Source organism: Pseudopipra pipra, chromosome Z, assembly GCF_036250125.1.
Source record: "Pseudopipra pipra isolate bDixPip1 chromosome Z, bDixPip1.hap1, whole genome shotgun sequence".
Classification (NCBI taxonomy): domain Eukaryota; kingdom Metazoa; phylum Chordata; class Aves; order Passeriformes; family Pipridae; genus Pseudopipra; species Pseudopipra pipra.
Genome location: NC_087581.1, coordinates 15,809,655 through 15,881,743, shown reverse-complemented (window position 1 = coordinate 15,881,743; position 72,089 = coordinate 15,809,655). Strand labels below are relative to the sequence as shown.

The window sequence follows — 72,089 nt, the reverse complement described above, 5'->3', positions numbered from 1 at the left end:
GCTTAGGCTCTTTCATATATGTTTCTGAAAGCCTTGAAGTCAGAGTCCTTAATCACCAGGAGGCATGTATGGTTAGCCATAGCTGACAATTTTCTGAGAGTGGTTTTCCATCTGTGAATGCTATTGAAGCAACGCTGAACTGAGATGTTCCACAAGAATGTGTGACTGCTGAAAGTCCCAGGGGACCACAGAAATGCTTTGGTTTGAAGAAGTCAGAAAATTTCATGCCAATGCCAGCATAACAATTTCCATTTTTCTGCAGTGTATTGTGTAATAGATGCAAACAGTAAAGTCAAAGGTAGCCATTTCAATACCACATTTAGAAATAAATATTTTCTTTACAATATTAGTATATTCTCTTATTCTTTTATGTTGAAGCACTCATAAGAATATGAAAGAGGAGCTGCACTTGTTTCATTTTTGTAGTGTTGTAGTAACATACTCATTTTCCACTATTGGTCATATTCAGATGATAGCAGAAGGAATGTCTTTGGCTCTTTCCCTGGATAAACTGTACATACTTCGTAGTGGCAGCTGCTATTACAACCAAACAACTTAGCTAAAGTAAAAAATCTTTTCTGTTAAAAACTAAGTTTTTGATGAAAATTAATTGCTTACATTGAAACAGAGTTGTTAGGCATGACTAAAGTGATTCTCTTTGATGATTAAAAATATTCCGTTTGCAAACACCTTTCATCCAACCATTATTTTGATGAGAAAAGGCCATTCATCCATCACCAGAAGAAACTGAAAATGTCAGCAGAGTAACAAATATACAAGAAACTCCCTCTGAGGGAATGGGAATGACAAGAAGGACAGAGTTTATTCTTTTAAAATATGTAGTGCTAGTGCATTTGCAGTTATGTTAAGATTGATTTTGCCTGGGTAAATGCAGATTCCTGTAAAATTGCTGACAGGCAGAGACACTACTCAATATCAGGACTGTGCATATTTTCTAGTTTCTTGGTTTTTTGCTTTTGTTGTTGTTGTTGTTTTTCCTTTTACCAAATGTTAAATACAAACACTCCCAAGTCTCTCTTTTTTTCTTCACCTTTTTTCTTTCTCACTTTCCTGTAGAAATCGAAGGCAGCATTTAATTGTGCTGTCACAGAAAGTAAGTACCTGCCTTCTTCCAGAAGACATCGAATTCTTCCATATTTACTAAACAGCATTGTGAACTATTCAAACAGAACAGTTAACACCCAACACATTAACATCACCCTAAGCAAGCACCAGTAAAATCCTATCTGAGGCAAAGAAAGTGGTATTTTTTAATTGTAACTCTACAGTAATAGTAATAGACCTCCAAAAAACAGTAATATGATTGAGAAAACAAAATCAAATGGTAATTTTATGTCTTTGGGAGATCTTTTATTTTCTACAGTTGCATTGTAAGTAGGCCTGGAAGAATGATGATAAAGTATAATGAACATTTGAGAGACATCTTAGTGGAAGTTTTCTCAGCTGAGTCCTGTCTTTTTAAAGACATCACTTTGCGTGACCCTTTGTTCATGACTGAAAATCAAATTGCAATCTCAATAGCATGTTACCTTTAGCCACAGAAAATAATTACTATGATAAAGAAAAAAAATTCCTTTGAGGCAAAAAGAGTTAAATAGATCAATAAATCCTTCATATTTAAGTCAACTAAAGATACAACAAACTATTATATCTTCCCTTTTTGTCTCTCTTTAGGAGAAGATTATATTTTTTCAAGGTTTCAGAAATTGAAATGCTCTCTTTGGTTGCTGCCACAAAAAGTGTTATGATGCTTGTCCCCATATGTATTGTACAAATCTCACTCACAAAACCACTTATCAAGACTTTTCCAGAATTGCTTCTCGTAATGACAGTATTTGTAAGTTACTTTTAAAGTTATTTTTGGGATGAGGCCATGCAGCAGCATTAATTGTCACCTTTCCAAATTACCAGAGATATTTGGGAATTTCTCTCAAAACAGTGGAAAATGAAGCCAGTGCAGGTGTCCATGCAAACATCCCTGACACCTTGTTCCACAGCCCCTGTGCTTTCCCAGCGAAGATGAGTGTGCATCTGTGCACAACTGCTGATGCCAGGACTTATACGGAAGACCATACTGAATATTCATGCTTCTGAAGGCATGTAAAGATATTTATTATTGTTGCCAGCTTTGCTATTGTCTCATACATAAGTTTTCAAAAAAGAAGAAGATGGCTGGAAATGGGCCTATTACAATTGGAGAGCTAAACATATATTAGTATTAATCCCTTACTAACTGTTTAAAGTCATACAATGCATGTATTTATATCAGCCTAAATATGATCAGTGTTAGACCAGTTTTAGTACAAACAGTCTGAAACACTTTTGCTGACCTGCAAGTCTGTCTAGACTCACCATTGCTTGGATGTTCTCCCTAGGAATTATGTGTCTTGTCCTGGGGATAGCAGTTTCTTTAAAAGTGATAGACGAGGGACTACCATATCTAATGAATCTCACAACTTGTTTTGGTTTCCTCTGTTGCTTGAAAAACAAAATTGCAGTTTGTAATCCACTGTGAGTCTCTGAAATGTAAATAATCAAGGTCTATATGGAAGGCAGCAAATAGTCCTACACAATTAAATCAGTCTGGCTGCAATGTTGTAAATGATGTTACAGTGATATCAGAAAGGAGCTGGCCATTATATCTAAAATGTGCTAGGAAAAACAAGAATGTAAATTTATTCTGTCTCCAGACATTAGCATTTTTTCTTAGACACGTGCAAGACCACGCAACACTTACAAAGTCGTTTTGCAACTGAACATCAAAGCCTCTGCAGCTTCATTCATGTCAACAGTTCTTCATCACTGACCATGTACTTTAACATTCTGCCATGCAATAGAAAATATGAATCCTGCAGAAGGTGGTGAGATACAGGAAATCACTATTAGAGGGACAATGCCCTTTGAAGACAGCAAGACTTCAAAGGAACCACTTCATAACTTTGGGATCAAGTCTTTTCAATCTTGATACCTCTGAAAATTCTCAGCATCTTCTTCTTCCAGTCAAGTGGGCAGCGAGTGTTTAGCCTTCTGGATTACAGAGTGAGATCATTTTACCTATTTGCATTATTAAGATATTATAATATGTCTTGTTTAATTAATGTTTAATTCAGTTAGAAACAAATCCAACACACAAAAAGTGGTTTTCAGCAAATTCCAGGGCCTGGCCTCTGGGCATCACTAGGGATTTGATCAACCACCAACTTTGGCAGGGCACACAGCAGATACCATCTACAAAGAGTCAGTACTTAGAAATATAGGATAGTTTGGGTTAGAAGGGAACTTTCAAGGTCATCTAGTTTTATCCTCCTGCAATGGCCAGGGACTTCTTTAACTTCTTTAACTTCTTTAACTAGACCAGATTGCTCGGGCTGCCATTTGACCCAGCCTTGAGTATTTCCAGGGATGGAGTATCTACCACCTCTCTGGGAAATCTACTGCAATGTTTCACTACCCAACATAAAAACTCTCCTCCTTACATCTAGTCTAAAGCACCAAGCACACCCAGCTCCTTGAGCAAAAACAATCTCATAGATGGGTTTGTCTTTGATTAAGGCAGGACTAATCCAATGACTAAATATGTCTTCCTTAACACATTTCTCATATGCATCATCCCCTTCAACAGTATGTGGATGTTTTGACTGGGCAGGGCCAGCTCAACTGATAGAGCCTCTAATATTAACTAACCGGTGGCCTTTGCTAAATGTAGATCCCAGTGTTTCCCAGAGGCTTGTGCATGATAGGAAATATGATACACCCATCCATTGCCGTGCTCTCTGGCCTAGGTGTTTGTGAGGCTACTTTTGAAATGAGTCCCATTGTCCAACCCAGTTCTTTCTGAGGTGCCATGTCCTTGCCACAGGACTTGCTTTTCAAGGCCCAGGACGGTGTTCTAGGCAGTGGTGTGAGGCACAGGGTGCGTCTCCAGCCATCCAATGGTTGCTTCCATCATGATGAGCATGTAGTGCTTGCCTTGGCAGGTCTGTGGGATTGTGATGTAATCAATCTGCCAGGCCTCTTCATATCTATATTTCTATATATGGGTGGCCATTGCCACCCATACCACAGGGGCTTTACTCTCTTGGCCTGCTTGATTGCAGCGCATATTTCACGGTTATGGATAACCTGGCAAGTAGTGTCGATGGTTAAGTCCACCCCTTGATCATGAGCCCATCTGTATGGTGCATCTCATCCCTGATGACCTGAGGCGTCATGGGCGCATCAAGCCAGAAATAATTCACCCTTGTGTTGCCAGTCCAGATCCACCTGAGACACTTTTAATCTTGGCAACCCAATCCACCTGTCCACTGCTGTGATGTTTTCTGTAGCCCAACTCTTGGGTACATGTGCATGTATCTACATGACACACTTTCACAGTCAACTTCTCTACCCTGCCAGCAATGTTTTGTCACAATCCAGCAGCTCAGATGAGTTTTATCTCTGCACTGCCAATTGGTCCTTTTTCATCAGTCCAGCTACCTCACAGAGCATTTGCTACCATCCACAAGTCAGTTTAGAGGTAGAGTGTGGGCCACTTCTCTTATTCAGTGACATCTGAAGATAGCTGATACCTATATACCCCACCATTGTGGCATTGACACTGGATAGGTTACAGAAAGGGAAATGGTATATCTTGAGGTTCAACGAGGCCAAGAGCTGGGTCCTGCCCTTCGGTCACAACAACTTCAGGCAGCACTACAAGCTGGGGAAGAGTAGCTGGAAAGCTGCCCAGTGAAAAAGGACCTACAGGGTGCTGGCCCACAGCAGCTGAATATGATTCAGCAGTGTGACCAGGTGGCCAAGAAGGCCAGTGGCATCCTGGCTTGGACCAGTAATAGTGTGGCCAGTGGGACCAGGGCAGGTATTGTCCCCCTGTACTGAGCACTGGTGAGGCCACACGTTGAGTTCTGTGTCCAGTTTTGGGCCCCTCACTCCAAGAAAGACTTTGAGGTGCTGGAGCATGTCCAGAGAAGGGAAATGGAGCTGGTGAAGGATCTGGAGGATAAGTCATATGGGGAGCAGCTGAGGGAGCTTGGTGTTGTTCAGCCTGGACAAAAGAATGTTCGGGGGTTACTGTCGAGGACCAGGAATCGGAATGGGAACAATTCCGGAAATGGAAAAATATGTACAACGATTGAATGGACTTTACACATTGTGTGTTTCCCCCGAATTTGTATCTTCCAGCCATGCCCAGGCTTGCTCACCTCCCCGCTCCTCTGTGTTCTCTGCCGATTGGCTGGAGAAGCTGCAGCAGGAGACAGCCCCCATTTGCCCTTTCCCCCCTTTTTCCCACGGCCCAATCCTGGTTTGTCCCCCTGCCTGTCTGTCTCCTGCTCCACCCTATGTTCTGGCCCTTTCCCTCTGGATAAAAACCTCGCGTGCGCGCTGGATTAAACATTCTACCTGCACCCCACCTTTGTGTCCGGGATCTGTGTTATGTCGCGGTCCCATTCTCCTCCCCATTTCGGACTGCGACAGATGGCGCCCAACGTGGGGCAGAAAAGGTTTTTACCTTAAGAAAACCTCTCCCACGCCACAAAGGGCTCAGACAGCGCTGAGAGAAGCGTTTTCGTCTCGCTGGTCCTTCCCGGTAGAACCCCAGATTACGGCAGGATAGCCGCCGCACCGAGAAAGGTGAGCTCCGGGAAAACCTCTAATCCCATCTCCCACCCTCACAAAATAATTTCGCAATGGGCCTCTCGCTATCTACCTCTCAAAAATTCGTGTACCGCAAGCTTAAAGACTTTATTTTGGAAAATGGACACCCTTTAGACAAAAAATCCTCAAAATCTCTTGCTAAATGGCTTGAAAACAGAGGGGAAGCAGTCTCCGACAGCATGTCCCTGAAAGACTGGGAGAAAATTGGATACAATATCTGGAGAGCGAAAGAGAGGGGAGATAAAACGGCTACTGAAGCGTTAATTGCTTGGAGATTGATTTTGATGGTGCTACAACATCAAATAACCAGTCCCAATGAAAATCTCCAAGAATCTGAACAAAAATCCAAGCCCCCACCCCAAAAAATGGACAAGCCCCGAAGGTCCCGGAGCGGCGGGGGGGCGGGGGAGAGCGCGGACGGCGGGAGGGTGAAACAAAGCACGGAATACCGGCATCATGGCGTAGGCGAGCTGAGCAGCCTCGTGGGCGAAACCCAGGAGAGCAGGGAGCGCGCGCAGCGTGGAAAAACGGCGTGCAAAGATTTCGCGCGTCTCCCGCCGGCACCGCCCCCCAGCCCGCCTTCGCGTCCGCCCCCCTACGCCCCCGGCACGACCACAGACCCTCCCACCAGAACGCCCTCTCCCTCCAGCGCCGCCTCTACCCCCACGTCATCACCCTCCCGGGGTAGACGTAAACTAAGGAGCAGGGCCAGGGCCTCTTCCGACGATAACACCGGGGAAGATAGCCGCGCCCATGAAGCCTCTGTTACCGAGGCTCCCGGTAGTTGCAAGATGACAAATAACTCTCTTCCATGCAACGATATTTGGAAAGCTTTCCGGACAGAAGCCGCACAGGCTAATGATGCCGAGTTTTTAAAAGCCTTTCCAATATATTTAGAGGAAGGTCGAGCTCCTGAGTGGCGTCCAGTGTCTTATCCTATGTTAAAAGACATCAAAAAAGCAATTGTAGAGTACGGTTTGGGGTCACCTTATACTGTTGGACTTTTTGAATCATTTTTTCTCGCCTGCCGGTTAATACCATATGATATCAAAGCGGTAATTAATGGACTGCTATCCACCGTGCAGGCATCCGTTTTTGAAGCAGAATGGAAACGCCTTATAGTTAAATATGTTAATGAGAAAATGGAGAGGCATGGTATTCCTGTAAGCAATGCTATTGATATGCTGTATGGAGAAGGTAACTATGCCAGCCGACAAGACCAGGCTCTTGTGGATTTAAAATACTTAGATATTACAAAAGATCTGGCAATGGAGGCCTTTAAAAAGGTTGCTGATGCATATGTCCAAACACCCTCCTTCACCCTAATTCATCAGGGCTCAACAGAACCTTTTGTGGACTTTATAACCCGGCTAAAAGAAGCTATAGCACGACAAGTCCAGCAAAAGGAAAGCCAAGACATTCTGTTTAATAAACTTGTGATTGAAAAGGCTAACGAAGATTGCCAACAAGCCTTAAAAATGCTAAAGGATCCTACACTCCTGGAGATGATAGAGGCCTGTAAGAATGTGGGGTCTAATTCTCATAAAGCAAGACTAATAGCTGAAGCTTTAGCTGGACCACAAACCTGTTTTCACTGTGGGGAGACAGGACATATTAAAAAGAACTGCGCACGATTAACTACAAAGACTGAGCTTCCCAAGACGCCGTGCAAACGATGTGGAAAGGGCAGACACTGGACTAAAGATTGCCGCTCTCTTACTAACATTTATGGACAACTGCTACCCCCGAAAAGGTCACCAGACTTAAGAAGAAAAGTGACTTTTAATTCAATGCCAGATCTTAAACAGTGCACCTGTGAGCTGTCAAGAAACAAGGCAGCACCCCCTCAACTGCGTTCCATCCTGCGTAGCCCATCCCTTCAGCAAGTGCCAAGAAACCACAGCAATCCCTGCAGTTCCCTTATCATGTGATCCCAATCCTAAATTCTCCCTTCTAACATGTTCTGCTTACTTTCCAGGATCGCGTAGTCCACAGAAGACCACTATCACTAAGCTTTTAGACACCATGGAGCAGTGGCATCTCAGGCTGGAAACAATTTTAGGGGGGGAGTCACTCAGCAAATGCAGCTGTCCACTTGTTTTGAAATTTTGCTTTCTCTGTTTGTTTTGTTACTAACTATTTCTTGTGTCACAGCATGCTGCAGGAAAACCATCACAAAAAATATCTTTTTAGCCGTGCCTCATTCAAACAACAGAGGGCGAGATGTCGAGGACCAGGAATCGGAATGGGAACAATTCCGGAAATGGAAAAATATGTACAACGATTGAATGGACTTTACACATTGTGTGTTTCCCCCGAATTTGTATCTTCCAGCCATGCCCAGGCTTGCTCACCTCCCCGCTCCTCTGTGTTCTCTGCCGATTGGCTGGAGAAGCTGCAGCAGGAGACAGCCCCCATTTGCCCTTTCCCCCCTTTTTCCCACGGCCCAATCCTGGTTTGTCCCCCTGCCTGTCTGTCTCCTGCTCCACCCTATGTTCTGGCCCTTTCCCTCTGGATAAAAACCTCGCGTGCGCGCTGGATTAAACATTCTACCTGCACCCCACCTTTGTGTCCGGGATCTGTGTTATGTCGCGGTCCCATTCTCCTCCCCATTTCGGACTGCGACAGGTTACCTTATCACTCTCTACAGCTACCTGAAAAGAAGTTGTAGCCTGAAAGGAGGGTGTCACTGTCTTCTCATAGGTAACAAGAAACAGGACAAGAGTAAATGTCCTCAAGGTGGACCAGGGAGGTTTGGATATTAGGAAAATTTCCTTGCAGAAAGAATTGTCAAGTTGTGGACCAAGCTGCTCAGGGAAATAGCTAAGTCACTATCCCTGGGGGTATTTAAGAGATGTGTAGATGTGGCCCTGGGGAACGTGGTTTAGTGGTGGACATGGCTCTACTGGGTTAATGCTTGGACTTAATGATCTTATGGGTCTTTTCGAACCCAAATGACTCTATGATTCTATTTTATGATTCTATTGAAATGTTGGCAAAACGGCTTTCTTTCAAGGTTATCCCAAATGTGTCTAATTAGGAATCACACACACACACACACACACACACACACACACACACACACACTTACATCACACACACACTGGTTTTCATCACATGAGAATTCAACACAGAACCTTCACAGGAAGTGTCAAAGATAAAGATGGCCATAGATTTTTTTTTCATTCTTTACAACTCCACAACTTTTTTCTGTTGGATGAAGGAGAAATTAAGCTAGCAGGTACCTACTGAGCAGCGGAGAGCATCCCCTCTGAAGTCCTTTCCCAGTCTACAAGAATTTTTCCCTGTTTCTTCCTACATGCAAGAGCTGCACCACTTGAGCACTGAGACACTGACTTCCATAGGTTCATTCTGCTGATCCACCATCTGCCCAGCTCTGTTGTCCTCCTACAGCATGGACCCTGCCTGTCCCTTGATGTGTTTTTCTAACAAAGCTAGAGGAAAAACCTGTAATTAGTTCTTTGTCCATTGCACATGAAGGGCTTGCAAAGTCAAGTGGCTGGGTATTAGGCATGACCTCTGTTTAAGACTCGGCAAATGTTTCCTGACTCTGTGTGAGGGGAGAAGGGGGCTTAGGAGGAAGGGCAGCACTACAGAGCTTTCTACACGATGAGCAGCAGATTTGAAATTCTCAAGTTAAAACTTTTTATAGCATCAGTTCTCCTCTCTGCCTGTGTCCAAATGCAGAATGGAGCAGCATGAAACCATCTTTCTCACAGCCACCTGGCTTAGTCAGGGAACAAGGCCAAGGGAAAGCCATTGGAGGAGATGAGTGGAGTGTCACAAAGGGGCTCCAGCAGCCTTTTCACAACCATTAAAAAAATAAATTCGCTGGTTTGTTTCTGCTCATGCCTCTCCACACAAATTCAGAATTAAGTTTTCCCTGTGACAGAAGAAACATGCAGGACAGGAACCCAACTGCTTTCCAAATAACAACCACAGTATGAATGATTATTTGCTATCTTCATCTGTTGTCAAAACAATTTGAATTGATTTAAATAGGTCCCAGATGGCTGGATTAACACATAAACCTAACACACACCCAAGATTCATCACCTCCACATTGATTTCTTGGTCTGACTATCATTTCTATGCGGCTCCACATCTTGGATCTGTTGTGCACATTAGGTAAGCAGCCACTTGAACTTTCACTGAACTGGTGTTCCTCAGATCATTTCTTCCTGTTACTAAGGAGAAGACTAACTGTGCAATAGTATTGATAACAGCAACAATAATAATAATAATGCTGAATAGCTGCAGTGAACAAAAATACCACTTTGTGTCTTGGCATTTCTATTTTTTAGGGTTGAATGCCCTAGGAGATCTGCCAACCAGTCAGTCACCCAGGACTTGGATTCTGGAATGAAACTCAGTGTCTACCTGTGCCATCATAGTCCTGGCTACTGAAAAGAAAAAGAAAAAAAAATGTGAGTTTTGATATCTGACTCGCTCACTCACTTTCTGTGCAACACGACTGTGCAGTGGAGCCTACACTGTTCACATAGAAGAAGAAATAACTTGAAAATATGTGGCATTCAGCTAGAAACACAATGCTACCACAGAGTTTAGGAAGCTGTTAAGACAGATGGAATTTAGTACATTCTGATTTTTCAGTTGTTGAGGTATTTTATACTGAAATTGGAAGTTCTAAAGTACATCAATAGACCAGCATTGCTGCAACTTGTAAGTCTATTTAAAAAACTCCTGTTAAAAGTTAACTTACTTTCAGTTCATCTGAATTTTCAGCACATCTGTTGTGCTTATGTTATGAAGAGGCTAGTGGAACATGTCTCTTGTATCTTCCAGGTTTCTTACATGCAGAACAAAAGGAAGCATAAAAACGAAACCCAAGAAGTGTTGAATTCTTTAGATGAATTTTGGAAATTTAGTCCTATGTTCATTGACTTCTAATCTATATCCAACATCTGTGCCCAAGATCTCCAGCTACACCGATTCTGCAGCATCCTGAAATAGCCAGGAGGTCAGGAACTCAATATACCACATTATTCAGTAATGAGATTAGGGAACTATTAGGGAAGGCATTCAAGTTGTGAGCATGAGAACGAGGCACTTGAAAATAAGGAAAGATATGAATTTATAGCACAGCACTTGCTTCACACACGGTAAAACTCTCCTGCAAATCATAGAATGGTTTGGGTTGGAAGGGATCTTAAAGATCACCTAGTCCAAATCCCTCTGCCATGGGCAGAGACACCTTCCTTCCACTAGACCAGGCTGAATGTGAAGCAGCTTTTCTTACTCTCAATGAGAGCAGAGTAAGGTGCTCTGCACTCACATGGGCTGATCACATGCATGTTGTAGTGGTTTGATTTTAGGCCTTCCTTGGCAACCAGGTCGAAACCAAGGAAGTACCATATCCCAGTATTCCGTTCTATTTCTTTATGTAAGCAGACATATAAATATAATGGGAGAGGGGATTGAGTTCCTCTTCTCTTCCAGCATACTTGGAGAAAGCAACCCTTCCTGCGGCTCCTCCAGCCATGGGGCTGTGGGCCTGTGGTTTGTCGAGAGGCCGCTGCTTTCTTCCCAATTTTGAGAGGAAGATGCAGTGACTGTGGACTGGGACATTTCTGTTTTCTCAAGGAAAGTATTGAGATTTTGTTTGTTAGTTCATTATTAGTTGGGTATATGTTTTTCTGTTTTCGGGTGTTGGGGTTTTTTTCTTATGTATATATAGTTTTTGTAATTGTATATAAATGCAATATAAGTATAAATACATATATATATTGCTTTAGTTCTGCTATTTTGGTTCTTTTGGGGTTTTTTTTCCTCTCTCTCCTTTTAGCCAAAAAGGGGAGGAAGAAGGACTTTTGTTGTGGTGTTGAGGACTTGGCAGGGAGCCAGGTCCAAACTACCACACTTAAAAACTGGTGTTTCTGCTTGGTTAGTTTTGGTTATCTTGGTTGTTTTGGAACAGAGCCTGGGAAGGCAGCCAAGTTGGTGTAAACATAGTCCATTGTTTTGGAACACTACTGGGAGAGCTGCCAAGAGAATTTTGTTTATATAAACATACCTTTTGCTTGGGAACAGAGAGAAAGAATATATATAAACATGTTGTCCTGGATTAAAAAGGGTTTTCCCCTGGAGTTGGAAAGTGGTTAACTCCAGGGGGGTGGTGTTTCTTGGTGTTGACCCAATCAGCACCCCTGCAAAATTAAAACATATCACACCAGATTGGAAAAGAAGGATGATGAGGTAGTTGGAAGAGAGGCAGTCATGGTCTGAGCCACGAGGAGGTAGGGGCCAGAGAGCCCCGCTGGGGGTCAAAGCCCCCAGCCCCCTAGCTGGGGGCTGCAGGAGCTTGGAACAGTACTAAACTGGGCCAAGTACTGTAGCTAAGAACTGGAGGAAATTTCCTTGCTGTGAGTGGGCAGCAGAAGACGGAAAAGCGGTGGCAGAGGCAGTGTTGAGTGGAGAACTGTGGCCGAGAGCCAAAAGAGATAGCAAGCAGCGAGATAGCACATAGCCAGGCTAGGAGACACAGAGATCATCTGCAAGAGGGAGAGCTGGCAACAGAGCAGAGAAAACTCTGCAGAGACTCTTTTTGGGGTAAGACTGAATTACTTTCCCAAAAACCCTTGGAGACCCCTCTTAAAAGGAGGGGGTGGACTTCCATTTGAGGGGAGTCCTGAAATGCAGCAGCACCGGAGAGAACAGCTGAGAAACTCGGAGTTGTCCTGAGAGCTGGACCAGGATGGAATGCGGGGGAAGTGGCCTTGCCCCCCCGCATGCTGCCACGCTGGCAGTTTGAGACAGAGCAAAGGAGCTCTGGTAGATCGCTTGGGACAAAGACTGAACTGAGAGCTGCCCTAAACGTTCTGACTCAGGAGGAGCTTGAATCCCCTGAGGAAGGGACTTTCACGAAGATACCCTGCACTTCATGATATGACCATGGTGAGGCGAGCCTTGTCTCTGCTGGCAGTCCGCAGGTGAGACCTTCGCTTGGAGCCAAAGGGCTGAAGGGTGAGAAGAGACCCTCTTGTGTGTAATGGAGAGAGAGAGATTCCAGCTATGACAACTCCAGCTACGACTACTGCTTTGAAGAGAAGAGACACTGCTGCCCTGAAAGTGGAAAGGATCTTTCCTTCTTCCCTTCTGAACTTTTATTAGAGAGAAAGGAGGGACTTGATCTAGTGTAAATATTGCTTTACCATAGGAGAGATAGTTAGAATTGTGTATATAATGTATTATAGTATTTATTTGTGTAGTAATTGTAATATAATTCCCTTCTGTCCATATTGAGTCTTGTGTTATGTCTGGAAAACCCTCTCACACTGAAGCAGATTGGAGGGGGGGGGCTTGGACTTGGAAATTGGATTTTTGGGGGTCTCAAACCATGACACATGGCTTTTTTATTCATTTTTTTTGTCATCTTAGCCATCTTTATACTTTTTCTGGATATCCTGTGAGAAATCACCCAAAAGGCATCTACCAATTTCTTTCTTTCCTTAATTTTGACATCAAAGGCCTAGTAATGGAGGTCCCTAGGATTAGAATTGACCCCCGTCCTTACCTAAATTGTTTAGCAATGGCCATGGAAGTGTTATTTAACATTGGAAGGGTGGTGTCGTACTGCTTTCCTCTTTGTAGGAAAGGCTGAACTTCTAAAGGATTTGCTGGAACTTCGGGAAGGGCCTTGAAAAGGCCAGTTTCTGGATGGCAAGGAGCGTGGGTAAATTTTGGCAAGTTGGTAGGATGTGTGACCCCTCCCATTAGTTGAGACTTCACACCAGAACAAGTGTTCAATCCTGATGAGATGTCACGTCGTTTAACGAAGAGTGTTTTCCATACGAGGATACAAATATACAATTCTTTGCTTTGTATTGGGGCTTGACGAGTGCTTATCAAGTTGCTGTTGACTACTCTTGAAGGGCTAAGGCTGAGGCAGAAACTCAAGCTATGCCACGTGAAACCAGCGCTAAGTCCACTGAAAATAGGACTCAAACTACACCACCTGAGATACCTCTTGCCCCTGTAGTGACAAGGAAGTCATGGATACCGAAGCCCAAAAGCATAAGTCTACGAAGAATGGGAGACCAAAGCAAGTCAGATGATGACGGGGCAGGAACCGATACTGATTCCAGTGCCAGTACTTCACTAAAGGACACGAAACTAGAAAGTGAAACTTTGCAATCAATGACCCCATCAGAACTCCGAGACTTATGAAGAGATTACAGTCGTCTGTCTGGTGAACAAATTCTACCCTGGCTGCTCCGATGCCAAGACACTGGGGCTAAAGCTCACATGTTGGTAGGTCATGAAGCACAACAACTAGGACCTATTAGCAGAGATCGCGAATCTCAACCAATTACTTGCAGACAAGAAACTCATAAGCAGTCTTTGGGCGTGGCTTGTCACAAGTGTGAAAGAAAAGTACCCATTCAAAGAATATTTAACATGGCCCCCAAGAAAGTGGACTAAGGTAGAAGGAGCCATCCAGTACTTAAGAGAATTGGCATTATTGGAACTTATGTATGATGACACTCAATACGATTGTGTCGTTGATGAGCCAGAGGGTGTCACTTGCACATTACCTATGTGAAGAAAGATACTCCAAGGTGCTCCTGCACCATATGTTCATACCTTGGCAGCATTGATGCTTCCATACACGGAGCCAACACACACTGTGTACTGTGTTATGATGCATGGAAGAAGGAGTAGAAGCCAGCAACTCATATTCTAGAGACAATTTCAATCCCAGTTACCAACAAACACCTGTTAAAAAGGGGCCTTATGAGCACTCCAAATATGAGGACGACTACAGAGACTACAGACACAGACCAGTAGAACAACCTCAACCACGATCTCAATCTCAATCTTGGTCCCAGTCCCGCTCACGATCTCCTTCCTTCACACGCAGAAGGAGAGAAAGCCCTAAACATAGATCATGTGTTTTATCTGCATGACCAGGGAGAAAGCATGAGAAAGTGGGATGGTGAATCTACTTCTAAGATCAAAGCCCAAGTGAGAGAATTAAGATGAAAGAAAGCTGATAAGAAAGTCATCTATGTAGCTGATGCAGATGTCCTGGAAAGAGAACTGCAATCTCCAAGATGTAAGAAAACTGAGGTCCATTTCCATGATGATAAGAAGGCCTCTGGAGGGGCAAAGCAAAGATCCAACGATGAATGCTCTAACCAGGACCAACAGAGGGGCCCTGCCTTCTGCCAGGAAAAGGAGAGGGACGAGAAAGACAATAGGGTTTACTGGACAGTGTGGATTCGATGGCCTGGCACATCGGATCCTCAGGGATACCGAGCTTTAGTAGATACCGGTGCACAATGTACTTTGATGCCATCGGGGCATAAGAGCACAGAGCCTGTTTGGATTTCTGGAGTGACAGGAGGACATCAAGAATTATCGGTGTTAGAGGCTGAAGTGAGTTTGACAGGAGACCAATGGGAAAAGCATCCCATTGTGACGGGGCCAGAATCCCCTTGCATTCTTGGCATTGCTTACCTCAGAAGAGGATACTTCAAAGACCCAAAGGGGTACTGATGGGCTTTTGGTGTAGCCACAGTGACTGAAGAGAAATCCAAACAATTATCTGCCCTGCCTGGCCTCTCAGAAGATCCTTCCGTTGTGGGACTACTGCGAGTCGAAGACCAGCAAGTGCCAACAGCCACTACCACAGTGCACAGATGACAGTACCGATGAATTGAGATGCTGTGATCCCCATCCATAAGATGATTCGAAATCTGGAGAGCCAAGGGGTGGTCAGTAAAACTCACTCACCCTTCAACAGCCCCATCTGGCCTGTACGTAAATCTGATGGAGAATGGAGATTGACTGTGGACTATCGTGGCTTGAATGAAGTCACGCCGCCATTGAGTGCTGCTGTGCCAGACATGTTGGAGCTTCAGTACCAGCTGGAGTCCAAGTCAGTGAGGTGGTACGCCACCACTGACATTGCTAATGCGTTCTCCATCCCCTTAGCAGCAGAGTGCCGGCCGCAGTTTGCCTTCACGTGGAGAGGTGTGCAGTACACCTGGAACTGACTGCCCCGGGGTGGAAACAGTCCCACCATCTGTCACAGGCTGACCCAGGTTGCACTGGAGAAGGGTGAGGCTCCATAACATATACAATACATTGATGACATGATTGTATGGGGGGACACAGCAGAGGAAGTTTTCAAGAAAGGAAAGAAAATCATCCAGATTCTCCTCAAAGCTGATTTTGCCATCAAGAAGAGTAAGGTCAAGGTACCTGCCAAAGAGATCCAGTTCCTAGGGGTGAAATGGCAAGATGGACGTCACCAGATTGCAACAGAAGTCATCAACAAGATTGTAGCAATGGCTCCACCAACCAACAAGAAAGAGACACAATCTTTTCTGGGGGCCATAGGTTTTTGGAGGGTACACATCCCTGAGTACAGCCAAATTGTGAGCCCTCTTTACTTCATGACCTGTAAAAAGAATAATTTTCAATGGGGTCCTGAACAGAAGCAAGCTTTTAAACAGATTAAGCAGGAGATTGCACAGGCTGTGGCTCTTGGACCAGTCTGGACAGGATCAGATGTGAAAAACGTAGTCTATTCTGTGGCTGGAGATAAAGGTCCCTCCTGGAGCCTCTGGCAAAAGGTGCCTGGTGAGACACAAGGTCGACTACTCGGTTTCTGGAGCCGAAGCTACAAAGGTTCTGAAGCCAATTACACCCCTATGGAGAAGGAAATTCTGGTGGCCTATGAAGGCATACAAGCAGCCTCAGTGGTAGTTGGCACAGCTCTTCCTGGCACCTCGACTACCAGTGCTGAGCTGGATGTTCAAGGGAAAGGTGCCCTCTATGCATCATGGCACTGATGCTACATGGAGTAAGTGGATTGCTTTGATTTCACAGCGTGCTGGAATCGGAAACCTGAATCACCCTGGAATTTTAGAGATCATAACGAGTTGGCCTGAAGGTGGAAACTTCAGTCTGGCAGATCAGGAGGAAGAAGAACAAGTAAATCAAGCTGAAGAAGCTCCACCATACAATCAGTTACCCGAGGAAGAAGCGTATTACGCCCTGTTCACGGATGGTTCTTGCTGTATTGTAGAGAAGAACCAGTAGTGGAAAGCAGCTGTTTGGAGTCCTGTCTGACAAGTGGCAGAAGCTACTGAAGGAAAAGGCAAATTGAGTCAATTTGCAGAACTCAAAGCCATCCAATTGTCCCTGGACACTGCCGAATGAGAAGGATGGCCAAGGCTTTATGTTGTGGATGACAGCCAATGCCCTATGGGCTAGAGAGATGGAAGATGAACTGGAAGTGTAGAGGAAAACTCATTTGGGTTGCTGATTTATGGCAAGACATTGCTGCTTGAGTTAAGAAGCTGAAGGTCAGAATCTGCCATGTAGATGCCCATGTACCCAAGGGTCGAGCTAATGAGGAACATCATAATAACAAAGCAGACCAAGCTGCACAAGTCGAGGTGTCACAAGTAAACGTAGACTGGCAGCGTAAAGAAGAATTATTCCTAGCTCGATGGGCCCATGATGCTTCAGGCCATCAGGGCCGAGATGCCACCTATAGATGGGCATGAGACCAAGGGGTGAATTTAACCATGGACACTATTTCTCAGGTTATCCATGACTGTGAAACCTGTGCCACTATTAAACAGGGAGGAAGACTGAAGCCGCTATGGTATGGTGGATGTTGGGATAAGTATAGATGTGGGGAGGCCTGGCAGGTTGATTATATCATATTGCCACAGATCTTCCAAGGTAAACGCTATGTGCTTACCATGGTGGAAGCAACCACCGGATGGCGAGGGACTTTTTCAGTGCCCCATGCAACGGCCCGAAATACCATTCTGGGTCTTGAAAAGCAAGTCCTGTGGTGACATGGCACTCCAGAGCACATTGAGTCGGACAATGCGACTCATTTCAGAAACAATTTAGTTACTACTTGGGCAAGGGAACATGGTATTGAATGGGTATATCACATTCCACATCATACACCAGCCACTGGGAAGGTTGAATGGTGTAATGGACTGTTAAAAACTACTCTGAAAGCACTAGTTGGGGGAACTTTCAAGAACTGGGATCAAAACTTAGCAAAGGCCACATGGTTAGTGAACACTAGAGGCTCTGTCAATCGAGCTGGCCCTGCCCAAGCAGAATCCCTCCACATTGTTGATGGAGATAAAGTTCCAGCAATTCACTTGAGAGGTATGCTAGGTAAAGCTGTTTGGGTTACCCCTGCCTCAGGCCAAGACAAACCCATTTGTGGGATTGTCTTTGCTCAAGGGCCAGGATATACCTGGTGGGTAATGAAAAAGAATGGAGAGATCCAATGTGTGCCTCAAGAAAATTTAACCTTGGGGAAAAACTAATCGTGTGTTCTGAGTTGTGTTTTGCAGGAGGCCAGTCACCAGATGAGAAAGACCTGAACTAAGCTGATGCCGGTATCCAATGATGAGACAGCCTAGAATGATGAACCTGCCCTAAAGCCAGATCTGTGATCATGATCGAGAAAAGGCCAAAGATCTGAACTGAGCTGATGCTGGTGCGGATACTCAACAACAACACAACAGCTTTGAAAGACAAAACAACGACTATATAAGCACAAGACACAGGCGTATGCGAGATATAGGTGTTACGTTAAAAAAAAAATGGAATAAGGGGTGGAGAATATAGTGGTTTGATTTTAGGCCTTCCTTGGAAACCAGGTCAAAACCAAGGAAGTACCATATCCCAGCATTCCATTCTATTTCTTTATGTAAGCAGACATATAAATATAATGGGAGAGGGGGTTGAGTTCCTCTTCTCTTCCGGTGTACTTGGAGAAAGCAGCCCTCCCTGCGGCTCCTCCAGCCATGGGGCTGTGGGCCTGTGGTTTGTCGAGAGGCCGCTGCTTTCTTCCCAATTTTGAGAGGAAGATGCAGTGACTGTGGACTGGGACATTTCTGTTTTCTCAAGGAAAGTATTGAGATTTTGTTTGTTAGTTCATTATTAGTTGGGTATATGTTTTTCTGTTTTCGGGTGTTGGGGGTTTCTTTCTTATGTGTGTATATAGTTTTTGTAATTGTATACAAATGTAATATAAGTGTAAATACATATATACATTGCTTTAGTTCTGCTATTTTGGTTCTTTTGGGTTTTTTTTCCCTCTCTCTCCTTTCAACCAAAAAGAGGGGGAAGAAGGACTTTTGTTGTAGTATTGGGGACTTGGCAGGGAGCCAGATCCAAGCTACCACGCATGTGTATCCCTGTGAGTTCGTTTCCTACCCTGCTTTGCCCTAAGTAACTTGTTTGGGTGCTCCACTGCAGACTGAGTATCTCTACTGGTATTTTGAAAACACCTCCTGAAGCAGTCTAAGTGTGATTGATTTGGCCCTGATTTACCTGTGCTAAAGAGAGAAATATTTTGTAAATGCTGCTAGGCAAAAAGAAAAAATTACAAATAGTTAGGGTTTAGAGTTTTCTCTCTTGTTGGAGACTTCTTGGAAAGGAGAGAAGGATTTTGTATTTTTTGTTAACATAGTATAAATGGAAACTCAAATGCAGCAACATGAAATATAGTATGTGCTTTTGCCTTGTCAAGTTTAAAGATTTTGCAGCAAGCTGAATGCACTGCACTACAAATCACTCATTTCAGGTTCCCACCATGGAAATTATTCACTAACATCAATAACTTGTTCAGCACCTGTGTTTATCTCACAACCAGACATACTTGGCTTGTATCCCTGGCTTAGTTATAAAATTAAACTATTTAATCCTTCAAACAAGACAATCACTAAGCGTTCATTTTCTTCCTGTTAAACTTTCATAATTCAACAACTTCAGTGGAATTTAGACAAAGGAATCATAAGGGGTGATGCAACAGGGGAAAAAGCCCTGAGAATTTGTATTCATGAGGTATGAGGTTTCACCAGGAGGAAATGGGACCAGAAAATACCATGTTCAACACATGTATTAGGTTTGTTCATCAAGGGCAGGATGCAGTCTTAAAATACTCTATTGCTATAGGATACACATCTCTCTGACATGCCAATCAGTCATATGGTGTAATCTTCATTTCTAAAAACCAAATCCATGTTAAAATCAGCTTTCTCAGTTATCTGGAAAACGCAGCCACAGCACCTCTGGATGACTACAGGCAATTTAAAGAACGGGACCATGCTGTTGATACTTCTCTAGGGAATTCCAGTATTCACACTATATATCTGTCCTGCATCTTATCCCCTTGTGCTAACAGAGCTCCACAGGGTGATGTGGCTGAAGGGAGGATCACCCTTACATAAACCCTTAGATATATTATCCTATACACTTGTTTTAAAGAGCCGCTCTGCCTGGTAACAATGAGCGAGAATGACAGCAACCTAAGAGGAATGACTGAGTAGGACTTGAGTGCACAAATGGGCTGATGAGGCTTTCTGATGATGACAAGAAAGAGGAGAGAGTATCTGACTATGAGAAGACTTTGTTTGTATCTTTTTCTTTATGGTTTGCAGAAGTGCAAACTCTGTTCAAGAAACATACAGACCAGTTTTGAGCCAGGAGAAAGAGGAGAATGCCAGTCAGAGTGGTGATCAAATTGTCTTGTTGTGTGGAGCATTTAGGTCCACACAGTTGCAGAGAATAAGAACAGCATGTCTAGGACTCTTCTCACCTATCCTGTATTTACACGAAAATAACTTCAGTGGAATTCTTGATGATTTACACCAGCTTTACAAAAACTAGCCCCCAGACTAGGAATGATACATCCCAGTGTCATGACTGTCAGGATTTCTAACAAAATGAGGTGTATCCTGATTAGAAAAGTTGAGGAGCAGTCTAAAAGGCTCCGTAAACACATTAGCAGGAAAACTACTCATGAAATAATTTGAGTCCTGTACAAAAAACACAGCATGCCTCATATTTTCCACCCAATTCTTATGCGGTTTGGAGCACCTCATGTCCAAAGAAAATTGTGCTCTCATCACCCAACCTTTTGTGTATGTCATGCCCTTTAACACATGCAAACACCTTATCAAGTTATCATAGCATATCCTTTCAAGGATTCTGAAGGCAGCTGCCACCCATGATGGCTCTTGCTGCCTGTAGCATTCCAGGCACTTGCACCTCACTTAATACAGTAACAAAAACAGCTTGGCTGCCACGCAGCCTACAGTGTGCTATTACAGCTGTGAAACAGCTAACTTTGGCATCCATATATCATTAAGCCTTTGTTTCAGAAACTCTCAGAATAGCTTTTTGCCGCAAAACCGCCAGTGTCAAGTCTGTAAACTGGCACAAGTGAGCAGAGTAGCTGAGAACAACAGACCGGGTTTTGGAGATGATCAAAGTGTCACGGAAACCAAACCATCACCAGGCAGATACACCAACAGCAGTCATTTAACATCAACTCTTTCCAGGATGTCAACATTTTTCAGCTCTTGTAAGCAACTGGACAAACCCAGGCTAGCTGCTGCAAGTCACTGGGCTGAAAGCAAACTGTTCTGAAGTGGGACAGAAGTAATGGATGTTGAAACTGGGGTCTATTTTCACCAAGCAGGTCTCTACTGCTTATTGCCTTCAGAATGTTACAACAAAAAAGAAAAATAATAAAAAAAATAAGACTCGTTTTGCAGGGGGGAGGTAGAAAATCATCAGAGAGAAAGTGGGTGGAATATTTTACAAACCAGCACCAACAGAAAAAATACCACCTGCACTGTGTATGTTGAAGAGGACAAGGCTCAGACTACAGGTGCATCCTTACAGGCCAGGCTAATATTTCCTGTTAGTGTTTGTTCAGCAGCAATGGCAAAAGTAACTGGTAAAGGCATATTCTCTCCAGCGATGCACCTCTCCCTCTAGGGACAGGACTGTGTTTGAGGAGTGAGCCTGTAAGATTGCCTTTCCTTAGGACTTCTCTCTCCAAACAGGGGAGTCACAGCCATACAGTCTTGAGCATCCCACATGCCTCAAAAGCTGCCAGGTTGCAAATAATGGAGGAAGTGTATAAGCCATGATTGTTAGGAAAAATTCAACTGATTGACTTTTTTAATCAACTTAGCAATCTAGAGCTCTGCAGTCACTTTCAGACATGGTCTGGATCAGAGGAAACATGCACTGAATGCATTTATTTTTCTCTCTCTGTGTATATGTGTGTGTGTGTGTGTGTGTGTATGTGTGTGTGTGTGTTTGTACGGATATGCAGGAAACCAGACTGCCTTGGGAGACTACAGCTGAACTATGCCACAGTTAGCCTGGACAGGATACGCTCACATGGCAGCTCACCATTTTCCTGTCCTGGCCACACTCTGCTTGCAGTGCAAGGCACTGTCTGGGGCAGTGGTCCCACCTTTCCCACCCTCTCTGGACTATGACTCACTCCTCTGCAGGCAAAAGAAAGCTCACTTTCTCTTCTGGTCTTTTCTATATATATGTGTACAAAAACACACACTTGTATGCACCTGTGAGTCATGCAACCTTTCATAATCCAGTCCAGACATTTTTATCAATAGAAGTAGCATTGACCAAACCAAAATAACTATCTTGTACTGAAGAATCCCTATGATTGCAGTTTTCCTCTGACTCAGAAGATGGTCTTGCCTCTGCAGGTCTCAGGAGGAGTGGTCTTTCTTTCCTGCTTTCATGTTAATGCTCTTTTGCATTCACATTTCTTAACCCCTGACACGGTGTGGAGAAAGGACTAAAGCAGTAGGTGTTTCATGCATAGCCTCTTAGCATATCTTTTCTTAAGCAGACCTGTATGAAATACAAGTGAATACTTAAAGAAAGATGAAGTTATAAAATACAACAGAAATATTTTTGGAAATAAGGTGACTTTCATGGTCTTAATTTGATCCCATTCGCTTTAGTCTTTAATCAGTGATGGCACCTCTGTTGCTTTTCACAGGATCATTTTTCTGATAATCTCTAGCTGTCACTACACTTCAGGTTGACACTACACAAGGGACTTGGAAGTGCAGAGAGGATTAAGACTAAAAGAGAATATTGAATTTTGGTCCCAACTCCTAATGTCTGTTGTCTGATTCCTCAATTTCAGCACCATTGATTTTTCTGGTAACTAGTTGTTTTCTTGAAAAGCCAAGAGAACCAACATCCCTGGTATAGTACAGAGAATCTGGCAGCTGACATCTGAAACTGGTCAAAGCCTGGTAGGGACATAACTCTGCCTGGATGAGTGCCCTAGGCACAGAGCAGAGGGTCAGAATGTGGAGCTGGAGCAGCAGTGGAGGTGGCACTGTCTCTTTTAGTTTCAGCCTGCTCTAAAGCTGTCTTGTGGTGACAATGAGAGTATGTGTGAGAATAATTACAGGAGTGAATGTCTGGCAGCCCTGCATCCAGGCTTTGCCGCAAATCAGGCACCAGAATTGTGGAATGCACATCTAAAAACCACTTATGAAAGGGTCAGAATAAGCAACCTGCTTGTGTGAATTTTGTAGCCAAAAATTAATCCAGTTGCTCAAAAAAAACATTTGGGCACATCTGCCTCAAGTACATTCACTGAAATTCCCTGCAACATTTATTTTTATTGCAATGAATGAAGCAGGTTACTTGGTACAAGGACTCAAAGCTGTTTTGTGAACTCTGTGCTTCTTGCACGTCAGCTAAATCATAGGTTCATCAAGGAGTCCAGCAAGTATCCACAGTCCAAGATACTGTATATAAGAGTTTACCTTATGTGCTCTACCTGATTCAGTCTATCAGAGTAAACAAGGTAAATTTTAAAAACATTTCAGGAGGCCCTGCAGAGAGACCTCAACAAATTAGAGGGCTGGGCAATCACCAACCATATGAAGTTCAACAAGGGAAAGTGCCAGATTCTGCACCTGGGATGGGGCAACCCTGGAGGTACAGACAGACTGGGTAATGAGATGCTGGAAAGCAGTGCTACGGAAAGGGACCTGGGGGTCCTGGTCGATGGCAAGTTGAATCTGAGTTAGCAGTGCCCTGGCAGCCAGGAGGGTCAACTATGTCCTGGAGGGGCATCAGGTAAAGCCTATCGAGGGAGAGGATTGCCCTGCTCTGGGGTTGTTCTAGATTTTCATGTTGGGTAGCTGAGAGCTGGGAGCAACATAGAGAGATCTCCAAAAATATGCACATTTTCATTAGGTTCCTGTTCATTTAGGAAGTCATCTGTGTGCTTCCTCTTTCGTAACAGAACAAGTGCAAAACAGTAAAATCAGTAAATTAACCTTCAGGAGGGAGGAGTTCTCTGGAGGACACAATAAAGATTAATAACCTTCTTCTGTGATGCTCTTTGCTTCAGAGCTCTGCACCAGATGTTTGCTCCTGCAGTGCACAGTGAAGGCAGAAATTAGGAGGGGTGCCAGATGGTAATGGACTGAGCTATTTGCATGTCTGTTTTACCATTCGGCAGACCCTGAGAGCAGGGCTAAGCAGCATAGCAGACCAGGAAATGGTGCCATCATTGTGAATATTAACCTGCTCATCTCATTCCCTACGTAATTTTACCAAATAGTCTGATATGTGCGACTGAGTACAAATCCAACTGAGAATTCCCCGTGGAGAGTCTCAGAAAGAGACATGATTTTTGTTAGTTTTGGTCAATGATTTTGGACCAAATAAATTTGGTCCAAATTAATTCATTTAAAGTAAGTGATATCTGAAATAGTCGACAGTTAAAATAGAGATTTGATTCCCAAAATTATCCTGAAAACATTAAATACTCCTCTTCCTCAACAGAGTTTCATTACTTATTTGCATCTGATGCTGCACAGGTATGCAGGGTCTCCTCCTGTAAGGCAACACCCTCTCCACTTGATTAATTTAGTTTATTTCACTGTTAAAACATTTTCAAAACATTAAAGCATTGTTATAATGATGTTTTACTTGCCAGCTGTGCTACTTAAAGCTCTGTAGTTGTGTCGGGGGGGACACGCAACCACTTCATGGTAGCAGTGACTCCCACTCCAGACCTATACTCACTACTGCCCTCTTCCTTGCACCTCTGACCCCAAAGAGAGACTGGAAGAGCTCTTTCAGGAAGTAGGAAAGTCTGTAAAAAATTTGACCCCATCTATTGCAAGAATTGCATTGCAATTATGAACTTAGCTTAAGCAGCCAGGTGGTATTACACAGATAATTTGTGTGTCTTCCCTGATCAGGCACTTCTGCTGCCTTTACATTTACTATATTGGTTGTGATTGAAGTATAGGTTTTGCTTTTCCCTAATTCTATGACTTTACTCCTTTATTTGTCCTCCTCTCTTGATAACGCAGTTGCAGGAATATGTACACAGTACCCAAAAAATTTATCTTCTTCATCAAAGGAGAGATGTTCCTCCTGCATTTGGGTTTGATAAATCCATTTTATCAAATCTTAATTACAGACCAAATACACACTTCATAGCACCATCTCTTTTTGGGTCCATTCTGCCTACAGAAATTAAAAAGACAAAGCCTAGATTTCTAGAAATAGCAATAGCATAAAGGTGGAGGAGAGAGGCCATGCTGCAATTCTCTGCACTGTTAGGATGTGAGTGTTGTACCTCCTGGCTGTAAAGGACTGAGGACCTGAATGTTGGGTGCTTGGACTTCATGAAAGTAAAAGGTTGATGTGCATTCACTGATACAGAGAGGAATATATGCATTTGCAGGGTTTTATCACATCTGAATTCAAAAACTCTGTAGTTATGGTCATCTAAAATGTTTAAAAATATCTGCTGAAGAAAACCATGGGTTTGATCCTGAGTCCAAGAGGTTGCAGCACTTGGCAGAATAGCAATATTTGTGTTGTTGTCAAAACTTTCTGCTTGAAGAAGCCAGATATCTGCAGAATGTCCCCAGGGTCAGGAGAGAGCACACCCAGCAGCAAAGGCTGCTCTGTGAGGGGAGGGGTGGCGAGAGAGTTGCTGAAGAATAATCACCTTGTTCCTTTCCTGGCACGAGCAGGTGCAGGGGAAGCAGAAGGGTGTATTCCAGTGCCAAACTAAAACTTGAACTGTTATTCAGAATGTTATTCAGCAACTGCATTTCAGTGCTACCCATATGTGTGCTGCTTAGAAAGAGTGGAGACAGTCAGGGGGCCACAAGAGGAAGACTTTCCCGTCAGAGTTTATCTGGCTCTGCAAAGCGCAACTGCTTTTTCCTTTGCTGTTTTGTAGCCAGGGGGAAGGACAAGGAGGCTGGACAATGACAAAGGGGTTGGCTCTTTGTAGATCGTTTACTAAATGGCACACAAAGCAGAGCATATCCTGACACGAATTTTCTTTTTTCTGTTTTACAGTTTGTTTTCCTTCACTGAATGTTAAAGCTATTAAATCAATAACTGATGACAAGTGAGTTTAATTTGTAAAGTAAGAGTAATGTAAGCCTATCTGAGTAGTTAACGATTAACAGTTACAGACTGGGAGCAGGATTTTGTTCATTTCAGAAACCACCTGGGGCCATTTGCTTTTTCATTATGCTTTGGTATATACAAAGATCTGGAATGTACCACGTTATTATCCTGGTGATGATCAGTACATGCACAAACGTTCACATTTAGAGTAAATCCAGTTATGACTGGATGCCTTTCTGCTCTGCTTTATGCAATTATACTGTTTAGTCATGAATCACAGACCTTCTAATTAAGGCTCAAGGTCAGGCACAGTGGGATGGAAGGTGACCAGAATTCTAGATAAAGGCCTTTAAAACCATCAGTTGTTTACAGGAATTGCCATGCACTTTAACCAAAGAACTAGACTGACAGATCTAGTATTAACAGACCAAAGTTAATTCCTCTAATTTCTCTGCATTCTTGCAGGCAGTTTCCTCTAACAGAGGAATTAAAGATCACGCACCAGCTACCTCCTGTGCTACCCCAGCCAAGCTTTACCAGTCATCAGCCCCAGGCTCCTCTGTGGGGGAAGAGACCAGCTGTAGCAGTCAGTGTCTCCAAGAGCCAGCAGCTCGTTAGCACCTTGGTATATCCTTCAAAATGATGCATTATGTTTTCCTCCTTTCATGTGACAGTGATGGTGTGGTACACAACTAAAAAGGGGATATTGTTGGGAAATTCCATATTTCTTCATTCGGTTGCATGTCTGGGACAGAATAGCTTTCCCTTTGAAATCCCTGGATTTCAAGCATCTGCCACTGAGTTCTGCCGTCTTGCATAACTGGTGACCTCCCATAATTCCTATGCCTGCCTGGACTCTGCAATGGCAGACCTTTTGAGGAATCTCCTTATCACCGCCACTTGATTCCATTGTCTCCTGCATTTTAGCAAAGGCAAGGCACGAGGTCACTTTGCCCTGCTCTGCAATCTTCAGGAGCAGAAATTGTATCTTCCTTCAAAAGGTCTTTGGGCAAACAGCAGTTAAAGAGACGCCCTTGTTTTGTCCATTGTGATGGCTGAGGACTTTACCCCACAAAAGGCAGAGCAGCCAGGCAACTAATCTAGATCCTCCACAGTGGTGAAGGATGGAGGAAGAGAAAAGTATCCTGTGATAGATGTTAGCAGGTGGGATTCCCCATCTGCATTTTCCTAGGAGGCTTAAGAGTCGTCTTCCCAGGTTGCATGCATCACCGTGTCCTGCTTACTGATGCAAGATAACCTTAGTCACCCAATAAACAGCTCATGTAGAGAAGTGCTTTGCTCTTATTCTGTAATCTGGCACGGTGTCTCTCTTTTAATGGATCCCATAAGAAGAAGCTAAGATAATTTCAGTGAGCAAGGATGAAATGTGCTGCATCCTGGGGTTTGGCTAGAAGCCATGTTCTGCTGGATGCAGAGAGGTTGTGTACCAGGGGCGTTCCCTGCTTTGTCCTTCCAGCCAGCTGATGCTATAAACACAACCCAAGGAGCAGAGAAACCTGAAGTTCTCATCTTTGTGTTCACTGGAACACAGGGACTCTGTCACAAGTGGGTTTGGGATGTCAGGTGACCAAAGCACTGGGCCCATCTCTCCTCTTTCTCCCCACTTAGTCCTTTTGAATAGCACCAATATGGGGAGGGAAGAAAGAATAATTCCAGTGATTTTAACAAATTCTGTAGAAGAACTGTAGAGGAAAAGAGCATATAGGTAAATCCCAGCTTTGATTACAAAGAGAAGATGCATGTGGAAAAGAAATAGCAAGAGAAGGCTAGGTCTAGAAATGCTAGGTCTTCCCAGTTCAGTGCCTTTCCAATTTTCTTCTTCTATTTGTTTTTTCAAGAAGACATTTTTATAATACAAGAAAGGAATAGAATTGGTCTCAGCTCTGTTTCATGTCTAGTCATATGCCTTGTCATGTCTACGTAAGCTGGCAGCTGACCTTTTAGCTGGTTTTAGCCATGGGGTTTCCAGAAAGTAAAACATTTATTTTTTTTCCACTTTGTGTGTGTCTGTGTGCTAGCATCGATTTCAGAAAAACTGTGAAGGGACTACAGAAACAAACAAAACTGAGCAAAACAAACCGAACTTGAGAATAACAAGCCCATGGCTGAGGGCAGCCTGTTTCCAAAGGGGAAGATGTGATCTGGGGTTCAGTGGTTTATTTGCTGAGAAAACAATCTCCTTAATGTTCCTGCTATATCTAGGTTTCATGATAGATGCATTGCCCTTCACTATCCCAGATTCTCTTTGTGGCTTTGCTTGTGGTTTAACTCAGATGAATTATTCTTTGGAATGGAGGTGCTGTGTCTGTTCTTTCAAGTGAGTTTAGCACAAGGAGAGGCTTGTATGCTTAAGCAAAGGGCTAGAGCATTCTTTGCTTTTCACTCATCCTCCTCCCTCTGGTGCCAGATCCTGCTCTCTGATGACAGTGATGCCATTGGCACGACTGCCCCACAGCCAGATGAGCAGAAGACTTCAGCTGTCAACTCAGTCAAACCCATTTCCATGCCCACAGCTGGAGGTTTCCCTCACACAGGGATGCCATGGAGCAGCTGACCCACCGGCAGAGTGTCAGCTCCTGTGGGCTGCACAGGTCTCTGCTAACCAGCCAGCTGCCCAGCACCACTTGCACTGGAGCTTCTGAGATGTCACAGTCTTTCTAGAAATTGCAGTGAGTTTTGGAGTCAAGCCTGCACCAAATCAAGATGACCTCTGCTGTCCTTCTGCCTTTGAACTGAGTTAAAGCTGCTACTCATGCACCCCAAACACTTAAACCATCTGAGCTTGCTCTTTGCAAAGTCTGGAAGATACTCAAGAATGAGATAATTTTTTCTTCCACAAGTTTTCTCAGGAATCTTACAACTGTATTCACTTGGACACACAAAAAAATATATCAGTCTGTCTGTGGGATTTTTTTGCTAAGTTAATCTACATGTGGGGCTTTATATCTTTGTCATTGACAAAATACTCTTATTCATCAAAAAAGGAAAACGTAAAAGCAAAGAGCATTTAAAATGTGATTAGTGGACTAGTCATTTGATGTAATGCCAAAATCTAGATTTCTCAGAACAAAATTTGGTAGCAAAACTAAATCTTGAATGATTCTTTCTATGCCTCCCTTACTTCTGACTACACTGTATTAAAAGAAAGTTGTAGCTAACTCTAATCTGAATTTCTTGGTCCTTTAAAACTGTCCTACGTGGTTTTGCCAGTTGTTGAGTCTAGAAAAATATTTGTTCTTGTCCTGTTTCAGGTGTGATATATGTTCTGCTTAGTCAAAGAAAGAAGCTTATTTCTAAACTTAGTTGTTATTTCTGATTTCCATCTTGCATGTTGATATTTTAATTTGCTTTAAAGGAATGATTTTTTTCATCCTTTTCTTTCACAGATGAATTATAATAAGCATGACCTGATGAAAAGCAGTAGAATGGAACAAGGGAAAACAGGTCTGGCAAGCACAGTGCATGGAAAATAAACATGACCTCTTGCTTAGTGGGGCCAAAGTTAATGGTTATAGACAGTCTTTGTTCGTGGAACATGTTCTCCTCCTCTGAAGAAAGCAAGCAATTGTTCTGCTAAATTAAAACGTAATGTGAAATGAACAGCCTTTTTTATGGGAAGAGAGTTCCCTGTCCTAGAGAGTCCCTTCCATCAGTTAGAAATCACTTCACGCAGAACTTCTGACTCCGAGAGGCTTCATGTCCTTCTGCTGGAGCGTGAAATAAGGCAGTCCATGACACCTGCTGTGGGAAGAGATGCTCATGATACCTAGTGTAAAGCAAGGACCTATTTCTTTTTTTTTTTTTCTGAAAGGGGAGAGGAATGAATCCCACACAAAAGGGGTCAACAGACACAGCACCCTCATTCCTTACTACTTTGTCCATATTATATGTCAAAACTCTGGTCACAGAGTGAAAATTCCTGGGCACAATGACAGGACCTGTCACTTCATCTCTCATCTATGTTGGGACAATGTTGTAAAATGCTAACACAAGCCACCGGCCACTCTAGCTGATGAGGAAGACCTTTGATCTTTCCTTGGTGTTTTCTGGGAATGCTTACTTCTAAACTACACTCAAAGTGGGGGCAGCACTGGAGCACATCTTCTTGAAGCATATTAACACACTGACCTCAGCCTCTTTGTCCTGGAGTGAGGAGTATGATATGGCTAACAAGTGGGATCAGCAATAAAAATACTGGCCATGGGCTGGAATAAAGGACCAATGTCATATTGCCAGTTTGATATTCCATGATACTCACTCTGGCAGTGCACTGGGGAGGACCAGCTGTCATTTCAAAGGCAAGGGACAGCACTTCTGAGCTGCTTCCTTTGGATTTCTACTTTCTACACATCATTTTCTTAGGAATTTCTGCCTGAAGATATACAGCTGCTTGAGGGGCTAAAAGATTTTATGTGACATTTATATGATTTTATATTATTTTAAGGCATTTACCACACATCTTAGTAAATTAATCTGAGAATATGTCAGTCTTACTGTTAAAAATATGCGCTTTATTTGCAGTGTAAATCTGTACGGCCTCAACACCTAGACATTAAGTCTTCTTAATACTCTGCCTGATTAAATGGTACCTGATACCCTCTCTGTACAGTGCCTTACAAACTGATCCACACACTTGCTGTATTCCTCTTTTGCAAACTGAAATAATTTTATTAGCTCTTATAACTTTCAGACAGGTATTCTTAGTTCTCTTGCTGCTTTTTCTGCTTTTGTATATTGTCCTTAAGTAGGCACAGGAACTGAATACAGCTCTTATAACTGGGTGGCCCTTTCCTCCACAGGGAGAGCAACTTTGCTTAGTCATGCTCTGCTCAGGTATTAGTGCCCTGCACAAAAATACAGAGCTGCCTTGTGCTGGCAGGTGGATCCTGCTGGCTCCAGCAAGGATGCGACAAGGGTTTCTTTCTTTGATAGAAAACAAACAAGGGGCTCGGACAGAGGGGATTCATGCAGAGAAATCTTAGCCAAGTTTGGAGAGACAACTTTGGCTGAAGTTTGCTTTATTATTGTTTCTGTTCGGATTGCAAATAAAGGCCAGGAAGGAGGCATGTTTGGACTATGTACAGCATGCGAATACTTTCCTACAGCCAGTGGGAACTTTGCCTGCTCATCCCCACACACAAATGAATGCATTCAAATCTCAGACTCCTCCATCTCTTCAAGAGATGAGTTTCTTGCACTTGCAAGGGAAAACTCCAGCTGCAGATAGAGAAGTGCTGGTGACTAAATTAGACTTTTTATATACAAAGGCACTATCTGGGGATAAACATGGGTTGTGCTTAGAGCAGAACCACATGAGACATCTGAAGTCGTCCCACTGAAATGTACAAATAAAATATGATGAGTGCTGCTTTTGCAAAACTCAGAAGTAGAGGACAAGTATAATGCCCGAAACAGTGATGGCCAGACAATGCATTCCCACATTGTGGGGATTGCCACCTTCTAGCAATATGTAGAGTACCTACCTGTTGAGCTGAGTTGTCATAATTTTGATATCATTGAACAGCTTCACTGCATTAAGTACAGACAGATGGTCATAAATATGCAAAAAGAGCAGGATTAAGGAGAATAAAAATCACGTCTTATCTTAATACAGTATGACTGCTCCCCAAATGCACGCATATATACACACATATATATTCACAAGCTTTAGTTTGCCAGTGCAACCAGGATCTGAACAGTCCTGTTCCACAGTAACCCCTACATAAGTCATCTGATGCAATATCAAGAACAAAATCTTCAGATGTGTTTCAAAATAAGCAAGGATAAGTGAACCTTGTGAAGGAAAGCTAATACAATATGAAAGAGTCAGAAGAGTGGGGGGTGTTTAATTTCCCAGAGCTTTCGCAAGTGAATTTTCCACTTACCACAGGGCAGGTCAGGAACTCATGTCCATTACAAAGTTAATACTATTGTCTTCTGATCTTTCAACCCTAACACCTGTCAATGTCACATTCCCAGGGGACAAGACTGGAAGTGGTATTTCTTTATAACAAAGAAAATATTTACAGACTTATCACTCCCTGAAAAACATCCATCCTGTTGGAATACTAGAAAAGTCATTTAAATACAAGTGGAAGTTATTAGGGAAATGCTGTGAGTTTGAATGTCATGAGATGTGACTTTTCCCATCACATTAGAGTTATCTGAAATAACTTTGATTACACTGGCTAGTTACTCTGGCTTTATGGGAGTAACTGAGAGAAGGATTTGGCCCCAGTAATTCGAAATGCAATCCAGTTCTTATTCAAGTTTCCAAAATCCGTCTTTCACAAACAAGCTTCTACAACACCTTGTACTTTCTATCTTAATTCTCTTCACAGAAAAAGGGTGAAATAGGAGCCTTTTATAAACAAGAAAGTGGCCTAACTCACTCCCTTGTGCAGGAAAACTCAGAAAAGGACAACACTGAAGTCAGTTGTTCCCTGGACTGTGCCAAATATCCATCTCCTTTGCAAAGCAAAACAGAGCCTTTGGCTGCTGTCTCCTGCAGATCTGCACATAGTGCAGGAGATCCCACAGGAGAAGAGGGGGAAGCCCCGTGTTGATGTCCTGGCTCCCAGTCTTTCCCTGCCTCCCACAGCAGCTGTCAGATTCAAGTCCGCCTCCTTGAGAGCCTCTGCTCTTGATGAGCGTCACAAGGGAGAATCCTCTCCAGTGCTTAGGGAGGGTGGTGCTGGATAAAACTTCAGGAAGTGCAGACCAGAGCTTCTTCTTGCCAAGTTCTCACCCCCAAAGCCTGCCTTCAGGTTTTGACTCCATGCAGGATGAAGTATCTCATCCTCCTGCACAGGAATTAGGCCGTCTAAAGGTCTTCAGTGACCTGCAGACACACAGATTAAAGGGCAGACAGTCACAGCTCCTGCTGAACAACCCTTCCCCTAGCAGCTAATGCCACCAGATCAGTTTGTGCTCAAGGATAATAAAAGTTTTTCTCTGATTACACTTAGGTAACACTTTCTGGCCATATCTGAGTGAGATTCAGGTTGCCTTCTCTGAGTCCTGTATTAAGTACTCTATCTTGTTACTCTGACTTAAACAATTACATGTTAGAGAGCCTGAAGCTGTGTGAGGAATTTGGCTGGGTGGTAGTTGAGCCAAGACAGATTCACACTGACCTTCCACTGGCTAATGAAATACTACCTCTGCTATATAATTCTTGAGGCTTCTTCGTATGCAGCCAGAATAGAAAATTAATAAAGAGCAGAAGTAGTTTTCAATCCAGAGATGCTATAGTGGGCTTGCAGTGGGCTATAGTGGGCTATAGTGGGCCTGCAGGAGAGCAGGGCTAAGTCATGACTGCTGAGTAATAACCATAGCTCTGCTTTGCTGGTGATGCTCCACCCTGGGCCCCTGTGTTAGATTTTGCCTAGCTGATAGACTAGTTTCTGTACCTCAAGGTCAGTTTGCAATTAGAGAGCAACTAGCCTGGAGGGAAAATATAACTGCAGTGGTTCAATAACAGAGATTAGCATGGGTCAAATAATTTGTAGGAAATTATTAATCTGGCAAATATTACCTTTCTGCACAGATAGTGATTATCACTAATTCAGTTGGTATTTAAATTACTGGCTAAGTAGTTTGTGGCAAATAGGTATTAAGTCATAGCTATTTCTGTAACTGGTTCCCTGGGAGCACTGAAAAGCAAGCTGTTCAGATCGCCTGACGCTGCTGTATTTCCTGATTGGGCAAACAGCAGCCTGACGACAGGGGTTCTGTAGTGAGCTATTGTGACTCTAAGCCTCAAACCTTATTTCTGCAAATCATCTGCAATACCCTCAGAAGGTGGGCCATGGAGCAGAAATGCTGCTCGCTAAAATATTTAGAGGACGCATGTCTAAAAGCAACATGCTCTTGCCTAAAGAGGCAAGCCCAGCTCCTTTGTTTAATGCAGAAAGCAGCAGGCATACAGGCTTCTCCACAGAACACTTTTTTCCTTGCCAGCTTTCATGGGCCCACCTTGATGACTAGAGAGATTTCACTCATCAAGTCTGCTCAGTCTTTGGCTTCTCAAAAAGGTTGGTCAGCAAGGTGGCTCATTGATACAAATTGTGGTGTGGAATTCATGGTATGGCTGTCTTTATGGACGGATCGGTGTGAGGCTGACAGTATGCTCATCAGCTACCGTAGCTTTAGTGTAAGAATAACTGCAATCAACATCCAGGTTGGCCTGCTGGGTATGCTATGTCTTTTTTAGTCTCATTTCATATTAATTTTTCACAAGCAATGACTCAGGCTGTAAGGCAAAGCAGAATTAGGTGATATTTTTGCAGTTTTTTTCTTATCTGCTGATTAAACTAGATGCCTCACTATGCACACAGTTACAAATGTGTCTCTTCTTCAGCAATCATGATGTGGGAGCATTAAAAATTGTAGTGTGGATAGTAAATTTTGTCATTTTTAACTATAATATTTAAAAATATTCTTTTGCATTTTAATTTTGACTTGAAACTAAAGATTAGCAAAAAAAATGTTAAAAAACGGGAAATTAGATTAAATATATTTTTAGGGCATAGTTAGATATAAAAATGAAATTTTATTGAATTTTCCTCTTTGTCAAAATCCTGGTGAATCTATGTTTAGATGTGACATTATTCTAACATTTTTCTAGCCTTGTAAGCAAACCTGTGGCTCCAGTAATTGCCCTTCTCCTGAGCATTCCTTAAGCAATACATACGACAGAAATATGTACCTTATAAAAGTATTTTGGATTTGCAAGAGGAGTTTGCAAACATAGCATGCTTCTAGGGAATAATTGAAAATTCTTACAGTTTTTCTCTTCTGTAGGGTCACAGTCTAGTATCAAGCTCAGCAATGTTGCAGCTGTCATGATGCTTGACAGAGAAACCAGCAGAAGATTAAAATCTGCCGTAAAGATTTTCTGATATAAAATTCTGTTAGACAAAGTTGATGAGCCCAGTTTTGGGAGAGGATGACAGGAGAAGACAAGGATGAGGGGAGAGATTCTTTGGGGAAAGTTAATTTTGTTTTCCAATGAGCAGTTCAGCATAATGTGAACTATTCAAATTTGATGTAGGTGTGACTGATTTAAATATTAAAACTTAACCATGTGAATCTGGAGATCAAAATGACTCTTCATAACGAGAAAAAATAGCTAACATCTAACAAGTAGGTGCCCTCACCAGAGGTAGCATGATTTCAGACAGAAATATTCAAATACAAGGGAACCAGAAGAGCAAAAGTGAGAGTCGTAGTGAGGGAAGAATGCAGTTAACTCATGTGTTACCTCTATTACCAGAAAAAGTAATGGAAGAAGGAAGTATCTTTTTCTTTGTGCACATGCCAAACATTGCACATGCGTGACCTACTTACTTCCTACAGCGTACGCAAAAAAAGACTACGGAATTCTCCCAAAATTAGACAGAAGGAACTGAAGACCCCAGAGGTCAGAGAGCACTAGGAACAGTCTCGACTGCATCCTTCAGTTTGGGTTTTACCTGAAGGGAACCCAGTTTGGGTGCTCTGACCCTGCTCTGTGGGTTGTCATCCTAAACAAAGCAAGTGGGGGGAGTTGAGAAATTTCTTTTCAGAAACATCCTATTAATCCAAACTGAAGATGCTGCCTTAAGGGGACTTTCCTTCTCTGATTGCCCCAGTCTGATTTCCAGAACTGGGTGTCCAACAGTGTTCATTCAGAGAGGTGCTCGGCCATGGTGCCAACACCCAGACTCCTTGCTACGCCTCCAGACCCACAGCTTAGGTATCAACATCCAACATCACAATGGAAAATTATTATTAGCATTGAGAGAGCTGCCACTGCAGAGTTTAGAACAAGTTATGTTAGTAACTTTAGTCTGAGGTCACTGAGGCTGTGATTGACAGAGATTATTTCTGGCAAACTGAATGACGCAGGGTAGGTATTCCAGAAACACAAATTTAAAAGAGCTATTTACACATTGTGTTTTGCTTCAGGTTCCATCTACACAAGGTATAATGTGTCTGTAGACATTAACTGTAATGTTTTCCTTGGACCAACACAGTCCAAGGAGATGCACCATGTTCCTGCGGAGGCTAGTCTCCCAACACACCCTACCCACTAACAGTGTGAAAACATCTGCATCCAAGCTGTTCCCTGACACCAGATCAAACATCCCAGAACAAGCATTTGCTAAAGCAGCACAGAGAGCTTTTTGGGACACTGTTCTTTTGGAGGAGATATCCTCTGTTGCAGAAAGACTGTGGACAGAACAACACGACTACCATACAATCCTCATTTTCTGGGATAGTGAAGGATACTGGTTGTTTTCTGTTCATACGTATGACTATACTATACTCAGTTGTATAGTTACTCAGGCTGTAACTATACTCAGTTACAGCCCTGCCCAGCAGCAGCAGGAGCAGGGCTGCTCCAGGACAAGGGCTGAGTGAGGAGCTGAGGGTAACCCCAGCGTTAGCAGTGCCCTCCCTGTTGCATCCCACAACATCTAAACATGTGGTCACAAGGTCCATCCACAGTTCCAGATGTGGCAAAGAGACAAACCAGGTCCAGAGTCCGACATTTAAAGTGAAGTTGATAACTTTTGTCTGTCCCCTGAAATGCTGTAACCTTAATTTTTGTTTCCTTGATGCTTTGTAAAAAGCTCTTAGGTAAAAGACACTGTGCCAGCACAAGCTAATGGCATGCCCAAAGAGAGAGTCTAAAGGTTAGCTGAACTCATTCTAAGAGGCTGAAGATTCGTTTACAACTGTTCCAAATAGCTTAGCTAATTTTCCCTCCATCAAAACAATACAATGTCAGAGAGATGGCATTTTTTAGCTGTTATTGACTAGCCAAGGTCACATTCCACTCCAAGGTGATTGTCTTTCAGTGCATACCATTCCTCGGGATAGATAAATAATGAGTTAATGTTTACAGGGAATACTGTCAACAAAATATAGTCTAAAAAGATATAATTTTTGTACTGATTTCACTTCATTGAGAGAAAAAGGATAGGGAAAACAGTAAATTTTATTTAGATTTTCATACATAGGAACATATAAATCAGAATTTTTTATCAATATAGTTATGGTAACATCACTGACATTTTCTTTCAACATCGAGGTGATTTTCCTTTAAAGAGAATTAATCACAAAAGAATTACTCAACATTTTTAAAAGTAACAAAAGATACCCTACTTCTTTAAAGTGCGTGGCAATGCATGATATTCTGAAATCAGTGCGAGACTTCCTACTTTGCGTTGTGACTAATGTCACAACCTCAGGCTTTCACTAGTTACAGACATTGCTTTCATCATTGAACTACAAAACAAGGACTGACAAAGGTTGCAGACTTCCCATAGGAATATCTGTGCAACCATGCAGCCTTTCCGTACTCTGTGGTTCACAATTAGAGCTCACTGCGGTGTTGATCAGATCCACATGCTGATCTGGTAAAGCCTACAGTTAGGTCACTGGGGATGAATTTATTCCATGGTCTGGTCCAAACATGGTCAACTCCATACATATTGTCATACCTGTATTTTGTAGAACTCGATCCCCTAAGTGCACTCAAAATAACATATTGTGCCTTCCAATTAGCAAGGATTACAAGACAGGACCTAGCAGTTCACTCAGTGTTTATACTTATCCTTACAATGGCTTATTAAATGCTATTTATGTTCCTATCTTTTTAAGACTAGAGAGAAAATTCCCTACTTCAGCAGAAAAGCGTATGGTGTTTCAGACTGGTTGGTTGGATTATTTGAACAGTACTCACAGCATGAGTGCTGTTCGACTCAGGCAGGCCTTGCACTTAGAAACTACCGTTCCAACCGCGTTGGGAATGTAAGTTTCATCCCTTGCGCCAACCATTGCTCCTGGCATGGGCTCTGCAGTTTCCATGGAACCCCCCCAGGAGGAAATATTTTCTGTATCAGCCACGTCCCCTTTGCTGGGAGCAAATCAAGTCCAGCAGCCCGAACTTTGAGTCGTTTGATCCAAGACTGATCTCTAAGTCTTGAATGAACAAGACAGAGAATTTCATACACACATTTAACCCTATCTTCCCCAAGCCTGAGCAGCCAAGAAGCAGCCTGCTATGATGAACTTCATAATGTGGAAGGCAACATTATAATGTAAACTGAAGAAATCTAAAGTAAGATCCATCAATTAAAAAAAAAATAAAAATTCTTTTCCTCATCTCTCGGTGGATTCTTTTCTTTGTTGCCTTTATTTCTTCCCATTAATCTTCACTAGGTGTGTCGCTGTTTTTTCCCCTTTTGCCTTTGCTCTTACAGGTCAATGGCACTCTGTGTTAGAGCTAGTGCTCTAACACAGTTAGAGCACAGTTAGTTCCGATGCATGGTATGAAACTGGTTCCTCCCTGATCCTGAGTGCCAGTGTGCTCTTGGATTGTGCCTAAAAGCCCTTCACGTATGATGACTAAAACACTGTTTTCTCCTGTCCTACAAGTACTTCCTTTTTGCCCTTGGGTTTATTTCTTTTCCTTTTTGCCAACCATCTCTCTTTCTCTCCATTTTTAAAAAATTGGTTATATAAATCCCTCTCTACACACTTGGGAAATGTGCCATAATTTGCTCATTTTCATTTAAAATCATTTGCACGTCTGATGCAATCCAGTCTGGGTGACAACACACCAGGCTGCATTAAAATAATGGTGCCAAGGGTAGGGGAGTGCTTCCAGAAGGGGACTGGGGACCAACTATGCCCGTGTTTGAGATGTCCCCCTCCTCCTGAGTAAAGTGTTGTAAAAAGAACAAAACAAACAAACCAAAGGAAACATCCAGCACCTTTTCATCTCAGACTGCCTCCGGCATAGAAGGAAAATGCGGTTAATGACAGAAAGGCTTTTAGACTAATCCAAGGCAAAAATGATCGTCCTTTCAAATGTGATTACTAGGAAAGAGATTTGGAAGCCAATGGGACAGAGCGGTGTGAAGTAAGCTGTTTCTCTGATACATATCAACAGAGACCTTCACACTGACTGATTATAATGAATATAGAGTTGACATTAGCAGAGACAAAAAGTTACATGAGCACCATGTTGCCTTCAACAGTTCTCTTTGTCCTTGAAAATTTTCTCAGGAGCAAAAATTAATTTCGCTCATCCAGATTGCTGCGCAGGTACAGGTTTCTCTGGAAGTCAGAGGCATTTCACTCTCCAGAAAAAACAAAAACATCTCTGAGTCATGTACAACTATTTTTACAGCTCTCTGGAAATGCAAAGGGGACTTTACATAAGGGTTGTGCAGCAATGCTGGGCCAGGTTCAGCCCTGGCACAGGCAGACCTGGCTCTGCCAAGCCCAGCAGAGAGGCCTCAGCAGGAAGTCACTTCACAATGCTAAGGGTGGTTAGAACTTCTAAGTTATTTAGGACTTCCATTTGTTTATGTACTGCCTCAGAGGCATGGCACCCAGCACAGGGTACTTTTGCAGAAGTAGCCTCTCCTGGGGAGGGCAGGAGAGCTATGCCACACACCACTCTCCTCCTGACACCCAGCCTGTCCCACCCTGCACACCTCCACTCCACATTGCTGCAGTGAGAGGAGCAGGGTCTTCCTTCCTGCCACAAAGCTGAATGCTGTGGGCCAGTGCCTATCAGATGTCAGCCAGCCACAATATTTAGATGTAAAACATAGTGCTAGAGAAGTAGAGCCCTTTACAATCACTTTCAAAAGCTTGTGCTTGCGGTGCAATGTGGCACCAGCAACAGCAGAACACAACATTGCTAAAGCAATTTGTTAGAGAAGCATATATAAAAAGATAGTGGTCTTTTTGAGTGCAAGTAATATGTTTAACCGCTTGTAAATGGCCATCAGTCTGGTTTTGTCTTTGTACTAGTCAGTGGCCTCAGTCCTTGTTCTGGATTTATTCAGCCTTTATTCCCAGCACATATAAACCAGAAGTCAATGGGAATTTTATTACAATAAAATAAAGTTAAAAAGCAAGAGTAAGTTGGCTGACAGGACCCCAGTGTTTTCTGTTACAGCAACTCTCTGAAGCTGGGCAACAACATCCAAGCAGTTGGGATAGCTAAGTGAATTAGTAAGATAAATCAGAGTAAATTATGGGATGTGTTACTTTGATAAGAACTGCGATTTCAGAAATGCAAAAATTATTAATTATTCCAAAGTAAGAGAAACAAGAAGATTCCTTGAGTTGCATATGGAAGCTGATGTACGCTTTAAGAACACATGGGTTTTGGCTTGTTTTGCAAGTTACTAGGTGCCTCAAGCTCCTCTGATTGTCTCCTGAATGGGCCTGTCTTTCTGTGCAAAACACAAGATTGCAAAGGTGGCTTGGTCACAGCACACACACACTTAGGCAGTTTGTTTCCAGGTGACCTTGCAACTCTCTTCTCTAGTTTGCCTCCATCTTTGTTGCTTGTCTAAATAAATTAAAAAAAAAAAAAAGAGAGAGAGAGAAAAAGAAAATCAGAAAGCAGAAAGATTTATTAAAACAGAATCTGAAAAATATAACAAAAAGACTCCTGGGAAGCATTCACCTGAGTGTAAGAGTTCTAGGACATAAAGCATAGTAATATTGCATGAACTGACCATTATATGCTTAAATGCACCATCCCTCTCATATCTGCATCTTGAAACAACAACATTTATCCCTTAGCCTTGAGGCTCAAATTCTTAAAGCCCCTGTGCAAGCGTACATGATGACACACATGAGTGGAGGTTCCCTTAGAAACAAAAGCAAACAGGGCTTTTATTTCTCTCTGATGGACCAACCCCACCCTTAACACACCCATGAACGTGCTAGCAGTGGATAGTGTGATTTTGTGATCCATCTTCTTTCTCAGGGTCATTTGTCTACCAGTAGCCATTAATTCTGTAAATGTTTTTAATTGGTGCTTGCAGAATAAGGGGGAAATGAATTAAAGAGATCAGGAATTTGTTGGAGTTTTTTGGTTGGTCCTAGTGATATTTTCAGTGACATGTTACCGAGACACCACGAATCATGCTTTGCTTCCCCTAGTTTTTGTATCTGGGCCTTTTTTCCAGCAAGTTAAGCTTTTTCTTACTAAATGCCACATTATATGAGCCTAAGAGCTTTGTTCTTTTGACCTGAGTTTCAATGATTTACTTTAAAACCTCATCAGGTGCAGAAAACCAAATTATGTAAAGCAGAAACTATAAATATTAGAAACCTTTGAGAAACATGAAGACTGGTGTTAGGCAGGGGATAAACAAACCAGCTTGATAGAATAACACCCAGCATCAGCCTGCTGCCATCTGTAATGTGGAACATTGGAGCAAAATTTAAGCTAAGCTTGCTGAGTGGATAAACACTCATTTTGCAGTTGAGTGAGATATCTATGTCATTAGTGGCACTCTTAAACTTGCTTTTTTTCTTTCTCAGACAAATTATATTGCTTGAATGTGGTCTTTTATTGCAAGCCTCTCTTCTTTCTGTTCTCTAAGTCTCTTACGAAAGTTCCAGCCTAGATGTTATATCAGCCCTGCTGCTCAGGGGAAAAGCAAAATAAATTTTAAAAAGCAGCTAGTGAAGTAAAGGCCTTGACAGCTATAAAACACTAACTTCTTGGTATTTTTCTTATTGTGTCATTAGATGTGCCACCTCTGCCCATCTTATCCTATACACTTTAGAGTTCATTTTCACTTATAAAGGATGTAATACATTAATAATCTCTCAAACAGCATGGATGCTCAGCAACTCTTCTGAGCTTTTTTATTGTGAATGAAGAGATTACTGGGTATACTGTGACTTGAAGCTTGTTGGCATACATATTTAAATGTCTAAATAATTTGAACAGCACCAAGGCATAATTACCACCTGATATGGACAACTTGTCTATAGATTCCAAGCTCATTCAAATGAATATAAATGGATAAAAGGCTGCAGGCTGTTTTTCCTCCTGCTATCCCCATCCTTTTATAGTAATTTCTACGAACACACTGTAAATAATTACCAAACTTTCTACTTTGTGACTCACACCTGAGTAGCCGTGTTTCTGCCTACAATATATGGGGGGGGGTGGCTGTTCAGGACCCTAGTGTGTAAGATCCTTGTCTTTTGGACATGGCAGTTGCACTTGATACATTACAGAGAGATTGAGCCAATCTCAGCCCCTGGATTGAAGCAGCAAAACTTCAGGGAAACACAGGTCTCTGACAGGCATATCTCTATTAGTATTGTTAAATAAATTGATTTTTTTTTTTTCAAAAAATAAAAGCTTTTAGATTAATTTAATACTACTGTTTAATTTTTTTAAAAGAACAGCGCAAAACAGGTTTATATCAGGAAAGCTCTCATCAAACATTTTAAAGTGGAAGGGTTGATACGTGTCCTATCTCGCCTTGACAGTTACTGCACAGCATAATCTAGTCCTGCCAATCAGATCCAAACAAAGGAAACAGCAGTTGTCTGACTGTGAATCACTTCTCACCTCAATTAATATAAATATTGAGTTTGCACAAGTAGACTTGACAGTTTGAGGCATGCCCAAATTTTCTGTGTAACTAGCACTTTGACTGATACTCAATACTTGGACTTGACACTGAGGGTGAAGTCAACAGTTAAGCACTTTGTTTTGGGGAAGTGACTAGAGGCTCGGCAGAAGGACTCAGTGTCTTTTGTAGAAGTTTCGGAAATAACACATAGCTGTTCCTGTGGTTTTAGGCTCACAGATGCCTTCTTTGCACTTCTGAAATGAATTCTCTTTCCTTCAACTCCATCTCATTTACGTTTGCCCCCTACAAATACCCTAATAAATACATCAACTCCAGGAAATGTTCCCAGAGCAAAGGATGCTTAGGGTAGATCTACAAGGTATGTGAGCAAAGCCAAATCTGACTACATGGTTGTGTGTGTTTGTAGATGCAGGATCTGATTCAAAAAGTTACATTTATCCAGCAAGTTACTGCATTAATAATACATCCAACAAAATGTCTCCTTTCATTTAACATGCTTGCAGATCATCTGCCATTCGGCTATAACAAGTTAATTCAGATAAGAAACCAGGGACCAAGTTAAAAAAGCCCATCCTGACAAAACCCATTCCAAACAAAGTATTTGCCCAACTCTGACTCTAGACAATTAGTTCAAATCTGGCAAAGGCTGATCCTTTGATATTGAAATGGCATGATTGTCTAATAGCATCTTACCAGACTTCCTAAAATTCTATGGTCATCTCATTCAATTTCCTAGACAGTGGAGACATGTCAGCAGGAAAACTACTCCCTGCAACAGCTCTAGTTTGTAACCTCACCTACTGTTCTAGTAAATGACAAGTCTATACAAATATTACCCACCAATATGCTTATGCTTTTTCCCAGAAACATGTGCATGTTCATCATTTTACAGTCAGAATACAGGAAGAGGAATTGAGATGGGAACCCTGATCAGTGACTGACACAAACATTCTGCATTGCTCTCTTTTGACTCAGACAAGTGAAACACCTGATCATATGGAACCATAGGCAAGTTCTTGTTAGTAATTTTATTACTGATGAGGAAACAAGCAGGAAGATGAAACTATCTTAAATGATTCTTTCATGCGAAAATTTTATGGAGGTTAAAGATTCAGGCTTTAACCTTCCCAACCATGCTGTATTAAGAAAATGCAGAAAGGACTTCCTCTCTTCTCCCTCTCTTTTTCTTTTTTTTTTTTAGTATTAATAAAAAGTCCCTTCTTGCTCTTCTTGGGTATCTTTACCTTATGGATGGAATATATGTCTCAAACTAGACATACATTCAGCAAAACCTTTATGAATCATCATTTGCCTATCCTTCACCTCATTCCATAAAGAACTGTAACCCTAGAATAAATTCACTGTGTTCAAAGAGTAAAAAATGTGGATGATTTCAGAGCCAAATGCATTTGCGCCTGGTGAATTGAATTTTAGAGCAAAGTTTGGGTGATTTTTTTGCAACATGTTTTACTGCACCAGTAATGCATTCATTTAGGTTATGTTCTAGCAAACCCAAGACACCAGAGCACAGAATCAGGCACAGCCCTGCAGTCATCTTCACAGATTTGTTGTTAGCACATTCCCTGCCATGCATGTGACCCACATCAGATAGATCAGGTGACTTTCAGACTTCATGTAAAAAACTCACGAGTCCTGCAAAAATAACCATTGAGTTGCACGTGACTTCCTGGGGTCAGGCATGCTGGTTGCTCTGTTTGCATGTTCACTGTAGAAGGGGGAGAGGATGCCTTCCTCCTCCTGAGAAATGGCCTGGAGACTACACATGTGAGATTTTCATCCTTCCAGATGGACAAAAATAAAGACAGGAAACTGGCAAAACTTCCTTAATGAGCAGACATCTGGCATTAGATTTTTTTTCTGTTAATTGAGCACATTTTAGGAGGCAGAATTTTGAACTTCCACTGCTGCAGGGCATGCTGCTCCATAGTCAGAAGTGTTGTTGAATTTGCAACATATTTATTTCTCCACTTAAAGTTATATTCTAGATCTAGGATGGTTCCCAAGTTATGAAGAGCACTTGCTGGTGGGCTACCGACGGCTGGCTGGCCAGAAAATGTGATTGCACCTTGTACGTCAGGTGAAAAAGCAGAAGGGTATGAGAACTATGCTTTGAACTTTTCCTCTTGTTTTGTATGACTTGGACAATGCTACATGGGCACCAAATGGCAGGTAATGAGGTGCCATTACCAGCCCAGGGAACTAGGAAAGGAAGGGGATGGGAATCAGCTTGTCAGCAAGCAGCTCATATGCCTTTGTCCTTCTCAAGTAGATAACTTTCAAACAGGACATCTGAGAAGGAGGTGCCACTAGTTATGATGGAAAATGTTGGTCTTCCTGCTTAAAACAATTCTGCTTAAAAGGATCACAAGGTCCACAGACCTCTACCAACAAATGCCTCTGCTGGCAGTGGCAGCCAGCACCATTTCTGGTAGAAGTAGCTTTCAGCTCCCCGTGAAGATACAGACAGACTTGCTTGGGTTTAAATATTGTTATTTGAGACAATGATCCTACTACAGACCTCACAGACCTGCTTTGCAAAATTCTGATCCTGTTTTCAATCACCGCTCAGCCACAATGGCACCTCTGGCACAGTGCCTCACTTGGAAAATAAGTCAGCCACTTTAATTTAAACCTCCTTTTCCTCATCATAACAGTAAAGACAATTATATAGCAACTTAAGAGACTAAAGACATGTATGCACACTATTTAGAGTCCATGCATCCTGCCTGCACCCAATCCTGACTTGCTTGTCTTCTCTAGTTGTTTTTGGCTTGTGAGGTCCTGAGTCAGGACTCACATATAGCACCTCATAAAATTAGCTCCCCTAGGCTCTTGGTTCTGTACCAGCACAAACTTTAACAGCTGTAAATGCTGAAAGGATTAACTGGAAGCACTCTTGGATCATTTAGAGAAGGGTATCTGGCTTTTAGAAGGAATAGGGTGGCTGTACAGCACCAATGAATTGGAGGTAGCAGTGTTTTACACTCATGTAGCACACATGGAAGCGGCCATCTGCATTGCAAGGCAGATGACAGCCTGGCCTGATGCCTGCTTACTGCCGTCAGTCTGTATGATAGGAATTAGGTGTAACAATCTGGGTTACTACAAAGCAAACTTAATTCAAGAGGAGGAAAGTGAGCACTAACACAGAATGATTCAAAGCAGATAAGTGAGCTGCTGCCTTAACTCTTCTGAATGAAGTTACCTGGAAAGGACACTTGAGCATGACCCTCAAACACAAGACTGGGTTTTGGCCAAATTTATTTGAGGAGGAAGGAGGGTGGAGCAGTGTTTTCTCGAGAGGAAAAAAACCCCTCACCCCGTTAAAGCTTTCTGTTTCCAGGAAAGTTCAGGGGAAATTCAGGAAAACTCCTTTTTATGTTGTTTATGATGTTTACTCTGTTGTGGAGAGCCAAGAGAGGAATAGGAAAAGCTGCAGCATGATGCAGGGCTACAAAAGAGGTGTGTATTTACTAAGGTGATATAAATGGTGTGCTTCTCTTTGCCCTTTGCCGAGTGCTGCGGGGGCAAATCTGGCCTAAATAGCAAAACGAGAAGCCATGAAAGTGACTGCTGGCTCTCGTCAGTCGGCCGTCCCCTGGGCTAACCCGCGACTCCGACGGGAAGTACACAGCGGATGTTTAATGAAAGGGCTGCTGCGGCTTATCTCCTCGAGCAGGGCACTTCTTTGTGAACTCACTTGCTTTGAAAGATATGTGGCCCTCTGTGCTGGTATTGTTGGCTCTCGCCTTAAGCATAGCCACAAGATTCACATAGGCACTGTGTGCTACGTCTGCCAAGGAAAGCTTCCGCCCCCCCTTCCCTCCCTGGTTAGGAGTAAACTCAGCAGAAGGTCATCGAGGTCACAAGATCTGCCTGTTATTACATTTCACAGGAAGGAAGATACGTTGTCTTAAGATCAGTTTATCAGCTGACTTTCCTGTGAAGAAGACTGAGGCTATTTTCCTGTGTACCACCACCCCCGTAATTCCCAAACGAATGTGCTCTGTTTGCATCTCCCGTCAGCTCAGCTGTGTGCGTTTCTGAAACAGCCCAGTATTTAGCAAACAAATAAAAAAGCCATTGTGAGACTTCGCAGAATCCACATCTCTTATCAAACTGCCTGACAGGAGGGGATAAATCTCTTCCTCGAGGCTGACTGTCGTCTCACTCTCTCCCTCCCAACCTCTAAGTCAATGCACAATTAAATCCGTTGTGGTGAAATAGACTCCGCTGATAATTGTGTAGTTATTCACACGGATGCTGAGCGCACAAAGAGCTTAGCAGCCTTCTCTGCTTTCGAGGCGGTTTCTTTCGAGCCTGATTCTTTGAAAAACCACAAGTATTGGGTTTAGTTGGATTTGAGGCTTTTTTTTGTTGTGTCTTTTAAAGTCCTAGGTTTCTGAGGATTTTTCTAAATTTAGCTCTGCTTTTCCCCTGCAAGGAGTCAATCAGTGTGCAGAGCTGTGACCCTCCCCACCCAGCCTCCTCTGAGAAATCCCTGCTTTCATAAGGTTTTCAGCTGGGGAATCGTTGCCTGTTTCCTCTCCTTGCTCCCTGTGACAAATGCATTTCTGTGACCAGGAAACTGCAGATGTTACAGATGCACTAAGGCATATTTTATTAGCTAATTATTCTTAATCTCAGAAGGATTACACGTATTGAATAATGCCATTCATTGACTAACAGTTGAAAGGAAACAACGTGGCTCCAGTGGAAGCTTTAATTGTTTATGTTCTCTTTTTCTACATCTGTAATGCTAAAATAACCCTCCAATGCTCCCCTCATCTAAAGAGTGCTGTTTAACCTAGCAAGAAAACAGCATGTGCCAGAAAAAAATTGTTGGTTTTCAAATAACTCTGTTTGCTGGACTGCAAAGCTGCATTGTGCAGGAAAATGGCTACTAATATTTAATAATATCCACTAGTTTTTTGCAACATTCATCTGGTTTGATTTTTCATCTGTTTTTGCATGAATTTACACAGAAAAACTTTGTCCTCCACTGCTAAGGGTCTTCAGACTCCTATAATAATCCAGAGGGAAGAAGTATCTAAAAAGTCAGTAAAGATCCCTTTCCACTCACAAGCCTTTACTAGTTTTAGTTTTAAGACAGGATCAGGACTCGCATCACTATTCCCATAGCATTTTCATTACCTGTGATAGGAATCCCTCTTCGTCAGTTTTTCAAAGTCGATGTCTCCCTGAAAGTACTTCATATCCTTATCTTAAATCCTTCATCTAGGTCCATGTCTGCAGTTCACAGTTACAGAAAGTGAAACAATAAGCTTCATGTGCAAGCTTTTGTGTATTATTACACAATAAGTGCTTTTACATATTTTGATCATCATGCTTGTAATGTAAAACCTATATATATGTGGCAGTATTACAGATGCTGTGACACTGTAATACACAGTATTACAGATACAGATATGTGTCTATTCTCAGATAATACCACTTTATTGAATTCTGGCAGCTGAATCTGTACTGGACCTTGTCAGTAGCTAAGGGGATATTCCTCACACTAGCTTAGAAACTGAACTCAGATAATTTTTAGTATATGTTTATATAACCCCTTCATAACTATCAGAGTATAGCCCTAAAGCATGAAGATGGCATTTTATAATACAAAGGGTATGTGATTCTTCTGGCAGTACAAAAAAGAAAAAGGACTTGTGCTGTTCTGTTTATTCTACATGATTTGAAAAGCCATAGTCATATTGAATCTAAATTGGAGTATTTGGGAGACAATTATAACAAAGCAGAAATGGGAGGTAAAAGAAGAGGCAGAATCCTTCTGAGGTTTGTTATACACAAATGGGGTTTGGTTTGAATTCTTTAATTTTCCACTTGCCAGCCTACATCTAAGAAGCAACATTGTTTGTATTTCAACAAAGAATCTCATTCTTTTTTTCAATAAAAAGTCCTGGCAATAATTCTGTTGGCACTAGATGAAGAGCTTGCTTATTCCACTGGTGATGGTTTCTTTTGTTGTTTTCTAATTTAATGAAAACTTCATAAAAAAAGCTCTGGTAGTTTATAGATAAAGCTTATGTACATTTGTTCAGGTCGTATGCCAAAGGGTCACTTCTTATTGCAGAAGTCATTGCACCAGGGAGAAATGTGGTTAATAATAGCACTTTCTGCAAGCAGCAGTCTTTATTCAGAAGCAGTAACAAGTGAAGCAAACCACAGGGCCTGAGGCAGGCATGTGAGCAGCACAACAATTTTGACTTTACAGTAATTCACTGCACCTAGTAGCAACCTTTCAGAAAAGTCCTGCAAAATCCAACAGGGACAGGATGCCTTTGGTCTTTAAAGTCAAGGAAGTCCTAAGCAGCTGCATCTTCTTTGTACAGGTTTGGGGGGTTTTTATTCACTCTAAACCCTGTAAAGCAGAAATCAATTTCTCTAACTAACTCCGTAGCCATCTTCAAAATTTAGGAATATGTTTTAGGGGGTTCTTTTGGCAGTATTATTGGTCAATGATTTTTGAGTTTTGCAACTTTTTGACAAAATGTGATGCCATTTTTTCCAGCATGTCTGCTGCTTGTCAGGTCATGTGGTTTGTCACTACCTCTTAACACAGCTTTAAATTCAAGGCTTTTAAGAGAACACGTACAGAACAAAGGCAAACTGAGTGTCTCTTTGTGGCAAAGATTATTGTTGAATATGTTCCTCAATCTTCAGCTCTCGATGCATCACCCTCACACCCAGAGAGGCACAGATGGACGGAATGTCCTTGCTGGGATCTGTGGTGACCTTTTAGCAAGCTGGCTGGGGAGCCAGAGCACACTAATAAGGCCAGAGGATGCAGCTGCTACGGGACCACGGGAGGCAAAAGCCTTTGGAAAGCAGCTGCTCCCGCCCCAGTGCCCACAGCTCGTCTGTGTGCTGTGAGGCACTGCCAGCTGGGAGCAAAGCCCCGGCCATGCTCAGGGCACAGTCATGTCTGTCCAGCTTGCCAAGCCAGTGGTGCAGGTCAGGGCTGCTCCTGATGGCATTCCACCCCACTGGCCTGCTCCCAGGCACCATTACATCATCTCAACTTGTGTGTCAGCCTCTGCCAGCCTGAGTGGACAGCCTGGAGGCTCATAGGGCAGGGGGACAGCCATGGATATACACACATCCATGCAGTGCAGGGCTGCCCATGTGGCATTTTATCTTTTATCCATTATAAAAATTGGATTTATGGCTTCAGAGTAAGCCTTTACTTTCACATGTTTCTCTGTGGAAGGATAAGCTTCCCATTTTCCTGCTGTATAACACTAGTCTAAAGCACTTTCTGGCTGCACTTCACAGAGGCTGATGGAGCAGCACCAGAAATGAATTTGTTCTTACATTTGAAATTTGGAGATAAGGTCATTCTGTAAGTCCTACAAATTATAGCTAAATGTACTTTGTCTCCATAGTCTTCCCCAACCTTATCTTCTTCCTCCTTCTGTCTGTCTCCCTGCCTCTGCACAAGCAACAACTAGGAAAACATCTCAAGGGTCCAGCTTTTTTGCTTATTTATTTTTTCATCCTTCTCTGCAAAAAGAGAGAAAAAAATAGATAACTATTTTTTAACATAGTCTATTAGTTTATTTAAATTCTAAAATAGATAAATGCCTGACAGTCTCCAGATCAACATATGAGCAAATATATATTAAACCGAATGTAAAATACTTCAAGGTCTCAAAATATATTTTGCTAAAGTTAATTACCTTCTGCAAAATAGTTGTGAATTAGGTTGATGTTAATTGTGTACAATGAAGTGAAAAACTGCCCACCAGGCAGCTGAGAGCTCAATGGGTTGTCAGATCCCAGGAGATCCTGTATTAAGACCCATTCTTGGATCTCCTGCTGCAGTTGTGCATAGTGGAAGCTTGCTTTCAAGAGAGGGACAGTTTTCCAATACAAATGTTTTACACTCTGCAAGAGTCAAATAAGAGGTGGATCTTTAAACACTAGCAAAAATGTGAAACTTTCTAATAAAAAATTCTATTAAAACATTCAGAAGTGCTGTGGCAGGTCACATCTCAGACCTGACCAGCCTCTCTTAAGATTAGAGGACTTTCGGGGACAGATTTTTCTCCATCTGCCCGTGGAGGTTTCTAGACCTTTTTCTGATGACCTTTTTGGAGATGGGACAGGATGTGATTGTGTGTGGGTTTGGTGACGCTCAGTATGGTCCAGTTCTCAACAACCCAGCTCTTGCCCTACCATGGTGCTCAGAAACACTCATCTTTCAGGACTACACACTCTGGTCTGCTGACTCTCTGAATGGCACAGACAATATTCTGAGTTTCACCAGGCAGGCAAGATGCTCTGTGCTAGTCACTCAGCTGATATAAAAAGTGGATAAACCCTCAGATTCTGGCAGCTGATGCTCTACCCTCACACCTTGAAGAGCTGTGTATGTACACAGGGATTTAAAGCAATATCATTCTGCTGTGTGACTTCTACAAACAGGGTTATGCTGATAGGTTGAAAGGGCTCTGAGGCTGGGATGTTAGAGGTTGTTACCTCTATTTTATATATGTATCTATATCTATCAATATAGATAAAATATATAATCAAATGTTAGAAATTGATGCTCTACAGGTTTATTTGTCAGTTAGTGCAAAAACAAGCCAAACAGAAAGCCTGGCAAAACTGAAAGCACAGCTCAAAATCTTGATGTTTGTTGTCTTTGTCTTCAGAAAACTTCTTTCAACTCCTGCATGTGTGTGAGCTGTGTGAATCATAGGCAGGACAGTATCTCAAGGATGGGTTGGGGAAGAAGTCAGCAGAAAGAGGCTCCAAGAATTAGGGTGGCCTGCATAGGAGGGTGGGAAAGTTGTAAGAAATGGAGGATAAGTGAGCAGCTATGGTCCACCAGAGAATTACAGCTCCTGAGAAGTCAGAACATAGACTTTGTCTCTCTGTCTTCACAGGACCCATAAATTGGCCCACTATTTCTATGCTAAATTTTGTTGAGGGATCAGATTTGGGGATAAGGACTTTAATGAACAGAACCACAATTGCATGGTATTATTAACTATTTTGGAGATATACTATGGAAGTTTGCTGGCTAAAGTCCCCATGCAAAACAAAAAGGTGATCTGCTGGAAATAAAAGTAGCACCTCTAAATCTGCTTGTGTGTGCTTGCTGCACATCACTGCACTGTCATTTTCCTTCTTTTTCAGATAATATTTTAATTTTCCCCTTGACTCAGTTCACTGCTGTCTTAATGTTATGTCACTATAAATAAACATACATCAGAATCATGGGTACGTCTGGCAACTAATAAACCTTTAGCGTGAGTGTGAACAAGGCTCAAAATACAAAGGTGCTGTTTTCTTTTCAGCATCTCACTCACCCTTGGCTTATTGTATTCATCACTGTTTTCAGATCTGGAGGAAACACAGAAACAAGAGGGTACACAGGGTGCAGGGTACACACCCCTTTTCATCCTGCGATCCGTGTGCCAAAACATTTGAGTATTTAGAGCCTAAATATGTACAGGATGTTGCTCAGGGAGCTTGGAGTGTGGGGCGACAAACACCTGGGAGTTTTCCACAGACATCAGATGCCATTGGCTTGGGATGGGCCCAGCCAGGTTGGTCTGATCATCCCTGATGGCTTTTCTTCCCTTACTCCTGTGATTAACCCAGATCCAGTGGGCACTGCCCTGCTGCCGATCATGTGAGATCTCAGGGGAGTCCTGCTTGAACCGTTTACCAGCAACATAAGCACAGGAGCTGAGGCTGGTCACCCCTGATATTCCTGCTTTCTCAAGGGCACCCTTCCCACAGATATATCCCCAATGGCCATGCTGATTTCATTCTAAATAACTTGAACAAAGAGGATTCCCCTAGGGAATCCCAGAGATGTGGAAGATGCCTCTGGACTTGGATTAACTTCTTGTTTAGGTGCTTGAATTTTTGTGTCTAGTCTTTCAGTTCCTGAACAGAAATGTCTTTCTAACACACTACTTTTTTCTGCTTTTGAGATCTCCTTGAAACATAATGAATTCGTCCCTCCTACCCTCTTTATCTCAGATGTGATCTGCCTATTCTCTTCTTCTCTTGACCTCTGTTGCCCAAAAGAGGAAATGGCCTTATGTTGCACCAATGGAGGTTTAGATTGGATATTAGGGAAAATTTCTTCACCAAAAGAGTTGTCAAGCATTGGACTTCCCAGGGCAGTAAGAGTTTGAGCCACCATCCCTGAAGGTATGTAAAAAAAGCGTAGATGTGGCACTTGAGGACATGGTTTAGTGATGGACTTGGCAGTGCTGGGTTAAAAGTTAGCCTTGATAATCTTAGAGGCCTTTTCCAACCTAAATGACTCTATGATTCTTATGTATCGTTATATTTAACTTTCTTGCATCTGAATTCTTTCTTTTCTCTGATTTACCTCCAATTCATAAACACCTTTGAGATGTGCACAGCATTTCAGGCCATGCCAAACCTATGTATAAAGCAGTGATCTCCAACCATGCCTTTGTATTTACAGTGACGACAGTCTAGCCAAAAAACATTTGGAGTCAGTTCTACCATATTATGCTCTGGATTGTTATTGCATGTAATCTGCATACAACTCATGCCAAATATCTCCTTGCCACTGATTGTCTGTATGGTAACATGAAATGACTTCTGTTGCTTGTTCTGGTCTCACGGGTTGCTGTATTGATGTGCTATCAGCCTCCAGGCTGACACCTGGTACAGCGCAGATCCCTGCCAGACAATGGTGCATGACGTGCTTGCTAGCCCTCATTACAAACACCAAGGGAAACTCGAACTGAGACTTTCTAAAGCAATTCCTTTACCCACCTCCGAAGTCAAGATTGAAAAAAAAATAATTTAATTTTCCGCAATGAACAAATGTTGGGAGTACCACAATAATCTAAAATCAGGCAATCTTACACTCCTATCTTCCCACCTTTCCTCTGAGAAATGTTTATGCATTTGTCGCTGTACCTGATTCAGGTACATATTTACATGGGCAGAGAAAAGGGAGAAAAACAGCTCACACTTGCAATTGTCCACACTGCATACAATTTCCCGCCACTCACATGGTACCCTGACTGCCTCAACCCACACTCGTTTGTTAGGCCAGGACTTGACATAGTCTTAGTGGTCCTGACTGCTCCTTTATCTTCTACAGATGGAGTTCAGAAAGAAGGAAACTAGAAAAGAACGTATCAGTGCTCTTCTTTCTTTTTCTTCCTACCCATTTATTGTTTCTGCTACACTCCTGACAGTCTCCTGGCCCTTCTGTAGGTAACACATGCAACTGCTTCAACTATGACTTTTTTAATATAAAACCAGCAGATTTGCAGAGCAGCTGGGAGGTTTTCTTAAGGGTGGAGTGATAGACTTTGCGGTATAATAAAATACAAGTGTTGTGAAACAGCTTGCTATGGGTGTAACCAAAAGAAAGATAATACCGCCTTCCACACACTAATCTAATTCTTTACCAGCATTTCTACTTTCTCAGCTGCAGAGAGAGTGTGGAAATGCCTTGAAGCTTCATCACAAGGGGAAAGATAATGAACAGCAAGGAGTGGAAAGGAAGGAATGGAGATAAAGTCCTGCATACTGAAATAGCAGTAACACACTGGAGTACATCCTGTTGTGATGTATATACTTTTCGCTCTAATTCCTCCCTTGGGCAGTTTGAGAATGGAAATGTTTTTCTCAGAGGAAGTATTCTTGCTACTGATTTTATGGAGGAGTGGCAATTTCCATAAATGGGATAATACTGGAGATTAGTTAGAGATCCCTTTGTCAGATATGAACCCACGCTGTTAAATGCTGGCTTTCTAGGGCAGAGCTTTGGTAGAATCAGAAGGGTTATGAGAAATACCATGTTTGATACTACAGCAAAAAAACTTAAGGGCTCAATACTCACTCCTGTGATGTCAGGACCACCCTTCAGTGGTCATCACCAAAGGATGCAGGTGTTTTTAGAGCTTCAGTTTGCCCCTGTGCTTAAAACCTTCTTAATAATGTATGTTATTATTTTCCAGGGGATCATTAATCTACATCTTCAGGTGCAGTGCTTATCAATGGTGCACTATGCAGCTCTGATATTGCTGTTCAATTTAACATGAGTACCCTGCAGAGGTCTTGAGTCAGCCCTGGATACCTTGGCTGGAGGATTAAAAGAAGTAGCGACATATTGCATCTGCTGGGAGAAATGTTCAGCATCTCCACTGGGAGCCTGCAGATCAGTAAAAAACCCCAGCAACAACCAGCAATCTTGTTTAAAATTCTGTCAGACTGCAAGGTAGGAGTCCCACAAATGTATTAATGCTATGGATGCTAGAGTAGGTGAGGGTTGACACTGGTCCAGAATGCATTTATTTTTTTTAATTGAATATGCAAGCTCTTTGTAGACAATTTCATATGGAAAATCAGTTTCTTGATCAGTTTTATCTTTATCTAAAATGAATATGACTGACAGGAAAAGGAATATTGTGATCTGCTGCTTGAGACCATAATATCTAAGGATGCATGAGTAGCAGCTTAATTAGCCCCAGTATACATTCTGATTTGTGCTAGTAGAGATTTGGCCCTATGTGTATCTCTACTCAGTATATAGCAAAGGATGGTATTTTTTTAAAAAAATGGTTTTTAAACACCTGCGTACAACTTCCAAACTTCCTTTAAAAATTAATTTGCTTGACATTTTCTGTATCTAAAAAATGGCCCTATGTCAAATGTAATAGTTTTGGCTTTTTTTCTTCCCAGAAAAAACTTGGCATCCTGCAAGTTAAGAATGTCACCAGATTCTGGGTGTTTATGGAGCCTTTCCATCAGGGTGCTTGTTTATTCTGGATTCAGTCCAGGACAGAAGGCTGGTCCTAGATGGTTTCTGTTGACAAGAGAACAATGTATGACTGATCATGTGAGATTATTCACAAAGCACCTACAGAGTTTATTTGTGCACTGGGGCAACATAGAAGCACATGTAAAAAGTCCTCTAGATTCAAACATCTTGCTTTTTCCACAGTAAAGAATATAAACAGCTACTAAGGGAACAAACAGAAACATTAGGCTGTGAGGCAATACTTGACTTTCTCAGAAAGTTCAAAAGGTTACAGACAGCTGTTCCCTTTCTCAACCTGTCTGTGGGGCAAGGATTTAAGTTTCAGTCCTTGTGGCCACCCATAGAGTTTGATAAACCTCTCTGAATTTCATACCTTGCTCTTTCTGGCCAAAAACTCGGGATGGGAAGTGTGGCATCAGACAAGCAGAGGGTGCACAGAGCACACCTCAGTCTTCATCGGGAAGATTCAAGGTCTGTGTTGCAACACACAGGGAACGCTGATCTGACTGGCAATAATCAGAATATTACTCCTGAGATTGCAAGTGCTGGACACTGGGACTGTGCTTGCCCAGCATTTGCAAAGCAGCCTTGAACTGAACTTGTAACCTTTGCGCACATTTCAGTATCAGTTTCTCAAAAGCACTTCAAGGATTTAAATGTCTAATTTGTATTACAAATTTGTATTACAGTCAGCGGGACTGAAGCGTGTAACTTCTCTATGCAGTCATGGGAATTTCGCCATCAGTAACCAATTTTTGTAGCGCTCCAAGGGATTATCCCTGATACAGAAATCTGAGACAAACTAAAAAGCATGGCAAAGAGTTGTGTTTTCCTGTTTTCCCACCTTCCACTTACATGGTTCTTTCTCTATGAGTAAAGCTTAGAGGTTCTTGTCCTCCATTTCCACTACAAGGCTTCATCTTTTCCTTGTAAAAAATCCTCTGGGCTTAAATTCATTTTCAAGTATGTCTAAAATGAGTAGAAACAAATTTCAAATTAAATTAACAGTGTAAGAATTAAAAAAAACCTCCAAATTCTTTGTGCTCAGACTTTGGTTTGTACTCCTCTTACCCTGAACTGGAATTGTTTACCATGTTCTCTTGTTAAGGTAGCCTAAAACATCTGTCATGGTTAAAAATAAAAATCTTTGGAAATACCCACATTTAAAATATGATTGTACTTGGAAAGTAACTTTTTGCTCCTAAGAGACCGCAGCATATATATACATGCTTTTCACAGGAATGCAGATCAAGAAAGATCTATTTTATGATCTTCTACTAAAAGTGTCAGAAACACACGTAAGCACTTCAGAGGAGACAAAAGACTGTTCTCCTGTTAATCCTTGGGGTGGGAAAAGGTCACTGTACTGTGGGTTTATGTGCTAGACTTTATTAATGCCAAAGGATTCTGTCTTTTCTTGTGAGTTATAATGAATTACAAGGTGTATAAAGAAATATAATTTTATGCACTGACTAATGGTTACGCTTTTAAATAAACAAATAAAAAAAAAGAAAATAAAATCCCAAATAAGAATTATCAGCAGTATGATGAACTCCCAGAGTTCTCCGGCTGACAGCAAAGATTACTTTAAAAAACTGTCTAAGAGCTTTTAGAGAAGTTCATCACAACTTAAATTCTTATGGGCTACACATCACATATTAGGTAAAAAAAATTATAGTAGCAAAAAATTCTTTTAAACCACTTACTGCGAGCATCTCTATACACCTGTGCTCAAGAGACCTAAATTCAGGGACTATCTGAGCTCACGTGCACTCATTTCTTGGAGGCTCAGGTTATAATACCTGTAATGGACTCAAGCACAAGCTTTTTATTTGGAGAACAGGAATAGAAAAGGATTCAATTAGCAATAAAGATGGGAATGGGTAAATGTGTTTACTAATCTGGGTCATGTGTGGTAAAGCTTATACCTTGGAATGTAATATCAACAGGAAAATATTTAGCTGTCAGATAATTGGGAATGTGTTCGTTAAAATTTGTTTCAGAAAGATTTCACAGGAATTTTCTGGTCTTTAGCAGCTGAGTTCACAATGAGGTTTTACAACTATTTTCCTTTCTTCTGGGTCCTACCTGTGTGTAGTACAGAGTCATCCTTTTCGCATGAAAGCAAAAGGAAGCAGAATTAGTATCTTTTGGGTCCAAAAACTAGTTTCTGATTCACTAATCTAGACCCCAAAGACTTCTATTCAATTAGTTGTTTACAACAGGTTTCTGTAGTTTTGTGGTTTTAAGACTAAGCCAGTTGCTGGAAGACAAGCTCTGAGGTTGGACATGTTGCAAGGCTCTAAAAAATTCCAATTTTATTGTAACAGGTCAAAAGAAAAGAAAAGAAAATAGCTAAAAAAAAAAAAAAAAAAAAAAAAGAAAAGGAAAAGAGTTTTACAGAGTTCGTATTATAGGGAGCATCAGCTGTGTATGAATCCCAGCCCTTCCAGCTCCTGGGGTTTGCCTGTTGTGGCAGGACTAGTGACAGCAGCAGTGCAGTCAGCTGCTCAGCCCACGGGTCCGTCACCTTGTGCTTGTGGGCAACATGCTTGGGAGATGCAAAAATCTGGGTCCAAAACCAGCACAGCCTTCAAGCCCTGCATCACAGGAAGCAGAGTGCACAAATCTTTTTGCTTCTTCTAGTTCACTCTCTGGCAGCTCTGCACACATCTCCACTGGGAGTTTCCAGCATGTCAGTGACATGGTGGGTTCTGAATATATTTTATGCCTCACGGTGTCAGATTAAACTCTATTATTAATCATGACAGCTCACTATGTTTCATCCTTGCCAGGAGTCTTGGCTGGCATATCCTTGTCTCCCTGTTACCAGCCCAGTATAACCTCTTTTTGTGTGTGTGTGGGCAAGTCCCTTCACCAATGCCTGTGTCATCAGTTTTGCTGGTTGCCTTTCCTTCCCACTGCCTGAGTCCTGGGACCCCCCAGAGTGCTTTGTCTTCTCCACCACGCCACTCCCAAGGCACAGCCCCAGGGGATACACCATCCTTCCCATGGCACCAGCTTTAGACAATTTTTTCCAGATCAACCAGAATGCATCAATGTAAGTGCAGTTACTCAAAATCATAGGGAGATGTGAAGGTAAAAGTATATTTTTGCCAGTGAAAAAATTGTATTGCTAAGAAGTATACTGACACTTAGGGCTTTTTTTGGAAACTGTTTATGTTTTGTTCACCTACCAAGTGAAAAAAATTATGATTGTGATTCAGTGTGTCCTGACCGCTGCCATAATAAAGGCTGTCATTATTAAGGCATGCAAAAATCTGTTATGGCACTGTAAAGTTATCTTGTTTTGCTTCACAAATCTCACTTTTCATATTTAATTTTAAGAGAACATTGGTTATTTCCTGTGTCTGAATAGCACAGAGTAACAGCCATGCCTTTTGAGTTGACACAATAACTGTCTATTCAGCAGCTATGAGATACTAGATGTGGGACACCCAGAAAATATCTGTTCTGTACCACAGAGCATCCCGCACAGATTTCTGGGAATTCATAGGGCTAGGAGGAAAGGTATGTCAAACCTGTATATGGCATATTGGCTCAAGCCAGGAAGTACTATAGCAGTGTCCGTGGAGCATTGCGCTGTCTGTCCATGGGACTTGTTAGTGACAGCAGCCTTCAGCAGTGACTGCACTGGTTCCAGGCCAGAACCAGCTCACCCAAAGGCATCTCACAAGCCTCTGTCCCTTCCCTCGTACTCTTTAGGATTGGCTGCTTCTTCCAATAGGAGTTCTCCAAACAAAGCAGAGACGAAACTTTGCAGAGAACCAACTCAGCACCAAGCTGTTCTCACCTAACTTGCTGTGACTGTTAGCTACTGCTTCCTCCTCAAATGTTACCTCTTATGGCACTGGTGATGTTGCCACTTTGTCATTAGCTTGCAAAATATCCAGTGCCTCTATGTCCTTTCTCCAGGGGAACCCATGTTTTCTGATTGCAAGGACAGTGATGAACCAAGCTGCAAAGCCCTTATACCCATCAAGTCTGAGGAAAAATTTATGCGGAAGCTACCATATAGGACCGGGAAATACAATGCAAGATCACTGTTTTCAACATCTTGAGTAACAGAAAAAATATTATATATAATCCATGTAGTCTGAAGCTTCTTTGTGTAGCTCTGGTCAAGAGGGAGGCCAGAGGAGTGAAGCACCTGCAAGCAGCAGCAGTGACAATTCAAACAGCACAACACAGCTCAGACACTGAGCCCCCAAAACACAACAAAAGACCCAACTGTAGCAGTGGTGCAACCTAAACAAGCAACACTGCATGGCAGTGTTTCCATGCCAGTGTCATACGGGCTGCACTCCTGTATTGCACAAAATTCGTCATGAATCTGATGACCAGTGCTCATCAGATAGTCTTCCTCTGGTTAAAATATCCCCCAGTCTCTCCTCAAGTAATAAAATGGAGCTGCCAACACAGCTTGCAGGGCAACCAACTTTATTTGGCACAAACTATGTTGCAGCACTTCCCACCAGCCTGTGGACTCGTGAGCAGTGGTGTCAGCATCACCATGGCAGCAGGGACTACCTTCTGAGCCGTGTAGCAGACTGAAAGTATGGATACTGAAGAAATGCTCCTTGCTCTGTCAGAGATTTCCATGTGACACAAATGAAAGCCTTCATCTTTTCCAGCTGTGTCTGTGCCATGTATCTGGTATGAAACTGAATCTGGATTTGAATTCGCATCGGTATCCATTTGTCTCCTGTCAATATAGTGAATCCCTGAAGGCTGTATCCTTTACTTAATGTTCTACAACACCTATCAAAACAGCTGAGTATTTCAGACCCTACCGTCATAGTAATGCAATCATATATGTTCTTCCTGGTGTCTGAGCCTGTCCTTCACCACGTGTTCCTTCCAGTATTGCTAAAATAGGCAAGGTTTTCTGCTCAGGGGAGGTTCTGAGCTGTCACCCCAAAATGAAAGAAACTGTTAATTTTGTACCTTTGCCTCCACAAGGCCCTGGAGCAACAGCATCCGGATTAAATGTATTGACTTGCCTATTGCAAGAGAAAATTCCAGTGAGAAACCTGTTTCTACCAGTTCCAGGTGGCTAGCACAGGCATAGATGTTTGTGCAGTCAGTTGTTTTCTGAAGGAAATGGTCTGTCTCATGAAATTAAAAGAGGCTGATTCAAAATTATAGAAATCAAGAGAAGTTAAAAAATAAAGAACATTAAGTAAAGGTTAGTAAGCCATGCAGAAGTTTGGCTTCTTGCCATCAAAATGAAAGACAGCCACCAAAATTAAAGGGGCATCAAAGAATTCATATGTTTTTAATTGAACCTTATGGAGGCAGAAAAGTAAAATACATTCATGCAATCAAGCAAATCTGATCTTTACCCAACAGCACATCTAACACATAGTAGAGGCACTTCCCCCATTTAATTGTATGATGCAGGCCAAATCCAGCTTAAAAGATTCCCTACCACTTCATTAAATTTGGCAGATGGCTGAGAAAAGCACATTGTACCATTCTCAGCTCTCAGTTACATTATTACCGCTGCAACAAAAAATGCAATAGGATGGCACTGAGGGTTGTATTTCCCATGTTATTTGTGTGAAGGAAATAGCTGTGCCTTGCTCCTGAAGAGGGTGCAAAGCTCATCTGTGTCTGTGTTTCTGCATGTAACTTCTTACCTATGCACCATTTCCCCATTATTTCTGTGAATGCAAAAGAGCAGACTCCTGTCTCAGTACTGTGATCAATGCAGTCATTGTTAGGCTCACAGAACTTGTTCCAAAAAGTTTTCATTTACAAGTTGAGGGTTGCTGTATGGGCTTTCTGTACTCATGAAGATTGCACCAAAAAGAATTGGCACAGTAATCTCGCTTGAAAATAGGGAGATGTAGTGTAGTAGGCAGCCGAATAATGCACAACAAGCATGTTAAGTCACTTATTTAACTCTTTTGGCAAAAATAAATAATTACACTTCCTTTCTCTGAAAGCAAAGTTTAAGAGCAAACGATTAATGGTAAAGACCGTTTTCGTGCCTGTGGCACACATCTGTTAAAATGCTCTCTATCACCGGATAACCAAATCTTATTACATGCCTGGATGTGTTAATCTGTTGTCCACTGTCTCTGAACACCATTAGAGACAATGGCCTAGCTGGATGTGATTTGACCAGAGGTGAGCAGACTTTGCACTGCCTACATGAAGAGATGTATTAGATGTGTTCTTCTGGCATTTACTAAAACACCTCAGTTCATCTCCCAAATGTTTAAATTACAATTTCTTTGATGGGAAAGTTCAACAGGATTTTTAATTTTTGTATATGCCACTTTATTGAACTCATTACACACAGTGATGGTTTTGTCACATTCTTTTCCTCCCCAACCATAACTTTTCCTTTTAAAAATAGATAGTGCATGAAAGGGATATGAAAAGCATTTGCTACAATATTGCTCAATATGTTCAATGTTGTGGCCTGGAATATTATATGGCCTGAAAATAGGAGAATTAACAGTATGTCAGAGTGATTTTGGCTAAAAAATATGTCCAGATTTATGAGAATGGCATGGCTGAATCACTTAGAGCTCCATGGAAGGTTATGATGAGTTTAGGTGTTGAAGAAACAAACCAGTTTTTTATGAATTCCTAGTGATGCTGTCAAACAATTTAATTGGAAGGAGTCAAAACAATATTTAGCATCTGTTCCCAAATGGACCTTAGAAGTGATTTCTTTTTGACATAGCATCATAATACAGTATTTGATGAATAGACCAGGTAAACTTAGCATCACTACTGCAACAGATTGGGTACTGGGGAGGGGGCGAGGAGGAAGGAAAGGGAAAAAAAAAAACCACAGCAAGATATTTGCACACTCTAACACATTCAACCAAACAGGCTAATTGCAAGTCACCATACCAATCCTGGGCTGCCTTTACCTCATCCCCAGAAAATGAGGGAAAGATTCACACACCTTCTGAGCTAGCGAAATCTCAGTTTGCAGCAGCTTCTCACTAGAGTTAGCAGAGCAAGGAAAAAAATACCCCAAAGTTAGCAAAATGTGTCAGCTCCCACTGGAAAAAAAGAAAAATCAGACCTTGTCTGCGCACACAGCAACAGGTAGTGACCTGTGTTTCCTGTCTCACCCCACACTGTCTGCTCACAGATGAGGTGCCTTTGCAGTGGCTTTTCATTTCCCAGCCTCCAAAGCAGCTAGAGAAATTCTTATGTTACAGAATGTAATTAAAGGGGGAATAGACAGACTGAAGACTGGGTACAATTAAATGCTGAAAGGGAGGGGAGGACATCTAGATGAGGCCACTACATTATGAGACTGTGTTTATCTGTCACATCATTTACTGTGCTCAGGCACTTAAAGGAAATAAATTATGACATAGTCCATAAATCTAATGCTAACCACTGAATAGCTAGCCCCATAAGTTTTATCAAGTCAAAAGAAAGATGTATTTCATAATCATAACTTCATACTGACCTAGACTTTGGAGCAGACCTGAACTTAGGGACTTGTAAAACAGGAAATAATCTAATTGCTAACTGCAAGAAACAAATTTTGCAAAGCTGCTCAGTATTGCTGTTCCTTCAGAGCAGAATGCAGTTCAATAGGAAAAGCACTGCCATAGTAAGTCCATTAAATAACCCTACTTGAGCTCAGATGTGCAAGAGGTAAAAGATATGATTGAAACAGATTCCTTTAGTATTAATGGAACTAAACCAAATAGATAAATGGAAGAAAAGTGGAGTAGCACAGAGAGTGCAGCATTCTGCCACCATCATACTCCATGGCAATATTCCCACTAACACAGAGGGGCTGGAAAGGACCTGTCATCTTGTGAGATATCTTCAAAAACAAAGAGTACCTGTGATTACAAAGAATGTAAAAGTTTGAAGACTGTCTAGTGAGTCTTTTTCCAAGAGCAGAGGGCTGCAAATAGTTCAAAATAATGATTTTCAGCTTCACAATGTCAATAGACACAGGAATGGAGGAAAAAGCTGTAGAACATCTTAAAAACCTAAAATTGACTTATGAATTGAACGTAAGCCAGGAGATGAAAGCAGTGGGACATATTTCATTCCAGTTTTGCAGAAAAACAGTCCCTTAGGGAGTAAATCTGACAATGCCAAATCCATTTTCCATGGCAGGGTTATGCAAATAGGAGCACAGAGCCAGGATTTTTCTGGGGAAGCTGGTCACAGCTTTCACTGGGAAGAGAGCAAATTGAATGGGAGTAAGGCATTCCTGCAGAGGTTAAGGTGGGGCAGGCTGTTCCCCTTGCTATAGAGCTGCATGTTTCCACACCCAGAGATGATGTTAAGCTTGGCTCCAGCTCTAGCTGTTCAGTTAGTTTTGGGGAATGCCTCGGGGCAGTAGAAGGCCCCTGGCACAGCAACAGCCATGCAGGTGCCCAGCTGAGTCTCAAGTATATGCTGCCCAGACACCTCCGAAGGGAGGTGTTATGGAACCAAGTAATGCATCACTGAGAAAGGTGTAGTTTAAAGGGGAATAACAATTTAGTGTGTAATCAGGCTGAGATCCTTAATTTTTGCGCACAAAAGAACTAATCATCATCATAACTGAACCAGAGAGCACTTTCAGTAGCAACTCCACATGGAAGAAGACTGTCACCTTCCTGTTTTCAACCCAGACCCTCCCAACTGCACTTTCCACCAGCAACCTCCCTATCTTTTGCTGTTTTTAATGTATCCAGCTCAAAATCCTACTCTTTTACGATTTTAATAGGCAAGATATCGTTGAGATATAAACAAAAAGCAGGAGAAAACTACAGAAAAGAGCATGGATCTGACTCCAGTGAAAGAGAAGGGCTGTGTTAATTTGCTGGAAATTCCATTTTCTTCCCTCTCTCTCAAAACCGTATACAAATTAGACATTTACCTGATAGATGAGTATGTTCCTTTCTTAGGGAAAGCACATTGCTGGAACTAGAGCTTGGGTAAGTTCCATGTAATGTGGCAGTTGCCAAGGAAACTACTTGTTCTTAATTGAATAGTAGAGAAAATATTTGTGTAACTTATTGGCACATAAATTAAAGTTGCCCTTGAGCAGCCTTAAACTCACACAACGTTTTTTTCTTTTTAAGCAAATTATCCCAGTTTCTTAGATTTTCTTTTAGTGCCTAAATATCATGGAAGAATCACACCATGTAGGTGGCCTCTTCTCTGACTCTGACCACTGCTGAAGTTGCACAATGCTTAATTTCAGGACCTAAAAGAGGAAAAGGTTGATTATTACAGAGGCAATGACAATAAAATGCAAAGCAAGTATGGACTAGGCAGGAAAAAGGTAATAAAATAAGCTGTTGCAGATAAATCTTGTCCCTGAAAGACTGCTACATACTCAGTGATAACAGTGATCATAACTTCAGTTTGCCTATCCTGATGTAGCGCCACTGAAGTAAATAGAATCATGCTGACTTACATTTGCTGAAACTTTTATTTATTTTTTGTCTTCACCCTGCCACACATTTTTACTATTTATTCAAATTGGTATTGGTTTCTAAAGGAAAAAGAGGTAGATTTCTAAAACAAGGGTTGAGTTGCAAAATCTGAGTCTGTAAACCCCCAGGACAGGCTGGTTAAGTTAAGCCATCCTCTGCTGCTACTGATGTGAAGGATCCAAAGACTTTGCATAGCCTCTTAGCAAAGGAAAAACTGGGATGGACATGGACTAGATCACCTTATCCTTACCTTTTATTCCCTGTATGTCTCCTAACTGGAATGCTGCTGGGAAACAGGGGAGTAGCATGGACTAACTATACCAGATGTTGAAAGTGTATGCTCAGTTAAGTCATCCTTTTGCAGTTATTTCTGGCAGGGGAAAAAAAAGTCCTTAACATCTTCCTATTTAACAGGAATTGTCAGCAGGGAGGTGTCCGATAACCAAATAGATCATACTGCTTGAAAAACATGCATTTTTCCTTTATCTCTCCCATACATAGGATGCTCATTAAATACCATCTATAATATTTTGAAACCTTAATGTCTAATTTAATTGAAGGTTCTCTGGAATGATCTCATTAAGTGTTTCTCAAAAAAGGAGGTAATAGAATAAGGGTAATTAGATTTAGATCTTGTAAGAAACCAATTAACACCAGAAGACATTAAAGTAAACTATTTAGCTTTCTCTTGGTAAACTGTCTTCTCTTAAGCTATGTTCTTACTATTTTGGAGATGAAGAATGGTTCTTCCACTTGTCAGATCCTTCAGGACACTAATCATCATCCTGGATTACAGGATCCCTAAAATACAGATGCTATATTAGAAGTCTGCGAAAATGCCTTTAAATAATAGACCACTGTAATACTTCTCATATAGTTCTTTGCCACTAATTGATTTCATTTTCTTAATAAAATATGACTTTTAAAGCTCAAACAAAGCAGATTCTTATCCAAATGAATTCTCTTTCCACTAAAGATGAGGGGGAAATAGTGGTGAGTATGGTGTCCTTTCACTCAGTTATAAGTTAGTGCACAATTCAGAAAATCAGATAACCGAGGAAAAAGGTTGGTGAATTCAGGGTTATGTGTTTATCAGATAAACCCTCTGAATAAAAATGTAGCAAAATGCTATTCGACCAGGGTAGGGAGCCCAAACATCATCATATAGGTGACCCTGTCATTTAAGTTGAACTTGTATTAATAATAGTCCTTAACAAGCTGTCAATCTTTAAGGAGAGCCTTTTGTGCCTTTTCTCTGATGCTTTTGTGTTCGCTTACTCGATGGCCACAAATCAGCCCTAGCTGTGTTGCAGTCAGTCCTAGGGCAGCTTGGGAAAAATGAAGCTTCTTTCTCCTTGTCTTCCCTGGGCTATTGCTTTTTTCCCCTTTCTTTGCCTTTCACTGCCATGCAAATCATAAAAATTGCAGGCTGGGGGTCAAGCTGCGTAAAACAAGCAGACACCAGTTTCCTCTTTGTTTCAGTGCAGAGCACAGATGGGAGGAGGGAAACTGCTGTTCCAGTGAGATAACTGCCGAATAGAAAATCTGAAAGTATCCTGATGACACCAGGAAACAGGGTGTTTTTCAGTCAGTAGAAAATCCAGATGGATTTCTTCATACTTGCTGATCAGTAATAGCAAACAACTGAGTAGTTAAGCTCTTCTCCACTTTTCCTACCTTTTATTGTTAAATAATTAAAATAAAACAAACCAACAAAAAAAACCCACACAAGAGAACATCCCACTATGCTGAAGACCAGAAAATAGTCTGCAGCTTTGGATAAACTGCAGGAAAACCTGGGACTCTCAAAAAAACCTGAAAAAACTGAAATGTGGAGTGAGAAATGCAAAGCTTACCTGGAATAAGAACACTGGTATCAGCTGCACTGTCAGAGTTGTATTCTCAGTTACTTCAAGGTACTGTGACACAGAGCAAGTTTCTCACTTGGCATGGTTTGAGGCTTTTCTCAAGACTGGGCTTGCTCACTGTCTCTGATCCATCTCTTCAGGCACAATATAAGAGTTCACCATGGTTTAAACTCCAGCAGGCTCTAGAGACAGCAGACCAGAGCGTGTTCTGTGCCTCACAGGCTCCAACCAGCCTTTTCATAAAATCTGGGTGGATGCAAGGCAGAGCCAAGCACACCACATCCCTGCAGGTTTTGAGCCCTGCCTGCAGCCCGGTGTAAGCAGTAATGTGGAAAGACAGCATGGGGATTAGGGACAGCAGGATCTCTGGCATGGTGATGCATCTTCCCCAGCCCAGTTCACAGCGTGGTGCAGCATGACCTGTGCTGTCCAATTGTTCTTGCTGAGCTTGGTTGCAACCCTATGCTCCACCATCAGAGCAGCACACAATAGTGAGGGTGTTTGCAGAAAGGCTTCTCAGTCTACCCAGTGTCACTAGATTGAATCCTTTGGGGTATGTTCAGTTTACCTTGATTTGCATTGAATCACAGTTTCTGCAGTGACTGCAGTACCAGTTCAGGCTATGACAACTCTTTTGACATTTCAGTAGTCTAAAATCCCAGTTGTAGTAGACTTAAAGCATGTGGGCAGCTGGCAGTTCTCATGAGAGGTAGAGGTGAGTGGAGGAGAAGGAGGAGAGAGAAAATATGTCTTTTCTTTCAAGTACCTTCTTACCCAACTTGCATGCACCTATTCCAAATTACCAGGAGCATGCATGTCCCTGCTTATTAGAATAAGATGCGCTTGTCTCTTTGAGATGGAAATTAAAATTATTTTTATTAGCCATCAGCATTTTTGTTTTTCCCCTCACCCTTTGCTGTTCGGAAAAGAGGTATTTCCGGTGAAAGTTGTATTTGCCCTTGAATGCTCAACATCACAAAAATAAAAACCACAACTGGTATAGTGGTCAAGACAGAAAAAAAGCTAAGCTTCATCTCAGCACTGACACACAAAGGACAGCAGATTTGCAGGTGAACCATGTTTGGTTTGTGCAGCAACTCCTGCTTTTTTGTCACATAGCAAATCACTTTCCTATGTTCTGATTCTGCTGCCACTGGGATAATATTCCATACTTACATTTTGATATAGTATTTAATTTGTGCAAAATACGTTGGCATCTCAGATGAAAGGGCATTTAGAAGTGAAAAGTTATTTTATTACCATTGTTATTGTCTCCTTTGAAAGGCAATCCTCAGCCTGAAAGGACACCACCCCATGTTTGAGATGCAGCAAAGACCAATTCAATTAGAGAAACTACCTACCTCTACAAACTTTTGGAACTGAATAAACTACTAAGATCCAAATTCCACCTTTGGTTGTTAACAAGCTTAGTGAAGTGATGAAAGGCTTCCTGTCCCTTGCTTGCTTAGTTAAATGTAGTTTTTGTCGTGGTCAAGGTTGTTCCCTTTTCAGCTCATTTTTTCTGTGTATTTCTTATAACAAAATTTTTGAAAAGAAAGTGAAGAGAAGCAGCTAATTGTAATGAACTTCTTGAGTAACTGTGTAGCCAAAATAAAAAGCTGACTGATGAGACTTCTCAGCAACTTTGGTTTGCCCCGTGGTGTGCAAATCACATGCACATTCCTGTTCCTTGACCCACACTTTGCTTCCAGGTAAGGCATCTTCTGTTTGAAAAGATGCATGGGAAAGAGTTGCTTCCCTCATTTCTAGCTCTCATCCTTCTACAGTTTTATACCAAAAAAAATCAGTGACTGATTCTTTACCTTACTATAAAAGCTGATAGATGGAAGAAAACTAGTGACTATTTATTGATTTTAATCACAACTTGGACTAGCCAAGGACCAGCTAGTTGATACTAACTGTTGGTAACAGACCAGCCGGCAGACACTTGCATGGTAGGAGCATGAGGCTATCCTGACCCCCCTGGCTTCATGGCACTGAGCCACTGCTCAACCTGGGGAGGGCAAGCACAAACATTGCACAAAACAGGAAGGGGATTCATGCAAAATCTTTGAGAACTACTGGTTTACAAGAAAATGTGACCTGTATTACATCTGACACCAGATATTCAAGGTCACAAAAAAAAAAAAAAGAAGCCTATCAGTTGCTGTAGGGTTCCTATTACATGCTACAAGTTGCTATTCACAGACACCACTATCTAATGAAATCAGAGCAATAGTCCTCTTGATTTGTTTTATCTATCAATAAGGCATTAGGCATTATTACAAACAAGGCATAAAGACACAAACAGATTCATCCTCCTGCACACTGAACTGGATACTTAGTCTATTGTCTGTTTTTGGCTTGATGAGTGTCTTGATGAGGGTGATCCATTTCCTAATGGGGTTAAATGGAAGCAGAATTAGGCCTCTCAAGTCAAGACGGTTATTATGGCTTTTTACATCCCATCATCATGTCAGTATTCACTGATCAGTGAATCAGTCTTTATTTTCCAAACTCAGTCTGAAAATGTATTACACCTAGGAAGGGAAGTATGGAACATTCATATGCAGAAAGTATTTTTCGTAATTAATCTAGATTAATTTTCTTTTCACATGATAGGTCATACTCAGAAGCAAGTGCAGGACTCAGGGCTTTGCAGCAAAATACCTTGCTGTTTCTCAAAACTAAATCAGGTACTAGGTTTTTATTTCCTGATTGTAAAATGAAAAATGGACTGTAGATAAGATGCTGAAGAATACGGATTTTACTACTGAGATGCTGGGTTTTGATTTAATTTATTAAGAAAATGCAGTTAACAGGTTTTAGCAGATGAAGTAAAAGATTTTCTTATTCATTATTCTTGGGTATGCCAAGGGAGAGATCACAGAAAGGCAGTCTTTCAATAGCAGACATTGGCAGGGATTTAAAGACAGACTAAGAACAGTTTGGAAGTGGGACCTTTATCAGCAGAGCAGGTAATACTGCTCTTAGTAAATTACATGAGGAAATTTGCCAAGGCTGCAGGGTCTGCAGGTCATCTGGAGGAGCTGTTTGAAGCTTTATCTATTTCAATAAAATAAAAAAATAATAACACCCTTTTCACATATTAAAGTCCAATGAAAAGGGCACTGTCACAAGCAGATTTTCTGATAATGGATAGGCACAATTGGCTTCCTGTAGTTAAAGTAGTTAAAAGCATCTTGGAAACATTGAGAAGGAAAAATCAATGGCCATATCAGTTTCATTTTTAGAAGTATTTTAGAATGGTGTTGCCCTTTTGTACATTCGTCATGCACTGACATAACATTAATTACAAAGCATATGGAACAAGCACTCTTTATCACTTTCCTGCATCAAACTCATTCGCATGCAACTTCTGCCATCTGTTTCAGAGAACTTGGAGATTGCTACACCTGCAGCCAGCAACTATTATCTAGACTGATCAGAAGAACTTCATATTCAGTTTGAGAAGCCAGGCCTGAAATAGGAATTTAGGGAAATAAGCTGCTCATTTCCACTAGGCAAGGATGGATAAGAGATCTAACCAAGAGAAAACTTTGTAGGTGGGAAATTCTGGGAGCAACTAATGACTGTCACCAAAATAATCTTTGATCCAGAGGTAATCATAGATCTTATGTGGCACATCATCAAATGAATATCAGGTGTTGCTGACCCAGGGCAGGAAAAGGAGGGCACTGTTACAGATGGAGGCAGGAAGCCCAGAGATTTCTCCCACATGTGCATGGGAGAATGGACTTTTGACTCCAAACTTGAGCTTCCGAAAGAATCAAAGAACCATAGAAATATCCTTTGGACCTCTGGCATATCACCAGGATGAGATCATGTCAACTGTGGCTTTTATTTAGCCAGGTTGTGGAAACCTTCGAAGGTGGTGATTGAAAACTGTCCTGGCTAACTCACTTCACTGTTGTGCCAACCTCCTGGTGAAAGTGCTTTTCTCAATGCCCATCCTGGACAATCTATGCTACAGGTTGTTGCCCTTTCCTCTTGTCTTATCATCTATCACAGCTAGGAATAATTTGGATTCAGTCTTATTAACTTCTTTTTAAGAACTTGTGGGTTGCTATCAGATCAGTTCTTCATCTCCTCTTCACCAGATTAAATAAGCCCAGCTCCCTCAGACCCTCCTTACAGGTTCTATGCTTTAAGTTCCAATATTTTGGAGCCCTTCATTGTATTTTCTCCAGTTTTTCTGCATCCCTTTGGATAGAAGGCCCAACTTGCCTTCTCCATGACACGAGCACATCCGGCTACCATTGACTCTGGCATGCACTGTAACTTCTCGGTCCTTTTCATCCTGGTGTTGTTGAGCCTGTCACAGCCCAACCTGTACTGATGCACCAGGTTATTCCACCCCAGCTCCAGAACCTCATGATTCTCCTGGCTGAACTTCACAAGGCTACAGTATACCCAGCGAAACATTTATCCTGGTGTCTCTGGGGTGAAGTCTGTCTTTCAGTGTCTCAGCCATGCTCCACGTCTAGTATCATCTCCAGTTTGCAGAGGATATGCTCAGTGTCATTTCCTAGGTCACTAATAAAGACATTGAACAATAATAATCCCAGTATCAATCTTCAGCATACTCTGCTTGCAACAAGCTGCCAAGCCATTGTTTGTTACCATTTGGTACAGAGGAATAGCCACTGGATGGTCTGCGTGTGGACAGCTGGAAATAATACTGCCATAAGTGGCCACTTAAGGTGGCTTTTAGCAGCAAGTTTGGGAAGTAGCTGTGATTTCAGCAGCTGCTCTGCAGTGGCAAGCCAAAACTCTGCAACAGAACAGGGCTGAAATGTGTGCTGATGCAGGGCATTCTCCCTCCAGATTAAACCACAACAAATATATTGAACTAGAGGGAAATAAGAGAAACCCTAACCCCCAGCAATAACTGTATTCTTAATTTCATCAAATTTCATGGAGGGGTTGAATGGCATGTTTACTGGCTGAGACAGATGAGTGGTAGAACCTGAAGCACAGGACTGACAGGGGTTCCTCTCAAACCTGTGGACATCAGTGTCTCAGTCTGTCTGGCTCTTGTGTTAGAGACTGGCAGCAAAGGAACAGAAAATGAAATTGAAACAGTGGAAATTATAGCAAAATAGAAAGAATCTACACATTTTCCACTTCACTAAAATTCTTCCTACTCCTACACTTCCCTGAGTATTAGTTATTTTACCCCAAGTATTTGCTAACACACTGAAGAAGCTCAAAGTATAACATGTGCTCTTTCCCAGCCACTCTCAGAAATGGAAACAGGACCCATGGGATTAATTATATTAGTTATAAATCCTTAAATGTTCCTTTGAAGATATATTTTCATTGAAAAGAGCTTTGATTAAATGTATTTCTTTAAAGGAAAATGTCTGTTATATTATAGATCATCTCCCACCTCCCTTGCAACTGTGATCCCATCACAACAACTCATTTCCCTTCAGGAAAGACTGTAAAGCAGCACAGATAATACAGTATGGCAGAAGAGTCCAGGTTGTAAAATCAAAAGGGAATACAAGATTCATTTTCCAAGACACATAATTTT

At 41.9% G+C, this 72,089-nt stretch overlaps 1 long non-coding RNA gene across 1 annotated transcript; it reads right to left on the bottom strand.

Annotated features, from left to right (window-relative positions):
- Positions 1-38,292: 38,292 nt before the first annotated feature.
- LOC135406672 (uncharacterized) lies at positions 38,293-49,937 on the bottom strand. The gene is made up of 3 exons (XR_010426404.1): positions 49,834-49,937; positions 47,568-47,663; positions 38,293-40,336 (listed from the first exon to the last, which is right to left on the bottom strand). It is a non-coding gene; the product is annotated as an uncharacterized LOC135406672 (long non-coding RNA).
- Between the last annotated feature and the right edge of the window lie 22,152 nt (positions 49,938-72,089).